The sequence below is a fragment of the Ammospiza nelsoni genome, chromosome 1 (genome assembly GCF_027579445.1).
Source record: "Ammospiza nelsoni isolate bAmmNel1 chromosome 1, bAmmNel1.pri, whole genome shotgun sequence".
Classification (NCBI taxonomy): Eukaryota; Metazoa; Chordata; class Aves; order Passeriformes; family Passerellidae; genus Ammospiza; species Ammospiza nelsoni.
In genome coordinates, this window is record NC_080633.1 from 31,678,756 (window position 1) to 31,750,844 (window position 72,089).

Consider the following 72,089-nt stretch of genomic DNA (forward strand, 5'->3'; position numbering starts at 1 on the left):
TGCATTAGGCAGCTGGAATTAAATGTAGAATTTTTCTGTATATAATAGGCAGCATAAGTGGATTGTTCATAGTCTGCACTTCTGAGGAAAAGGCCTTCTTGGCAACTGGTTTTTTGGGAATAGTCATTGATTTTGAATTATTCCATCATTTTTAATTGATGAAATATAATGGATTTTCACAATATACTGACCTTTTTATATGAAACAGATGCAGTTTTAGATTCAAATATTGTATAAAGAAATGAACACAAGTTATGGTAGCAAATGCAATTGTATCTGACAGACAAGCATATGATTCTTTTTGTTAGTTATACTGCAAAAAAATTCAAATTTGCGTGTCAGTGGGATTGAGCGAAACCAACAAGTCCAAAACAATTACTATACTCTTGCAGGATTTTATACTATTAAAATAGGGAAGTTGGAGGAAAGTAGAATTAATTTAACAATACCAAAATGCTTTTTACGGGGATTTTAATTGTGTCTAAGATTCCATAATAACGTAAGAAATCACAAGATTGAATAAATAATACTTTTCATTTTAAAAAAGCTTTGATACTAGTTGAAAAATACCATCAATCTTCCCTTTGCAGTCCTGGTTTGGACTCCCCCCCAAGAAATGGCACATTAAAGATGGTTGGAAACATTCAACCAAAAAAGGAACATGGTTTTTGTAAGAAAAGTTTTGGGGTTTTTGACCAGCTCTAGTTAACATTCATTGCAGATGCAATATTTTCAAAGCTGTTTCCTGAAAAGAGAGACTATTCACCAACAATGTGATAGACAATTGCATTTTGTTTCAATAAAGCAAATGTAAATACTGGAAAAAAGCCACAGTTATAACACTTCAAGAAATTTGGGATACATGTAATATAATAACACAGTTTCCACCACAAAAATTTGTAGAATGACTTAGTTCGGAAAAAGCCCCCTGAGGCCCAACCATCCCTCTGCTCAAAACAGGTTCAATTAGTTCAGTCTGCTTGGGAACACATTCAGCTACGTTTCAACTCTCTCCAAGGACAGAGATTCCACAAACATTGCTTCAAGATTTCACAGCCCTGTGGATAGGACAATGGATTGAGACTCTAAATCCATTTCCAGTTGCTTTAAATTCCTTGTTACAGGAGTTTAAGAGTTACATACTCTCATATGTGACCTTGGATGACTCCGTTTCTCCACTTGCAAGCCTAGAATTATTATTCAAAACTCCTGCCTAATTATATTATTGCATTATAAACACTGTCGAAATAACAATATATTCAAAGATACTATCACTGCAAGGTAAATATTTTTAAGTCCTTGGATTTCACCATGAGATGAATGAAGCGAAAGAAATAGGGCATTTCACATAAAGCAGTAGACTATGCTTTAAGCTCTTACAGCAGCCTCTAGACATTGAGGCCTAAACTATTTGTATCTTCAGTTCTTAGCTCTTTTATTGGTGATGTTATTCAAAGTGCATAGTTTTCACCCAACATTGGCATCCTTTTCGTTATGTTTTCAGGGTTTAAGTTAATGACCAGAGTAGTTTCATTTTGGTAACCTTATTATCAGTTTTTTATGAAAACTATCCATGTTTATTCTTCCACATTAAACTGCAGGTATTGTCTTTCTGCCCAGAATACCAAATCTTTGCATGATGTTCTCATCAGGAGTAGTGCATGTAATGACTGATTCCTACATGTATGATGAACAGCCTTTGCTTAGAAACTCAGAAGATAATTCATGCTATTCAGGACATAGCCATTTTTTTTTATGCTGCTTATGATAATTTACATTCTGTCTAATAAATAGTTTCATACACAATGTATCTGTATGGGATATCATCTCTATCATTCCTCCCATCAGCACCACTTAGAACTATGCAGGTGAAAAATCCAAAATAGAGAGATCCCAGTTTCAGTCACTTTTGCTTCTGATGGCATTTTTTTAAAGATATTTCCTTGAATTTCTTGATGTATCATCTGAATCCTTTTTTTTCCAGATACATTTGAATCACCATAAACTTGCAACATCATGATCTATAAACTAGACACTACAGTACCCAACAGGAGTAAATTGAGTTTATTTCACCCATCACCAGTGTATCCCATTTCAAATAGCACCCAACTGAGTTCTCAAGGGACATGTAGCTCTCCACCTACAGCGTTTGAGACTGTGACCTCTGAAATCATAGGGCTTTTAGGTTAAGAATGTCACAATCTTTGAAGTCCTGTAGATGCTGCATTTCTTTCTGAATGTCATTGCATATGGCTTTCTCACATCCCATATCCCCATTTGGGCTGTGACCACTCAAGGAATGATAGTCAGATGTCTGAAATGGGGAATTTTTCCAAAATGAAGCAAAAAACATGATACATTATTTAAAAACTCCCAAGAGTGGGACCACGAGATTGCTACATTGCCAGCTCTTCCTCAGCACTCTTGAACAAACCTACCGTGTTCAGTTTCTGACCTCGGACATTCAGATGCTAAACTATTCATAGCTTCACAAGGCTTAGCACAGGATCTGAAAAGGCTTCCGCAGCCCTTCATTCGTAAAGACAGTGAAACAGCACATTATTTACACTGGTTGCATTTGCAGGATTTATTAACGTTGTACCCCGCAAAGGCAGACTTGGATGCAGCGCAGAGATCCTTTTAGGATCCTGCGTGCACTGTCATCTGCTGCCGGCATCAGAAATTAAGGATGCCCCAGGGCTGGCCCTCAGAGACCCGAGGTCGGCACACATACCCCGTAACGCCGCCGGGCGGGGGCCCGGCCACCGGCGTGTGACAGGGCGAGGTGCCCAGGTGGGTTTTACCTGCCGGCAAAACGCCTCCACCACCCAGAGCCTCCGCGGGGAGCGGAGCCCTGCAGAGGAGCACAGGGGCCGGAGATGCAGGGAGCTCCTCCGGGGAGCGGAGCGGGGCCGGGCGGGACGGCGGCCGAGGTCGCACCTTGGCCCGGTGGGGCTTTCCTGGCCCGCACGGCGCGGTACTTTCCGCACACGGTTAACCTTTGCGTTACTCCCACTGCGCCCGGAGGGGTGGAAACTCCGGGCAGAAATCATTCGGGGAGGGCGGTAAAGCAGGGGAGGCGGTTTTAGGTAGTGAAGTTTTGCCGGCCGCACCAGGGGCCGGCGTGCTGGTGCCAGCGGGAGGGCCCGGGGGAAACGGCGGCGCTCCTGGGGCCGGTGGGCAGCGCCGCGGGTTACGGAGGTGCTGACGGCGAGGGTCGCACAAGCAAGCGGCGGTGGGGTCACATGGAGCGAAGGCCGGCCCAGCCGGCGGAGCGGAGCGGCTGCTACAGGGCCACGGCGGCGGGCGAAGTGCGGCGGGGGCCGGCGGCGCAGCGCTCTGCCCGCGGCCTTCGCCCGCCTCCCCGCCCGGGGGCAGCGGCCGTGCCGAGCTCGGGGAGCCGCGACCGAAGCCGCCGCCAAACAAAGGCGCGGGCGGGCGCAGTGACTTCACCGCCGGGCCCGCCCCCGCATTCCCGCCCGCGGAACCTGCCCCGCTGCCGTCTCCTGGCAACCTGCGGGGAGCTGCGGGCCCGACGCGCACCCTCCGCGCTGGGGCCGGACAGCGCCGCGCAGCGCCGCCGGCCGCGGTCTCCGGCCCTCCCCTCCCCGTCTTCAGCAGACTCCGTCCCCCCGGCGCGGAGAGGCGGCCCCGGCGGCGGCTGGAGACGGCGGCGGGCAGCGCCCACCTGGCCCCGGCGGGGGCGGGCAGGGGGCGGCCGTCTCCGCCCCCCCCGGCAGCCGCCCTCTCCGCCCGAGGGAGGTGCGGAGCCGCCGCCGCCGCTCCCCGCGCGGTGCCAGGAGCCTCCCCGCGCCCCCCAGGCAGCGCGGGCGGCGAGGCGCCCCTGGCCCGCCGGGCTGGAGGCGGATGGAGGGAGCCAAGCTCCGCGCTCGGCCGGGGCCCCTCTGCCGCCGGGGGAGGGCCGGTCCTGGCGGGGCGCGGGGGCGCGGCAGGCGCTGCCTCCGAGATGCGGCGGCCCCCGCCCGCCCCTGCGAGCGCCCTACCTGTGCCGGGCCCGCCGCCGCCCCTCCCCCGGCCCCGCCGCCGCCGCCCCCGCGGGGGCCGGGACTGAGCGCGCCGCGGCGCCGAGACACGGCCCCGAGAAGAGGGAGCGGGAGCAGTGCCGGCCGCGGCGCATAATGTGGGTGCCGCTGCTGGCGTGCCTCACCGCGGGGATCGTCTCCGTGCCCAGGTGCCAGCGCGGCCCCGGAGCCTTCCTTGGGGCGGCCCGGCTGCTGGCGGCCGTGCCGGGACTCTGCCAGCACTGTAAGTGTCCGAGCGCCTGGGGCTGCTCGCCGTGCCCCGGCTGGTTGGGGCTGTGGCTGGGTTCGGTTCTGGCGCGGGGTCGTGCGGGGGCGGGGGGCTTGCCCGGGCCCGGCGGCTGCCTTGGGGCGCAGCGCTGACAGCTGGGGTCGCCCGGCGCCACCGGCACTCGCCGGCCGGGCGGGCCGAGCTGGCGGGCGGACGGTACCTGCAGGGAGAGCCGGGCTGGAGCGGCTCCTGACCAAGCCTCACACGGCCGGGGCCAGCCCAGGATTGAACTGCCCACGCCGGGGGCGTCCCGCCTTTAGGGAGCCGTGGTAGCTCCCGGGAAGCCGGCGGGACTGTCGCACTCCGGGTGCTGCGGGTCCTGAAGTGCACCCTCCGCAACACTCCGTGAAGCGGCACCCGCACCCGCCCGGGGAACCGAGCTAGGCATGGACAGTTCTTGGGGATGGCAACACTTGGTTTTTACGTCGTTTCTATGGCATGCAATGGCAGGGTTAAATAGGGATAGAGCTACGAGAAGATTGTCTTCTGTTTACCTTGGGATAACGTGCATGTTGACAGTTTCCCGGGAGCTATGGTTCTCGGGTGAAAAAGGCTCTGGTAAATGTGGGTAACCCCTCGCGTTGTGGAATTGCTTCTCAAAGCCCCCAGCATAAGTTTTAATGTGTGCAGGCTGAGGGGGGTTTGTGCAAATGCACCTTAGATAGTGCAGCAGTTGACAGAGCAAGCAGGTTAGTCTAGTATTTCATAAAGGATATTATTTAGCTAGCAGTGATCATAAAAGTAGATCTGATTGTCAATCATCTTTCTGTATGTTTTTCTGCTTGTGGAATAATTGGCATTTCCCAGTTTAAGCCTGGAGCTGATTTAAAATGTTAACATGTAACCTCCGAAACTAAGATTTACAATGGGAACAATGTATTAGTCTTAAGTTCTTCATTGCATATGTGACAAATTCATGCCTAATTCAGTAGGATTTGCCCAGTGCTATTAAAAACAATGGAATAATTTGTTAACTTTCATAGGATAATTTACTTTACTTTTTTGGCTTCGTACTTTGAATTCAGAACCAAACTAAATGTCAATAGGAAAAATAAAATATATTATTAAATTTCTTATGAAACATGACATCTCGTGTGTAGTATCCCAGATTTTTTTTTTTATACAGTGCAATTGAGTTGAAAGGCTAATTGAAACTTTATGAAGAGGATGGTTCTGTGCCTGAATGCAGTGTTGTGCTTGCTCATGAGTGTAGTTCCTGGGTACACACTAGTGCAAATAATGCATCAGAACAGAATGCCACAGGGGGGAGGTTGTGCATGGGGCTTTTGTGCCAAAAGATGCTTGCTGTCTTTGTTGTGCTTCATAGTGAAAATATATATGGGCAATGCATCATGGGTTATGTGTTTATTGTGACAACAGCTCTCAGATTGGGCAGGCTGTAACTCACATAGACCTTGTTTTTTCCTTTTCATTTGAAACCTCTGCTAATTCATGAAAGCTGAAAGCACACTGAATTCTTTCCTTCATACATAATCACTTTACAGGCTACAGCCGCAGTTGAAGCAAGAAGAGTGTTTTGTTTTGTTTTTCTGTGAATGAACACGTGAAATTTTTTGTTATTATTAATGTTATTTGTAATTTTTTACATTTGGCTGTGGTAGCCAGTGCAGCACCACCTGGATTCTTTGAATGTCTGCAGGCTGCTTTGAGAGAGACTGGGCAGCAGCTCCATGTACAGATATTTGGCAGCATGGCTTTGTTCAAGCAGCCACTCCTCTCTGCTTCTGCATCGACAGTGCTGGGCATGGAGAAAAGCATCATGCTGTTCCTGTGCCATCAGCAAGTCCAGTTTATTTATGCGCAGAGTTGGCAGAACCTGCATATCTGTTGCACTGAATCTCCAGTTCTAAAAGAGACTGGAATTAATATGAAGTGTACATGGAACTCAAATTTATTTAATTCTTTTTGGAGCATTGGTGGCTCTTGAATTGAAAAATTGAGAGCTTTATACTACCTGAGGTATTTGTTCTGCAAACTGCAGTTTGAGATGAGTCATTGCTTGGGGATAAGTAAAGGTGGAATTTGGTGCAGGGTTTGAAGGTATAATGAGTGCAAAAGGAAATCTCACAATGCTGTAAATTTGCAATTCCCAAATTACAGGTCCTGTAAGCTCAGATAAAAAGAGTAGTGTTGCTGCCTTCTACAAAGAGCCCCTTGTTCAATAAGTCTCACCAAAAGGAAATTTGCAGTTCAGTAAGCCAATTATAACAAATACCTGACCTAAGAATCAAGCTAGTTCTGTAGGGATTTCTACAGATCTGTGCATTTATGTTGGACCATTAAACCTGACAAACTCCTAAAGGTGTAAACCAGTGAACTGAATAAAAGCTGGATTCTGCAGCAAAAGCATGTGTATGCATTGTGCTAACCAGTTGAGTAAGTGTTTACTTCAGTGAAGACAGTTCCCTTGCCTTGTTCAGAAACCAACTGCTGAAACTCTTATTTTCTACCTGCTGTATAAGCACAGGGGTTATGTGGGGTTCAAGTACTGAAGAATGACTGTTTGGTCAGGGTTAATAGATGACATTAGTTCAAATCTCCACAGTGTCCCAAAACCAGTTATAATTAATATTAAAATATGAAAATGAAGGTATTTGGTGCTTTCCAAAATACCCAGGGAGTTATTCCTCTATGAAGCTCAAATAAACAGAGTGTACTTGTGATGTGCAAAGAGGAATGGGATGGAATGAAAATCTTTATGTCTGAACTAAAAGTTGGGGAACAGTCACGCAGCAATTCTCTTAGATAATTGTGATTGACAGGTCTCTTTAATATACCAACTTGAAATGTTTGTATTTTCAGTCTTCTTGAGAGTGTGATTTGGAAAGACCACTGGGGAAAGTGGGGGATCTGTGATCATGAAGGGGTCAGTTGTTAATTGATTTATGCCAATTGCATGACTTCTGATTCATTAATTTTCTCCCATCAAGGTCTTTGGTGCTTCGCCAGTCTGGTCACATCAGATTTCCATGTGACCCCTCTAGTAAGAAAGTTTTATAAACCATTACTCGTGTTACTTCTCAAAGGAATAAGAAAAGCCATTCAAGCCACCCATGGAAGTTTTTGAAGAGAGGTGATCGAGAAATGTCTCATGACACACACACAAGCACACAATAAAGTCTGAAATAAAAGATATATCATGATAGCTTTAATTGGCGTTTGTCTGTTAATTCTCTTGTGTACCCATGTGGCCCATTTTCTATTGAGTCTCAGTGGAAGAAGGTGTGTTATATGGAATACCCAACACTGAGCCAGTTTGGCATTTCCTGAGGCTTAAAACAATGCAAGAAGAAGAGAAGACCCATTTTCCATTTCCTGGGTCTGCCTGGGTGATCTGCTCCTGAGGGCTAATGGACCATCTTTGGGAACACCAACCTTTTGGAAACCAGCATTTGGGGAAAAACAACCTGGCAGTTTGAGCAGGCTGTAAGTTGCAGTTCTGAGTAATAGTGAGGGAGAGGTTTGTTTATGTGCACATTGCTCAAGGAGCATATTTTGCCAATGACATGAATACATTTGCTTTGCAAATTGTACACTTCTCATAATCGGTTGCAATTTCGTGTCTCTGGAGGGCTTCTGTGGTAAGGTGTTTTTTTTTTATTTTATGGTTTTTACAAGTTGAATGAAACTCATTGCATGTGTAGTGTTTACAGTGTTTTCATGCTACAGGTGTTTGAGATGAGGCTGGGGAAAGAGAGGAGAGGGGCAGTTTATGAACTAGAAGAGCAATAACGATTCTCTTGGTGCTCTGGAAAGGTTGCCTCTGTTAGTTTGGATATGCTGTTCATGAGGAAAATTGTCAAGGCAGTCTGAAGAGTGCGTGCATCAGAAATACTCTCTACAGTTTGAAGAGGCAGTTGCTTCTTTTTGGGCCTTTAAACTTTCAAGGACTGGAACTGCAACAACTGAGAAAAGAAAAATTAGACCCCATTAGTCAAGAGGCTTAAATGAATAAATTTGATTTTCCATACAATCTAAGTTTAATTTACTTCACTTCCCCAGACCATCGGAAAGATGTCAGAATGTGAACTTCATGGAAGCTAAAGAAAATATTCATTAAATGACGCCCATTCCAGAAGAAGACATTAAAATGTCATATTATAACCACCCTTATACTTTATAGAGCACTTAAATACTGGTAATAGTTTTCAAATCCCTGTGAAGAATTTGTGATGACTTATCCATGTTGTGTCTTGAGTTTGGGACAATTAGAACTAATTACCATAGGAGAAGAAAAATGGAAGATATTTTATTTAGAAATTGTGTAAGTTGACATGGGCTGCTGATATTTATCAAGACTTTTTAATAACAGTTAACAGTTGGACCAGAGGATTTAAAGGATCTTTTCCAGCCTAAATGATGCTATGATTCAAGGAGGTACTCCTGTGCCTACATGTGCCTTTCTTATCCTCATCTCTGAAAAGTTCCCCCACTTATATGAAGGTGGAATCATTCAGGACAAAAACTCAAAGAGAAGCCTCAGACAGGTGCATATAAACTCAAGTTTTTCATGAGATATATATCAATGTAGAGGATTACTGGTGGACTTGGCAGTATTTGGTTGATCTTAGTGGTCCTTTCCAACCTAAATTAGTCTGATTCTATGCTATGATTCTGTGAATAGGTCTGATGTAAGGAACATTAACCTTAATTTATAAATCAAATCTGCATTACCTACATGATTATTTTTTTTCAACAATGTATATTTTAAAAACTGATTATAGAAAAAGTGTACTTTCTTAGTTCAGGATAGGTGTATCTAAGGCAGTGATTGGGATTTAATGAATTCTGTCAGGGTAAGAAGAACGAGTGGAATAGCTTGGTGTTCTGACCTTTAAAGTTTGTTTAGTGTTCTTAAAATATATAAATGGCACTAAAGTCATATGTTATATTTTCAAAACTTATATCTGTGAACTATTCAGAGCTTTTGCTGTAACTGGTTATCTAGACATCTTGGTATAAATTTGACTTCTCAAGATGAATTTACTGAAAACAGAAGAGTGGAGAAGGATATAGTTTCCGTTTTGTTAATAAACTTTCTTTGTTTTGGGTTTTTTTTCAAATAAAATTCTTAAGACCTCAGTGCTTATCATTCTACTTGCAACCTCCTTTTCAGCAAAATCTTGTTCTCAAAGTTCCTGTATCTCCTCTACTAATTGCTGACTTCTGTTTAACCAGTGGAAAGATGTAATAATTCTTTCTCATCTGCTTAAGCAAACATAATTTTTGATGAACAAAGTAGGATATGGTCTGTTATTCTTTTCTAAGTACTTGAACTTCATTAATTTTTTTCCTTTTGGCAGTTTACATAAATGGACTTGGGCTATTTAGTTTAACTTTTGGGAAGGAAGTGGGGCTCTAATGAATTAGTTCACTGTACACTGTAATGGAACCTTTCTCCAAAAAGAAAAGTAAGCTTCTTGCCAGCCATTCAGGATTCCCCCTTGTTCTGGTGGCAGAACAAGAATAACCCCTTGAGCAAAATGTAAGTGTTTCAGGATGATCAGAATTTACAGCATTAGAAAGCTGCCAAAAAAGCAACTTCTAGCTGAGGCTAAATTGGCCTAAATTGAAAACTTTGCAAAGCTCATAATTGATTTTTTCTTTATATGTTTCTCTGCTTCCCATGACTTCATTGTCATATGCCTGTGGTAACTTCTTGGTATTTACCCATGGTGACAATAATAATGAGTCTGAAGTATTTATGGTCATCAAAAGATGCTAAGACAAATATTTTAATTATGGTTATTGGAGAAAGAAATTTCTGTACCTTTAGGCAGGTCAAATGATGTTCCTGCATGTTTGATTTTCATTTTACTTCAGGCCTCTTCTCTGCCCACTGATTTGGGAGTTAGGTTGTTAGCAGCAGTAGTTCATTGGGTTCAAATATTGAAGACTGGTATTTTTGGTGTTTTGCTGTTGTAGCAGTGTTATGAATACAGCTGCATGGTGTATGGTGACATCACAAAAGTAGTCCAAGTCTGATTAAACCAGTAGCTGCCCTTTCTAAAATAAATTCTGTTCCTTCTCTATGTTCAAGGGAATTACGCTAAGTGAATTCTGTTTGTTCTATACTTGAGAGTACAATTTATTTCCACCTTATCTCTGCAGGGTGGAAAGGGTTAGTACTGTGCTGAGGACAACTTGCTTCTCTCAGATGGGAGCTTCGTCCCAAAATCAACCAAGTTCCCATCTTTTTGCTCAAACAAGACTACCAGGAAATAAGAAAACTTGTAACAACTTACACAATGGCACGAATGACACAAAGTAACTAAATAAAACTAATGACATCAGCAAGCAGCCTCTTCCAAGCTAAGCAAAGTTGTTGGAGTGCATGTTGCTGTTAGAAATGTTGTGGCATTACTTCAGAACATTAAATAAACCACTACCTGTTTAAAGCCTAGAATTTGCACGTTTGAAGTCTGTCCCTTAAGAGAGCATTTAAGCTGCACCTGCAGACCGTACACAAATGTGAATACTTCCTTGAAAGAGCAGAAGGAGAAGCTTGCATTCAAACAGTCTGTGAGCACCTGTAGTTGTTAGTATGTGAGTCCGTATATTTTATAGCCCACTGCCATATTTTGTGTAATCTTTGCCCCCAAATTATAAAATTTAACAGGCTAAACCTAAAATAGATGCTATGCAGTGTCTGTTCCTAGACAGGTGGGTTGGGTTTTGAGGTTTTTAATTATGAAAAAAATCCCAGAAAGTTTTTTACCAATTTGTCTCAGGGACAATAACCATCTTTGGAGATTGAAAATCCTATTGAAAAGCACATTACTGAAATAACAAATACCGTAGACTTAGTATTCTAGAAAACAGTAACATTTTTTAAATAGCCCTCTTGAATAAATGCTCCTCCCAATCTTGTGGACTACATACAAATCCTTAGGGAATGGTGGTTATCCTCTCTGACACCAGTCTTAGCTTTTATTTCATATTCTTGAGGTTTTCTCATTGCGAGTGTAAACTATGTATGTTCAATGATCTGTCTCCCTAATCCACACGTGCACAGCTTTTGGTTTGTTTCAGGAAAATCTTGTGTAAAAGCACAATTCAGTTTATCATTTTGTGTTCAGAGCTGAGGGACTTGTTCCCCTAGGTTGTCAGCTTTGGGAATTTCGAACTAGAATAGATTTGTTCCAAACCACCATGTTTGCAGATAAAAGAGAATGAAGTAAGCTATTTGCATTGCTATGGACTAAGAATCTATCAGGTTGTCTTTGGTGACACTGTGTGGGAAGAAATAGCCCTGAGCTATTAGGATCCTCTGCACTGCTGCTGGGTATGTGAATGGAGAGAGTGCCAGGATGAGGTCACGCTCCTATAGGGCAGAAAGCAGCAATTTGGTGATGATTAGACATGCAATAAAAGGGTACTTTAGAGAAACAATTAGGGGTTGAAGGCCTGGTTTAAGGAGGTACAGCTATAGAAGATGGTGGGAGATAAAGCTTGGGCTGGTCTTTTATTCAAGGTTGATCTTCTTAAGAAGGCAGAAAATAGTCATTTTTATCTACCTTTATAACCATCCTGACCTCCTGATTAGGTAAGACTTTATAGAATACACAGGAAAATACCAACCATTCTGGGCTGTTGATAGGCTACCTGCTAGCAGTGCTTACTAATACAAAAGAAATTAAATTAGCAGTGGTATAAGGCAGTAGCCATTCCAGGCTTTGCTGAAGCAGCATGACTGTATTCAAGCTGGTCTACTCTGAGGGAGCTTCTAGCAGCTGTGGATGACTGGAGTACAATTTTTCCTATGCCCATGTTCCATCCTAGGAAACTGAATGAACACAACTCCACACATCTTGAAGTTTCCTTGAAATCAAGGGACTAGAAAAAAACCAAACCTTTTAAGCTCTCTGGTTCCATATGCTTTGCATTTTTATTGGTGTAAAGCTGTACAAACAGGACCATCAAACCTGTGCCACAGAAGCATTAGCTTTTATGACTGTGGGAAATTAGTCTGTTCTAATGATATAATCCTAGTAAATTTTCCTGTATGTTTTATTTGCAAGAGACAGGATAGATTAGTTTCTGAAGCCAAGTAGGCTTTGACTCATTGTTTGCAGGCATGAATTGCATCAACAAAATGTAACCATCTCCCAGAAAAGCAGGAAGTTTCATGGAAAGGAGAGGCTACAAGTAAAGTTGGCCAAGAGACAAAAAAAATTTCAAGGTTGCATTGCTTGTTTTCATTCTGTATTGTCGCTTGGGAACAAAGTCAGACTGGAGTAGTCAATAGTTCTGTCTCTCATAGTCAAGGCCATGTCTGAGGCTGTGGTTTGAATGTTGTGTTTTTGAGTCCTAACTGCAGTACCAGTAGCTACTATGGGTAGTACCTTTTCAAAAAGGCTGTTATATGAATCTTTCGGGAAAAAAAAAAAAACCTTCAAAATTGCTATATGTAGGTGAAAAACTTGGGTTGCTATGCATCTGTCTGAGGCTTATGTTCCCCAAGTCTTCATCTTAATGTGCAACTTTCATGTACGTGCTGGAACTTTTCAGAGAGATGAGGATAAGAAAGACACCAGTAGGCTCAGAGAATTTCAGAAGTATCTCCTTGAATCATAGCATCATTTAGTCTGGAAAAGACCCTCAAGATTCTCAACCTAACCCAGCACAAGCCCACCACTAAATCATGTTCCTAAGCATCACATCCACATGTCCAGTGGATGATGGCTCTACCACTTCCCTGGGCAGCCTGTTCCAAGGCTTGACAGCCCTTTCAGTGAAGATATTTTTCCTGATATACAATCTAAACCTTCCCCAGCACAACTTGAGGCCATTTTGTGTTATTGTTTGTTAGCTGGGAGAAGAGGCCAACTCCCACCTTGCTGCAATATTCTTTTCAGGTAATTGTAGAAGATGATAAGCCCCCCTCCCCACCCCTGAGCCTCCATTTCTCTAGATTAAACCACTCTAGCTCCCTCAGCTGCTCCTATTAAGACTTGTGCCAGACCCTTCCTCAGCTCCCTTGCCTTTCTCTGGGCATGCTCCAGAACCTCAATGTCTTTTTCACCAGCAGCTTTCCAGCCCCTTTTCCCCCCAGCCTGTAGTGCCACATGAGGTTGCTCTGACTGAAATGCTGAACCTGGCACTTCCCCTTATTGATCTTTATATAACTGCCTCAAAGCTTAATGTGAATATCCTCTCTAATTACAAAAGTGTCCATTCACTTTTATGGGAACTCCCCATCAATGTGCCTTTACAGAGCAGACTTTCAAAGCATTTTCCATCCTCCAGCATCAGCTATGACTCTTGTTCTCTGCCAGGGCTTTCCCAATGCTGTGTTGACAGAGGTGTCCTCCCATTTTGTCTGCGCTGTTCAGCTGAAATCCAGTGTCAGCTCTCTCCAGTGATGTCACTCAGACCTTGCACAATGTGCAAAAAAGGAAGATCTTGGTGGTTTTTCTTGCGTGCTTTGCAAAGGCACAAACTCATGCAGGGCAGACTTCTGCATGACTTTGCATTTTAATGGCTTTGTAAATCACCTGTGTAGCTGTAACTAATGACCCTCATGTTTAAAAGGTACTTTCTTCATAAGGTAGTGCAAATTAATTTGGGAATCTCAAAACTCTCAGTGTGGGGGGGTATATTGGCAGAGTTAGGAATGGGAAGTCCCTATCAGTTATCAGGACTTGTTCACTAGTGGTTATTTTCATTGCATTTATTTTGATGTGCAAAGACTATTTCGATTCTCACCTCTGCCTCTTAATATTTCTGTAACCATATTATGGTTTATCTCTTCCAGTTCCATTTTTCCTATTAGGAACACTGTAAAAGTTGATTAGTTTGGTTTGGAGGGGTTTTTATCTTGTTTGTTTGTTTGTTTGGAAAGGTGTTTTACTCATGTGCCAGATTTACAGAAGTATTTTTTGAGAGCTCAGAATTTAATAGTGTTTTTAACGTTTATTTTATACATCTTTATTTTCATAGCAAAAACATGTCCTCTGCCATGCAGAGTTTTAGTTTACTGCTTCTTTTAGTTACTGGCAAAAAACATTTTAAAATCAGCGTGCAGCTTAGATTCTTTCTGTCTCAATAGTGAAACTAAAGTGCCCAAAAGTTAATGACGAAATGAAACAAATTAACAAATGCCATATGTAATAGAAAAAATGGGAGAGGAAAGAAAAGTTGTTTGGTATTCTTTTGAAGTAATCTTAGAATTTTATTATAAAGCATAAAAAGTGTACAGTATTCAAGCTGAGATCTCCTTTCCTGGGCAAGGTTGAGTACCTCTTAAAGCTGATTTTGAGGTATACCTTGTAATCTTATTGGAAAATCTGGTGATGTCATAGTGTGTTTTTAAGGTATGGCACAAAAGGCAGAGAGAATTATTTCTTATTTGGAAAAAAAAAGGGGGGGGGAAATCCCTAATTCCAGGACTAGGTTTTAGGATTGGCAGTTAAAGCACAGACACTCTTTTTTTTCTCCTGTAATCTGAGCATGTAACTGTCCAACATAATAATCATGGAAAAATAATCCCTCCTCTGTAGCATTTTTATGGTGCTTTTCATTGTACCTGCCTGCTCAGCCAGAGCGAGTGGGGAAGCCATGTGTTAGGTGGGACGGCCACTCTGCACAGGGTCATGCTGCTTGCTCTGAAGACAGAAAAGTGAAAGTAACTGCAGTATACTGCATAAAAGCTGCAGTTTTCCTCATAAATTAGGCTATGCATGAGTTAGTGAAGGCCTCATTCATTATCTGTGCAGGGGGATAGCCTGGCTGATGGCTGCCCTAGAACAAGATTAGATGCACAATTGAAGGAAAACCAGCTCTGTGGAAGCAGGATATTTTCCTATCTGCTTGCCTCAATGAGTGTTCACCAGTGTGAGGGCCATGATCAGGGAGCATAAGCTGCAAGCTATATTTTGGCTTTCTCTTTTAAGAAAGCAAGTGGTACACCCTCCAAAGCCAGCACAAGCGTGTACCAACTGTGAAGCTGATACAAATCCAAATTCTTGGCTCTACTTGAACAAAGTGCTGTCTGTTTGAAAACCTGTTTAACATCCCCTCTGAGACGCCAGAGTGCTTTATTGCTATTTCATCTCTGAGATAAATACCCTGATTGTGATAAGGCTACTTTCATAATAAGGAGGCAGGATATAATTATAACATATAGGATGTTTGTCTTGCCTTGATCCCTCTTGTTGCAGAGAGTCTAGGCTTGCCACACCTGTGATCACTGTAAATAGCTGCAGTTGTTGGAGCATGGTTGTAATTTTGTGGAGTAGGCTGGAAAAGTGTGGTTTAACCTGATGCACTTTTTATTATATGCATATGCCTTTGCAGTTCCCAGCACAGAATTTGGCCCTTGTCGAAAATACCTTTTGGCATACATCAGTTCAAACTAAGCCAGTAGAAACTAGCCCTTAGCTTTGGCTGAACAGTAACTCAGTCTTGTCTGGACTCTGTTTTTGGTGAAGTGGCAGGAAAAATCTCCGTTCTTTTTTAAGTCAACTCATAAAAAAATATTTCTTGCTTTACCATAGTTTTTTTAAGCAACCGAAAAGTTTATACTTCAACAGTTATGGTTTTAGTGTAGGTTTACAACTAAATACTAAATATTTGATGAATGAAAGCATGTCCATAAATGTTACTGTTATTATGGACTATGTACTTGGGAACCAGAGTAGTGATGTAGACAGAATAATAAATAAAGAAATTAATTCAACTTTTTCAAGTTTCTTGTTATTAAAAACATAAAATTTCAACCTTTTGTTCCAATGGTACCAGGCTTCTCTATTACCAATCTGCAACTTAATGTTATGAAAATTGAGCTCTTGAGACTGGAGAGTTACCAGCAAAGAGTTTTGCATCCAGGAGTACAGTATATCTCATTTGTTAATGTGATCACACTGAAACTAGATTTTAAGATATTGTTTCTGACTTAGCAGTCTGCAAAGTCAGAAAGACACAGACCCCCCCTATGTTTTACTGGACAGGCTATATTAATAAACTAAATCAAGTTTCAATAGATTCAATAAACTAATCATATAAAAAAAATTGGGACAGTTATTTTTCAGTCAGCTTTCCAATGCATCTGGAAAATGGCACATAGACACATATTGTTGGGTTTTTTAGGAAGTGCATATTAAAAAAGGTGTTAATATTGTGCTGTGTGGTCAGTGGCATTTAAATTAAAGTATGTGTTTTGCAGATAGGATTATATGTCTTAAGAAAGGAGTCTCAGATATTATTGCAGGAAATTAATTAGGCCATACTTATTATTTGGCTTACTTGGTTTACTGATTGCAATGACTAGGAATTAATCTTCCTCACTCCGTATCTGAATAGCTAGAAACACAGGTTTCTCATTTTTTCATGTCAGCTATTTATTCTTATCAGACCAGCTCTGTCTCCTGTAATGAATATTAACTTGAATGGGTAACCTCAAAATTCATGTAATTTTCTCTCTATTTTGCTCCATGGGGGTCTTAAAACCACTATTAGGCTGCAGATCAGCAACTTATATTTTTCCTTGTCCTTTGACACTTTACTGAATTTATCACTCTCTTTTTCTTGTAACGCCTTTCATCTCTGCTATCTTTGATATCCAGTTGAAGATGGGAGGGGTGTTTGTGTGCCAAGAACAATTACATTCCTTTTATTTTTAATCTTTCAACAACTTTTCATTCTGACTCTTTGCACTTTATGAATACTGTCTAGAAAAGGATCTGTGGCAAGGTCTACAACCCTGTGCATGTCAGTACCTACCCAAAATCTTCATACTTTTTCCCGTCTCCTGCAGTATGTGGTAACATTTTCTATGGCCTCTAGGACTGCTCTTTCGGAGTGCAGAACTAGAACTGCATAAAGTACAGTTGCTGTCTTCTTATAATTGCAAAAAAAGTTTTATTGTGTTAGTGCTGAATGAGCTTGCTCTCATTTCACATCCAAGTAAAACTTGCTATGCTTTTTTTTATAACAAAAGGAAACAAAAAAAATCCCTTCAGATTTTGTCTTGTTCTTTTCTTTCTCCTTAGCAACTCCTTCTTTATTTATCCCTACCAACCTCTCCCACCCTTTAATCAGTTTTCCCTGCATTCCAGCACCTTCCTGGGCTGCTTTTCAACTTACTGTTTATATCATACCTGTAGCTCTCCTTTTCATTTATGCTTTTTTTCCTCACATTGCCTTCATGGCAAAAATTGTCAGCAGCAGTTGATATGAAATAGAAATGTTGGTTTGACCTTTGAAATTAATTAAATTGCCACTAATCTACACATTATCAGTATAATGCTGCAGCTTTGCTGCACTAGGCTTGTTAATACTGGTATATGTGTTGTTGATAATAATAACAATGTGCAAACTGTGATTAGTGCCTTGCATCAGCCATCGTTCTAAGTGACCTCTTGAATACTAGCTGTTTATATGATACAGGATCTCATCTTAGAATCCACAGATGAAATCAGCAAAATAAATTTTAAAAAAGGTATCTTAGTACATATTCTCCTAATGCAACTGTTCACTATGAGAAGTTTGTCACGTTACCTAAAAAGAAAGATGGTTTGCTTTATTATTTCAGGTTAGAAGGAAATCATCTCAGACAATCATGTCACCAAAACTTTGGATGAAAACCAAACTCTTCATAAAACTGTTTTGATATGATGATGCACACTATCACAATGGACCAACTAACATATGTAGCCTTTTTATGCAGAAATTAAATTTATTTTGCTCCCTGTATATTTTCTAATATGGCATGCTGAACGTGCCAGAAAGCAATGTTGTTTAACACAGTACTACCGAGCTGTGCATTTTGGGCCCTCCATATAACTCCTAGCAGGTGACCTCTGTCTTGTTTAGGGGTGCACTGGTCTGCAAGAGGCTTGTGCTCAACATGGTGAAAGGATACACTAATGCTGACATTCTAGCTGAGCTGACCCAGTCCCTTGAAAAGACTCTTCTTCTCCATACCAACTGCCAAAGTTTCATAGGAAAGAGTAGTAACTTAAGCAATGATCTATAAAACAAAGACGTGAAAAGGATATAAAGGACTTTGCTGGTAGACATGTAAGTAGGCACAATTTTTGCAATTGTTGGTACAGAATGATGTGTCTTCAATCTGTGACACATGTAGTGTTGGATTCATTTCTATTTGCTTCTGGAAAAGAAAATCTTCCTCTTCTGGGAAACTATTCATTGCAAAAATGAATATGCAGAAGGGGAATATTTATAGAAGGTGAGAAAATACTTTGGGTTTCATGAGGAGTGAATAATGAATGATTCAGTCAAGTGTAAATGACTTAAAGGGAAAATGTCTGTGAAATGATAAGCTACCTAGTAAATTCTTTTCTCTTAGGCAGTAAATCAGCAAGATACATGCCAAAGATAAACTTGCACTTCAAAATTATTCTAAATCAGGATCTTAAAAATTTGGCCTTGTTAATTGTGAATGGAGTTTATTCAATTTGTGCAAATATTTCTAGACTGTAGAGAAAAGAAAATTCCGTTCCATTGCCACAGTGCCTTTGTTATGTTTTACTTCTGTTTCAATATATTGTCATCACTCTTAATCTGGAGAAGTCATTTTTGAAATGTTGGTTTAAAATTAGATATTTCACAATTTCACATATCATCATAAATCATGAATGTTTGGGTTTGTATTTCATTGCAGCGGAAAGCAGATGTGCCACTTCAAATGCAGTAACATGCACAAAGTGTCTTGCTTTGGGTCCAGAGTGTGGATGGTGTGCTCAAGAGGTATGGCATTTTGCTTAATTACATTTGACTTTATACTTTAGCTGCTTCTGATCTTTATAAAGATAAAGACCTTTAAACTGAGAAAATTATAGTGAGAAATAGCAAGAAAATCTTTAAATGACCCCTAGAGACAGAACCTGAGAAATCATGTGAAATACATTTTGTTTCCAAAGGGGAAAATGCAATCTTTTATTTGGAAAATTGCAGTAATTTTAAATAAAGTGAGACCTTCCTAATGCATTCCATCTGCTTTGTAGACAGCTTTGGCAGACTTACAGTTGCTTTGAGATTTTAACAGTTTTTGGCTTCCAAAGCAAAATTACTTATCAGTACTTTGTATTAAGTCCTTATCATATATGAAAACAAGTCTATACATATATGTCTACTGCGTTTAGCTAAAGGTTCTACTAACAGTGGAGTTGACTTCAACTTCACCCTATATTATGACCATATCACAAATGGAAAAAGTGATGCTTTTCTCATTTTGACACTGCAAACTATCAGTTCTGAGACTTGGCACGGAAGATAGATCTTCGGTAGCAAGAATTATTCTGAAATTATTGTTACTGTTCAAGCCGTAAGAATATGAGAATTTTTGCTTTTGTTTGACAGAAAACACATAACCCTGTTGATAGCATGATTTTGAATAATCACTTCAGAGGAGCAAGCTTTTGAAGAATATCACTGGCAATCGCAAGCTCATATGCTCTTTAAGTTCACGTGGAAATTACCAGTGGTAGCTTTCCGGTTAGCAGCAGAGAAGGTAGATAAGTTCCTACCTATAATATAAGGGGTGTATCTGGCAGAGATAAGAAGAGTAATGCACTGGTAATATCTGTGTCTTGGAATTATTAACTTAGTCTGCCAAAGGTACAAGGCTGAGTAATGCAAGGATGGGTAGAGGCACGTAGGGCTTGCTTTCCCAGAGGAAGCTTCGGACGTGGTGTAGATGGCACAATGGATTACAGTGTTCATTATTCTGGCCCCATGTCCTGTCTTACAAAGGGCAAAGCTTTATCCTCCTCCATCTGCATTTATTACAGAACAGCATTTGCTAACTCTCCAGTGCTTTGGAAGCTGCAGTACATCCCCTTCTAAGTAGGCACACGGACTTGGCCAGTTTCACTTCTGCTCTGCTCGTCCTGCATCACTTCTCAAGTCAATCCTGAGAGCTGTTCATGGACACCAGGGCTTTCTCAAACCCTCTTAAATAGCTGGCTTACCTACACACCATCCATGGTTATGGAACAGCATAAGTAGTCTTATTGCAGATGGAAATATTGCAGTGCAGCTTAGCCTGCCTGCTTCATGAGAAAAATCTTTTTAATAAGATAATCAGGCCTGAGGAACTCTTGACATGCTTTGAATTTATACCTGCACACAGTGGACCTCAGAAAACACTACAAATATATTAGTCATTACTGATAACAAGAGTAGCTAAATTCTTATGCATTTAAAAATCTAGCTTTTTGAAAAGTATCCACTAAAGAATATGTAAATAGCAGTAACTTAAAAAGCAGTCTGTTGGTTTTAATAATAGGTTTGGTTATAGAAAAAATACATCTGGGATAGACTACAAAAAGAAGCTTTGAAGATAGGAAAACAAGATATAGGACTGTCATATTTCATTGTTCAGGGGCTTTCTCTAGTCTTTACAGGGTCTGGATGACTATTTATTGTCTAATACACAGTTCGCTGTAGTTTAGATTGCTTGTTTTTGCCATTTGCATCTGAAAGATCAGAGCTTGTCCTTTGTTTGGTGGGTCTCCTGCTTTGACTCAGATGGACCAATACTTTCAAAGACTACAAGAGATCTTGTCTTTCCCCCCCACACACACATGTTCAGAATCGTATTAATCATCAGATTAGTGGTCAGGAAGGAATTTTGGATTGGATCATTTTGGCACAATTTTGGACAACTTTTCTCTTTCAGTGCAGAAAAGAATGGGCTGCTTCTGACATCATCCTTTTACTAATCACTTTTCATTAAAAATCATAAAAAAGCTACCAGGGCTTTTTTATGTTGGTGACATCCTAAACTGTCCGCTCCTGTAATTATACATGGATTCTTCTTTCCGGGAATTGAAATGATGTAGTTCAGCAGGTCTATGGATTTTGTGTAGTGAGATAGATAAATTCAAGCTGGCTAAATCTAGAGCTGACCTCTGGTGCTCCTACTAAATATCAGCCTGAGTAACATTACCAATGGATTCTTCTGAAAACTAACCTCTTTTGATGTTGTGGAAATGATGCTTTCTTGCTAAAATGAGCTCATAGCATGGCACAGAACTTTTTTAAGTGACATAATAACAGTGTGTAATTTCCTTTTTCTTCAAAGTCAGATTGTTCTGATTGTGCATGATCCTATTTCTCATTTAAATTTTTTTTTGTGTAGAAAAGGGTCAATGTGAAATTAGATTTAACTTCTAATTTAAATATTGCATCATTGCCATTATTAAAAACATATGGCTTCATGAACTTGTCCTATAATTTATGCAATTATAATAGCATATTTTATTGTTTCAAAGACCGATATTTTTGTTTTCTTCATCCTTTGAAGTTTATACAGTTTTTTTTCAGCTCAGATTATTTTGTACTTTTTCTTTCTTATTAAACAGGATTTCATGGCTGGCACAACACAGAAAGGACGCTGTGACACTGTTTTCAACTTAATGAAAAGAGGCTGCCAATCAGATTTGGTTGAAAACCCCATGGTTCATGTCACAATACCTAGTGACCATGAAACAAATACACAAGTGACACCAGGAAAAGTTTCAGTCCAACTGCGTCCAGGTTGGGTCATCTCTAACACATGGATATTATAATAAATTTAAAATAAAAATAATAATTCTAAGTACAGATATTTTATGAAGAGGCATCTGGAATAATTATTTGGAAGAATGATGCTATAGCATTGTATTGTAGAACTGTGATGGTGTTGCTCCCATATTCAAGTATCATCTTCACCAAGAATTGTTTCTGTCAAACACAGCTCAGAATAATTCAAGTAATAAGTGGACAGGGAATTTTAGATGTTTTTTCCTGTTTTCTTATGTGGTTTCTTGATTCTTTAGCCACTTACAGTAACAGTTTTGCCTTATATGTGTATATATATTCCTTCTGAAAGAAAATAGAGTTATAATCCCTAAATTCATAATTTGATAAGCTTCTTAATTATTTCTCTACTTTCAAGTACATTGACTAGACAAGTAGAAAAATACCAAAACCATAATATAAGACTACATTCCTAAAGAATGTTCACTGCCTGAATTTTTTTATAACTAGTATATCTCCATTTACCCTTAGCACAAGTCTAGTTAAATCAGTGTTCATTCTCTGTCTCTAAAAAAGCTGTAACCAACAGCAGAAGTGAAGGTGATATAAAGGGATGCAAGGTTATCTTTCACTCAATAAAATTTAATTTATTTCTTTTTCAAAGAGAAAGAAATATGTGAGAGGGATCAATCTTTGTCTTAAAAACATTAAATGCTTAGGAGAAGTATTTTGCTGATCTTCACTGTAGAAATGGTAATTTTCTGTCAATTACAAGGGAAAAAGGAAGATCTGCGTGAGTGTAAAGCTCAAAGGATCTCTGTTTTTCACACTTTATAATAATAAAACAGTCAAGGTAACATCAGCACTTCTCCTTTCTTCACTCTCCTTTCAAAGTGACTGATTGCTGCTTCAAGAAATGGTTCGAGGAATTGAGCTACCTCTAAGCCCTGTCTGTGATCACATTGATTTCCAAAGGCATACTGGATTCATAGGAAAAAAAGTTAGCTTTCTCAAATTTGGTTTCCTTAACCATTTTTTCAGTAAATAATGAAATTAGGCTTGGAGTTCCTTATGATTTGTAGAAGTTTTTGCATCAGGGAGGCAAAAGAATGAAATTTCAAGGACTCCAGAAGAAAAACTTTTTATATATAGATATCTTGCCCATATTTTCCACCTCAGGGAAACACACAGATATCCCACTATAGTTTTTTCTCAAAACAGACATTTGCTACAGTATAATCATGCAGACAAAGATGCTTTTGTTTTAATACTGGGGGGGTTTGTCACTGTTTTCCTATACTCATCAGTTAGGATTTATGTGGGAAAAAAAATAAAAGCTGCACTCAGTATCTCACTCTATGCAAACTGGAGACCTGCAAGGGTCGTTTACAAAAAGTAATTCAATTTACATTGGCAAAGAGGAAACATAAATTACAGCACACTGAAATTGGTTTCCTCATGCAAGACCTAATACAGACAAATCCTGACATTTTCAGATGGATTCTGTTCAAAGACCATTGGAAGAAAGTACTTTGCATATTTAAATTTTATGAGTCAGATCTCTATACTGGATGTACCTTTTGATAGTTTTAATTGAAAACCTGCATTATTCTTCTGTAACATCTTCCTTCCTCCTGTCCTTTGCTGTATCTTCATTGCACAATACTGGATTAGATTCTCCACTCATCACATGAAGATCCTGAACTCATTTCTGCTCTAAACTCACACTTTGGATGACATAAAATGATGGCTAATTTGAAACTGTGAATTATTGTACCCACTCTGCCCATACAAATCAATTCAGTCATTTTCCTGACATTACAGAATACTAGACCAGCAAAAATGTGAGGACTGGTTTAAGCAGCTTCCAAAGCATTAATATATATAATCTTGAAATAAGAGTTCTATTTTGTATATACCAAAAGATGGATTTTTTTTATATTAAAACATTTTAATAAAATATATATATTTTTATCCCACAGAGTTTTCTCATCAAATCTTTGGGATTTGATGAGCAGTTTGGGATAAACTTGTATCATTATTTATGTGAAGTTTTGAGGCTGTGCTGTCCTTGTGGTGTGTATGTAGTTTTAGATTCTGTCATATGACACACTATTTGCAGGATACATTTACATACTTTGAAGTGACAACCTTGAAGTGACTGACCCCAATTTGTATGCAGATCTGTGTCCTTTGTGAGCCACAACTGCTTTTTGTTATAATGCCAAAGGGATTGCATAACCATGAATTTAAAACAAAATGGAGAGAAGTCAGATTTTTACAATAAATTGCACAGTGCTCCTGCAAGAAAAAAACCCAAGATGTTCTCCAAAACAGCCCTTTATGGCTTATTTTTGAATGCTTCTTCAAGGTTTAATTTACTCTTGGGAGATTTTCTTGTTTGTTTGTTTTTGTCTTTGCTGACACAAACAAATTTGTGCTGAGGTTGCTACAAAAATAAATGTATTTTTAAGCATGTCCATTCAAAAATAGTAAACAAACATATTTGTTTCTTTTGTTAATCAGGAAGTGAAGCAAGCTTTATGTTAAAAGTTCGTCCTTTAGAGAAATACCCTGTGGATCTTTACTATTTAGTTGACGTCTCAGCCTCTATGCACAACAATATAGAAAAGTTAAATTCCGTTGGATTTGCTTTATCTAAAAAGATGGAAAATATTTCTCTTGATTTTCGACTTGGATTTGGATCCTATGTGGATAAAACTGTGTCACCCTATATTAGCATTCATCCAGGTAGAATCCATAACCAGTGCAGGTATGTAGTCTTTTAACATTTACTGTAGCACAGAGACGTGTATTTAATGTCAGAATATGCATTATATGTATTTATTTTTAAAATTCTTCAGAATTTATCTTGGTTTCCTTGTATTCTTTGACAAAGTTTCTAAGAAAATGCTGAAAATACTTTTACAGTGATTCCTTCTGAAATACCTGCAAAATGATTTCAGAAAAACTGTTTCTGTATCAGAAAAATGTGCTGTATTTTCTTTAGCAAAACAAGCCAAAACCCATGCTGCTTTGGTGATGTTTTGTATTTAATTTTAAATTCAACTGTTGTGGTTTTCATTATTTTGGGTATAATACCTAGATTCATCACAAAGCTTTTACTTTCTGATCTAGGTACTTTCTAGTGTATGGTCATGCGTTCATTAACTCTTTTGTGATAATTCTACTTTTGTCAACATGATGTGGTTTCTTTCAGCACATTTAATGAACATAAGTGATTCTCTGATCTACAGTTATAATGTGGAGTAGCTCCTCTTTTAAATACAAAAGATGTTCTGGCCTGCATTTCTTTGTTCATGCCATGCCTTATATACCTTGGGTTCAACACTTACATAAAGTGAGGAATCGCTTCCAAAACCCCCGGAGAACAAGATTATGCACAACAAACTCAGAGCTGTATAAATGATAGTAGTTGGAAAAGTGAATATTAATTCTTCATACTTTCTTGCTTGCCTCTCCTGGGAAGACATGATCCAAAGTTCTGTCAAGTCCCTAAGTACCCTTTATGATTTCAGTGGGTTTTGAATTGGTTCCTAGCAGTGGAGTTCCTTCTAGAGATGTGACTACCTTTGGATAAAGCAGTCATCTAGACCATCTATATATAGTGAGTGGATATTGATTAGCATTTCTAGGTCACAATGTATTTTGCTTAAGAGGAGACATCTGCAAAGGTATTAATCCTTTCAATGCCAGTTTCTCTTCTTTGACTGTACCTTGATTTGGAGGAGAGCAGGTTACAGTCTGGATGCAGCAGAAATTAAGAGTTGAAAGCTGCTCAGCACCTCTGGAATGGATGAGCACTTCAACTTGTGCCATTAATCACATCTGGGAATGGGTCCCAGGTCAATGACCTGTACAAGTGCCGCTTCACTAGCTTACCTATGATAAAAATCAAACTTTCTCCCTTATGCATAATTTGAAAAAGTATCATTTGCTATGATGTTACTGAAAATGAATTTTCTCATCTATTTGATGAGGTAATTATTATTAATATCAGTATTAATTTTGTGTACAGTTAGGTAACACTAGTGGATATAGGAAGTTTATTACAGTTCAGTAGACTGTGTAGCAACCTATGAAAAGATCTTACTCTTACAGTATGATAGTCTTTTCTCAGGATAATGAAAAGCGAAGTTGTACCGCACTGTAGATATTCCAGAAGGTTTCATATACTCCCTGAGATCATCCCATCCCTCTTGTTGCATTTTTTGTTCTGTATGAAACACTACATATATACTGTTAACATACTAGCTAAGTTATTATATACACAATTCCATAAAATACAAGATAATATACATTCTTTGTAGTTAATTATAACTACTTCCCACTGAACTTAATTTCACGTGGACTTGCTCTTTTTTTCTGTAAATGTTTCTTATTCTGTGTTACCTACATCTTCATTAATATCAGGATTTTATGGGTTAATAGGGATTCAATATTTTCATTTCCTTCAAAGGAAAAATAAGTCTTTTTTTGTTGTTGTTTTTGTACAGTGATTACAATTTAGATTGTATGCCTCCTCATGGTTATATTCACGTGCTATCCCTGACTGACAATATAGCAGAATTCAGAAATGCAGTGAATAAACAAAAAATATCTGGGAATATTGATACACCTGAAGGAGGTTTCGATGCGATGCTCCAAGCAGCTGTGTGCCAGGTAAGGAAGCAGCTTATTTACAAAAGAGTAAAGAAATAGTAATTCAGACACTATATATATATATGAAAAGAGAGAGAGAGAGATAAACTGGTGGTCAGTGTTCCTGAATTCAAAATGCCAGTGCTATGCCTGATAATACTAAGATTTTTTTCTTCATTTTCCATTATTTCCCCCTTAAGTAAAAATTTCCAATTGAAACTGAAAAAGGAGAGCATGAGGGAACATGTTTCAGTATTGGTTAGGGATGTTCAATTTCTGGCTTTAACCAGCCTAACCAACATGGGATGGATGATGAAAGCAACTGCTTCTTGTTTTAACAGACACATGTATGAATTTCAGTCAATTACATAATTAGTTTCATAAATCATTAAAGCACTGCTTGTGTTCCTCAATGAAGACATACCATTTGACATTTCTGCTCCTTAAGAACTTGAAAATTGAAGATGTTTTACTTAACTGCTTGTGTAGATAAGGATAACAGAAGAACTTCTATGTTCTCAGCTTTTAAAATTTTCAAATTTTAAAACAGTACAAATCAATTAAAAATTAACTTTTGTACATTGATGAAATGTCATCACAGTCTGTCCCATGCAGAAAAGGATAGAAAAGATCTGCATGGATAAGTCTCAACCTTAAGCATATTAGATAACAAGAGTTTGTTTTGCTCTAGAGAGCTATTTTTTGTTATTGTTTTTCTTCTTATGCATATTAATGCAATACAAATTTTGAAATTTTGCTGATTCATGGGTTTGGTAATGCTCTATAAAATATTCAACTTATATTCAAATCACAGGCTTGGCTTGTTTCTCATCTGTTAGAATGATGTCTGGGCAATTGTTTTATCTTGTCCATCTTCACACTATTTTTCTGTACAGTACAATATCTCAAGAACAAAAAGTAATTCAAACTATGCTAAAAATTGATAGTTTGGTCCAATTTTATTTTCAAATTTTGATGAGCAGGTAAGTAAAAACCACACTTTATAAACACTGTGATTGAAGCTGTTACAAAGAATTATTCTGGAACTTTGGAAAAATTCCTAAAAATTCAGTGTTTCTCACTGGACACATTCCACGCTTATGACATGTGAGTTCTAGAATAATATATGCTTCCAAGAACAATAGAATGGAAACATTCATGAGAATGTGGAGGCTTTCCTGGTAAGTGAATTGTGAACTGAAATGGATGGGAAGAATGTGCAATTCATAATGACCATCATGAGCTATAAATTATATTAATGTGCACTCATTTTGCCTACAATAGACCATTATAACTTGCTCCATCTTGCTTTAACCAATACATCATAGTTGCAAGTGGCAGGTTAGGACATGGAGGTGCTTTAAAATTTAGATTGCTGTGCCATATGTAGGTAGGAATCATAGAGTCACAGAACATCTCAATTCAGAAGGGACCCATAAGGATCATTGAGTCCAACTCCCTGCTCCTCACAGCATTACCTAAAGCTAAACAAGTCTCAAGGTGACAAAGTCAAATGATGGAGTCTTAGGAGAAGAGGTTTTTACAGTGCTGGAGGAGAATTTGGAATGATTTAAGACAAATCCTGTTTACAAATACAACTTAAAATACTCCTTCTTTAGAGGGATGCTGTCTAGGAGTGTCCGAGAGAGACTGATGCCTAAAGTACAAGTTGGAAAGGCATGACACCCCTCTGTACTTGTTATTCTTGCTGGCTTGAGATATTTAACCTCCTTTCAGAGATAGGAGAGAGTGAACCTGAGAAAGGAGCTAAATTCCTCTCCATGAAGAAAGGAAGGCAGAGAGTAAATCACAAAACCTGGCTGAGTACATGGACTGTATGCAGGTTCATGTTGCACATGATAATCATAGAGATTGTGTGTCATAAGAAGGAGATAAAATGGAAGCAGTGAAAAAGTAGATGGAATAAGCAAGACAGGGAATAATGAAAAATCATATGATGTGTTTCCTGTGTGCCTCAGAAATTTGATTATAATCAGGGAGATAAATGTTTTGAAAATACAATTTGGCATCTCTAAATTGATTTAGGTATAAGTTTACCCTGCTGCATCCTTCACATCACCAAATTCCTGAAAGGCATTCAATTCACCCTTGAGGCTGCCACTTTGCTACCAATCCCCTAACATGGTGAATAAATGTAGCATTTTGCTGCTTAATAAGGAATTTCTCAATTTATAATTGCATTAAGTCCTTCAAACTTTAGTTTATTGATTTGTGATTGCATACTAATGCACTTTCCAGGAAATTATGTAGGAAAAGAAAATTATAGAGTGATGAGAATATAAATCAAAGTAAAAATAGAACAGTGCCAAGTATCAATATGGATGAATGCATGTTTACTGATTGTAATGCTTCCTAGGACCCCAGAGGATTTTACAAACTGTGGGCTTTGCATTTGTTACTTAACAGTGATGTACACAATGTGGCAGCTGTTATCAAGCCCTCGATATAAAGCATAACTGACCTGTATAGTGAGACATGGCTGTTTAAAAAGCAAAGAAAATGGTAAATGGAAAAAAGCAAAGAAACTGGTAGATTTCAGATGTAATACATTATGTGTATTTCCACACAAAATGCTTTAAATAGCCTGGTCTAAATGCAATGCTGCCAGGCAGTGTAACATCTGGAAGGTGGTCTTTCATGTTAATTTTTCATTTTGTTGTTGATTACTTTAGAAAATAGGTAGCTGCTGCTTTCTTACACCTAATTTTGTTTTCTTTGTAGAGCCATATTGGATGGCGTAAAGAAGCAAAGCGACTGCTACTTGTGATGACAGATCAAACTTCCCATCTGGCCCTTGACAGTAAATTAGCAGGAATTGTAATTCCCCATGATGGAAACTGTCATTTGAAAGATAATGTGTACATCAAAGCTACGAGTATGGTAAGGTATATGTCATGGATTTTGCCGTCAGAGAGGCAGTGCAAAACTGTTTTAATGAAGTTTTTAGTCTCCTCTCAAAACATTGTTTTTATTTCAGTTATTATAATAAAATTATTCCAGGTAGGGAAGTTGTGAAATGAAGAATTGGTCACCTGGCACATTGACATTTTTTTTTGTGTGAACTAACGTATTTTGGAGTTCTGAAAAAAACGGTACAGAGCAAAGAAGGATATGTTGTGGTTTTGGTGTGAGTTTTTATTAGCATCTCATAAAAATCACACACATATTGTATAAAATATAAGTAAGAAGTGTGTGGTGTGATATCTTGCACAAGTAGAAGCTGGTAAGATGTAGGAGTTGTACAATCGTGCTCACAAGACAAAGGTAGTGGCTATGGTTTATGGTCAGACGATACACAGGAGTGTTGGTTGAAAGGCTTGGTAAGAATAAACCAGGGGGCATACAACAGCAAAGAGCTATCTCAAATGGATGGACTAGCATTAAATGCATTCAGATTTCACAGTGGAAAGCCAATGTGTGGTAATACAAACGTCTGCAAAAAGTTGCAGCAAATCTGATGTAGCAAAATAAGATGCCTTCAACAGACTTTTTTAACTTTCAAAATATTTTCTTCAGTAATAGATAAAGTAGTCATAAGTGACTGAAGAAAGGATTTTTTCCTAAGAATTATAGGCTTCAACTGCTTTGGCTATTTTCTTAAATAAATATGAATTGTTTATTTAAGAAACATGAATCACTGCTTAATTGCAGTGTAATCCCCAGAAAGCAGAAGTATGAGCTATGGTACAGTTAGAACACATTGAAGTTTTGTTCTCAGTGCTGGCTGCCCTTAGTTAAAGTGTACAGCCTGTGTTCAGCCAGAGCCAGCAATGTGAAAGTGAAGTCAGTGAGGGCTTGTGTAAGTGGGGTTAGACCTGAATGTAATCCTGGCAACTGTTATTTACAAGGATGGTGGAGCAGCAGGAAGAGGCTGCTGGCTGTTGTGCTATCATGAAATACAGGAGGTTTCTGGGAAGCAGTGAGTGTTTGGGACCTTGCTGAACGGAGGAGGGAGATCAGTGTGTGCCAACAGGAAGGTTATTTAGATTTCCGTTTATCTGACGTTCATGCATTCATATACTCCCTCTGTCACCTCTTGGATATTTCCTCACAGATGTCAGATTTTTTTTTTTTTTTCCATTCTAATCAGCCTATTCAGTTTATTCTACTTAGAGCAAATAATCCTGAAACTTTTCTTTCCCAATGCAGAACATTCTCTGTTTTTCTTTCTTTTTAGTTTTCTTAGTTGCAGTGCTATAAATCAGAGAATATTTGCTCTGCTTATTCAATAGTTGCTAAAGGTACAAATCTTTTTGGTGTTCAGGATTCCTTTGATAATAAAGATATTTTCTGTTTCAGGAAAAAAACCCAACAAACTGTATTTATTTTCTGTCCAACTTTGGGAATTAATTTCTGTTGCAACTGAAAAACTCACCAATGGAAAATATGGGCAAAATGAATATATGTCTATGCAGCTATGATAGATTGATGCTCACTGAAAAAATGGTGTTTTTACTGATATTCTGCATTCTGGTTTGATAGCTCATAATAGAACTTTCCCATATGGAAAATGAAATCTCCATGATGACTGCTACTGATGTATTGTTTTTTTTAGCCACCCCAATGAAATGACCTTGAAAGATGCTTAGATCTGTGTGGAACATTTAGAGCTACATGTTTTCTGGCTGCTAACTCCTTTTTTTTAACATATGTGCTAATTTTTGCATGCCCACATGTTAACAGTAGGCATCAACTTAGTACTAGGAATTGCATTTTCTGGAGCAGATTTGATGACAACACAATAGTGTCTGTAAGGGAAGATGTGCTGGTTTCTTGCTTTTTTCCTCTCATCCATGGGAGATGCGATTATTTTATTTATATCCAACTTCAAATGAGTGAGTGAAATCAGAGGGCTGAAATAACTATTTGATACTTAAATGAAATATGATGAAAGTCTGTCAGTCTTTTAGAAAACATAATATGAAACATATTTTTGGATTTTTTGGTATCAATACAATTTTGTTTGGCTGTGCTAAATTAAAGACTTCTGCAATTACATTGTTTTCCTGCTTTGATTCTTAGCTTTGGGTAGTCATGAGAAGATTGTATTTTGGCATATTTTTATTTCTTACTTGAGCCAGTTTAGAGGACTTTGCTTTATTTATTTGAACAAGCTTAGACATCAGAAATGTTTCCACTTAGACAATTTTTCTGCATGTTTCTTTCTAACTTCTGCTAAGCAGTCACAGAAGGGTCAGCAAAAAAAATACATGATAGGAAAGAAATCTAGTCTCTTTTAATTGGACCTGTGCTTGGTTAACTCCCTTTCTGAAATACTTAACATTTGTATTAGTTATCTTCTCAGCTTAACCAAGTTAAAATAATAAAATGAATTATGCAATTGAAACAAGAGAGATGATCTAAAATTAAAGTACATTTACCTGAGCAGTAGTGGGAAGAGATTCTTTACATAAACAATAAAAAAAAATCATCAGGTACCTTATGTCATCTCTGGTACCTTATGTCATCTCTTTACATAAACAATAAAAAAAACTAAAAATGCTAGTGTGGGTCTGTTGATGCTTTGGGCTTTGTTTGGTTTTGGTTTTTGGGTTTTTTTTATTCTATTCAATTCTAATAAAAATAAACCAGAAGCTGGACACTCTAGAGACCTATTGATGACAAGTACATAGAAGTTCAGCCTTCCTTGTGAGCAGAGGTAGTCTGGGGATCCTGTCCCTGCAGCCCTTGCATGTCTGTGGGTGTCATAAGCTCCATCTGAGTAAGTTTTTATTTTATGAAGGCTTGGAAAGCTATTTCTGATACTCCTGATGCCAGAGTTCAGCCAGTAGCTGCAGAGTTGCTGAGGAGCCATTCTGCTGTAATTCAGACAGATCTAGTATCATGTGCTAAGCCAAAGGACTGACCTATTTTGTCAGCATCTCATGATCTCTTGGTACTGCCCCTGTCGTTCTCACATTTATGGTGCAGGAGGAGTTTGCAGATCTTCTGGCTTCACTCGTGTCCTAGGACCACTTGGTGTGTCTGTGGTCTGCCAGCCAATTGCACATGGCCTGCAGGGTTGTGCAGCACAGTGGAGGCCCCACCACTGTGCTCTGTGCCATGGAGAAGGAAGGAGGGCTTAGCACTGTGTGGTAGGCTACTCTCTCCAGCTGGAGCTGTAAGAAGGCCTGTTTGATACTGTGTCATCTACCTTTCATCAGTTATCTTAAGGAACATAATCTTTTACCGAAGCATTGAAACATTGAGAGAGGAATGGACCCTGGCCAATATCAAACTGCACCAAGAAACTCTTTTGTTCTCTCTGTATGTTATACAGGCTCTTTATAATCGTGCAATATGATGGAAAATGGATTTTGCTCTCTTGCATAAGATTCTCTTTGTCTCAATTGTCTTGCTATTCAGATTATTGCTAGTAGGGCTGTTGACTTGCAGGGTCTCTTAAGTAAAAAGGGACAATCTGAGGAGAAAGAAATTGTTCAGGGTAACAGACTGTGTTTGTGCCAGAGAGAGACAATAGGGGGGGAAGATGATGAAAAATACAAGGAAAAGAAAGAGCAAAATATGTAGGGGATAAAGGTTGAAGTAGCTGACGTAAGTGGAGGTGTCCAGATGAAATCTTTTCAAGTGGAATCACAGGCCAAGACCCCAGTCACTTCTTTCTTTTTAGTCATGAATTTTAACTGTTGAATTTACTGGAGAACTGTTGAATACTTCTTGAGAAGTATTCATTTAAGGCTGGTTAATAAGTGGTGATTTTCAGATACAGTTTGGTTTGGAGTACTGGAGCTGAAGGGATCTCCCATAACCCAGGTGTACAAAGCCCATTGGGACCACACAGACACCCTTGAACTTGCCCAGATCTTGGATGAAGAGGTAGCAACACAGTTCTTGTTCTTAAATCCATGTCAGATCTCTTAATGAGAAGTGTAGAAGAGCATTGGCACAGGACAGGCTGTCATAGGTACTCCAGCAAATAAAACAATGCATTACTGAGGAGAGCTGTGAAACTCATGCCATCCTCTTCAAGCACAGGTGTGGTTAAGAAAATGTAGCAGGTCATCATGGTGAGGACTAGAGTCATCAGCCCTTAGGTAGGTCTTGAACACACCAAGGAGAAAGCTGTCAGTTGTAATTACCCTCCTTGCTGTGCCCAAAAGCACACCTCATCTCAGTGTTTCATGTTTTACTTTCTCTCTGGCTTTTGCACAAGAACCCCCCTATTATTCCCTGTTCTTCTAGATGGGCCATATCCTATCCATATTTCTTTAAGCATAAGACTCAGACCAACAAAATAATACTGTAGAGTCATCCCACTGTGCAGCAGATCAACATAGATGGCTACAGATAACCCTAGGTAATGCCCTGATGATTTTTTTAAATTGTTTTTTAGGATGGCCCATCCTGGTTTTGATATCAGTCTACCATTCTCTGTACGTTTGGGAGTTACAGTTGGATTGGAATCAATCCAATTTGATTGATTTGAAAATCTGTAATGTGTCATATATGAAATATAAGATTTTTCCCTACTAATCTGCAATCTTCTCTTTCCTGTTGTATTTTGCAGGAGCATCCATCTCTTGGTCAGCTTTCTGAAAAATTGATTGACAATAACATCAATGTTATTTTTGCTGTTCAAGGAAGCCAGTTTCATTGGTATAAAGTAGGTTAGAAACCTGTTTTCTTTTTTTAATTCTGAAGGCACAATATTTATACTTAAAATTAAAACTGTGCATAAATTATTTCTTTTTCATAGGATCTGTTACCTCTCTTGCCTGGTACTGTTGCAAGACAAATAGAATCCCAAGCAGCAAACCTCAATGATTTGGTGGTAGAAGCCTATCAGGTATGAGGAGAGTGACATGTTCTATGTAATATTTGTATATTTTTCATCTTTTATAGCCTGAAGTTGGAATTTCCAGGATCTCGTCTTCCAACTGAAGTCTGCAAGGATACATTCCGTACTTTTCCTAATGTCCAGGTGGATAGGTGATACTATCTTTTGATAGCTCTCCAAGTCCCAGGCAGTCAGGGTCTCAAAGCCAAGAGCTTCTCATTTTTAATTTCTAAGGATGCTTCTAAATATTGTATTTGGTTTTCTGTATCTGTTGCTATGTCATTTCAAAAGATGTTTTTTTTATTTGAATTTTGGCACCTCAGATCTTTAGTTACAGACCAGACACCACTGTCTGGGCACCATATAAATTCAGAGCAAAAGCCTAATGCAATATCTGAAGAGTTCTGCAGCATAATTTTTAGAAAACAAACAAGAAATGGGAATTTACAAGGAGGTAGTTTTAGAACAGTGGATATCGTGAAAAGCAGTATCTATACTGTAAAAAGCGGAGTAATGACTTGGGGGTTTTAGGCATGGAAGTGAAGAGTTTTGATAGAATTTGGGAGAGAAAAATGGAAATGGCTTTGTGAACTCTTGCTTGGAATCATCAATTGAACGTAATAGTTTGAGAAAGAGAAAGTAACAGTGTGGGAAATACCATAAAGTCATTTTCCACACATGATTGACACAGAATGGCAGTTTGAAAGTGAAACAGACATGTTGTTAGTGAAGGAAAGACAGTGTAAACAGCTTTGGTAATGAAGCCAAGAAATAGACATTTGAGGTACCAGAGCATGGGGAGCCCACAGAGCAGCATCTGAATGAATGTGATGAGTTGCATGCTTGAATGCTGTTAAGATGTGCAGTTACGCACAAACATTCTGTTTCAGAAAGTTGAAATCTCAGCTTCAAAAGTATATGCAAGGTATCCACATGTATCACTTTTTTTTTAATTTGTTAGATTTGGGAGGCTGAAATTATCCATTTTACTTGCTTAACCACAGAATCAAGCAATTTGTTTTCAGCAAATTGGCTATAATGAAGAGCAAGCCTCCACGTCTGTTCCTAATTCATAGAGTGCTTTTGCATACACTTTTCTCACTGTCACGTCGGAGACATTGGGAGAAAGGCAAACACATTCAAAAGCAGAGTTTAGGGGTAGTCAAATTGCAGAGAAGTTCTCACTGGTATTTTATTTCCTCTTATAAAGTCAAGAGATCTCATTTTAAATATGGAGGTTTGCAGGAAGTTGCTGGCATAGAATTTTGAAAATTGCAGTCCTTTTGTATGACAATTTTACACTGTCCTTCCTAAATTGAAACACAGTTCTTACTCAGTGCAGGCAAACATTCAAGGGGAGGAAATGAAATTTTATGAAGCAATTACTTTGTTCAATACAAGATTCAGTGGGACTTTCCTGGTCCAGCCACCCCCAGTTTGCTTTAGGTTTATTTTCATTTTTTAGACACTGACTTTCTTCCCATTCTAACCTTCATTGGATTTCACAATTTGAGCTTTTTATCATAGTTTTAGGGGCTTTTTACTATATAAACACATGGTGAACAGGTCTTGAATGTGTTGCATTCTAGGAAAAAAAGGACTTAGGTAAGAAAATAAATTTAGTGTTGATATTCAGTGACAGTGGGCCTCTTTCACTCTTGTTCCAGGCAGGGAAACCTTAGCCTTAGCTATGGAAAACCCTGGCTGAAAATCCCTGGCTACAAAGCCAAGGATGAGTCACTAATTTTCAAAAAGTTACTACTAAGATAAACATGTGTTAAGATTCATATAATTGTGTTTCCATTTGTAGCAGTAAAAATATCCCACTAAACTTATTTTTAATAGTAATATGACAGGAATTTTAAAAATCCCTCTGTGCAATTTTCAGTTCATAAATTTATACAGAGCTTTAATAAATTTTTAAATGGTCAAGAAGTGTTTCTTCTTTGAAGGAAGCAGGATTTTAGGTCATGTAGTAAATACAAGTTACAAAGTAGTTGCTTTTTCATTATTTTTATCGCAAAATCGGCCAATTGCTGGCTTTTATAGCCTTAGTTTACCCAGAAAAATCAGTAAGAATAATCCCAATAGCCTTTAGGTCACCCTAAGATTTGTTCAGAGAAATTTTTTTTAAGATAAATGCAAAATACCAGAAGTTTTTAAAGTGTCAAGTCAATTAGAAAACTTTTCTGCTGGATAACAGTGGTTCTATGTATGTTTACTGTTGTATTTTAGGTGTGTTGCTAAAAGCCAGGGTAGACTCAAACAATGAGCAGTTTTTGTTGCACATGGTTGTTGGAATAGATTTTCAAATTGTGAAAAATGCAGTCTCAAAACCATGTTAGCAAAGCTGAAAACATTTTTATCTGGAAAACCTAATCCTCTTTAGCAGAATTACCAGTTCACTGGTTGTGTATATTTGGAATGTAATTGGGTCTCTACATAGGAAACAAAGCTTTAATTCATTCCTTTATTCACACAGACAAGCTTTCTTCATTTTTAGTCAGACATAGGAGCCATACTTGGTGTTAGTCACTAATGTACATTGTATTTTGAGATGCAGTGCAATTAAAACTTGTTTTCTGGTTACAGAAACTAATCTCTGAAGTGAAAATTCAAGTGGATAACCAGATCCAAGGTCTTCATTTCAATATCACTGCGATCTGTCCTGATGGAAGTATAAAACCTGGCATGGAAGGATGTAAAAATGTGGGATATAAAGAAGAAGTATGTTGATAGTTCTCATTCTTCAAGGAACTGGAATACTTATTTTTCTGTTTGGTTGGGTTTCAATGGTGTGAAATCTTCTAGGGATTTACTTAAACTGAAAATGGATTTATGTGATTAATGATCACAGGCTCTCTATTATTCTCTGGGTTTATTTTTCCTGAATCTTATTTTAATTCTCACTAATCCTGTGGAACTAAGGCTCAAAGCTTTTCCTGAAAGCTAACGTCCATTAAAACTTTCCTTCTTTGTCCTCCACTGGGCACAACCACCACATCCATTGTGATGAAATCTGTACGTAAAGAGGTTGAAAGATAATCACCCAGTGGAAAAAAATCACTGGAATTTGTGTTCCTTGGGACTAGATGTCACCTTTCTCTCTTCTTGCTTTAGTAGTCTTCCTGCACAATCAGGGTTGTGGATAATTAGTTTATTTTTTAAACCAAATTAATAAAATAATTTATTCCCATTTGAATTGGTGGCACCTACTGAATGAAACAGAGCATCATGCACCATGAAAATGCAGGGGAAGATGTCTGGCTGAGGTGAAGAACATGGTTTTCTTCCCAGAAAAACTTCTCTGTGCATTGATATATTTATTTAATTGCTGGACTACTGGAGTCTTTTCGCTTGCCAGGAAGAAGTCTGTGTTTCTAGAGAGCAGGGTCAAGTTCTTTCCTGCTTGACATGTACATATGTCTCAGCTAGTGTGAAAAATAGCTTGTGTGTAAAAATAGCAAAACAAATTAAATGTGTGAATTGTAATGTAAATTTGAATGTATTTTATGTTCTTCTGAATTTTCTCTGCATGCTGCTGATTGTAGCTTTTACAGTTTACAGGAGATCTGCTGTTTTTATTCTTAAGGCATCTTTTCCCCTCTGTTGGTCCCTGGGCACGTCATAAGAAACAGGACTGGAATTTGTTCTGTTTAATGAAAAGAAAAATATTTATATCTGTTTCTTTTTAATAAAAGCCAAGCCAGTTGATTGTAAAAGATTGCATGTGGTCCTAAACCTCTATGGCTGTTGAAAATGAGCCATCCTTAAGAGATTAATTTATTTTAACCGTAAATCCTTCTTTCAGTATTTGTTTACAGACAAAATGCTTTTCCTTAATTCTCACATTCCTTTCATTGTCTAATCCTTCTTCCTTCCTTTTCTTACCAAAACACAAAGTGGATTAAATTCTGGAAGAATCCTGTGACCTCTTCAGGGTGCAAAACCAACTTTGGCTATTAGCAAGTGTCATGGTGTTGTAATTATTTAGTCACCACAGGCTCAATCTATCTGCTGCTGTGTTCAGAATCAAATTTCACGACTCATATGCACGACATGATTTTCCCTTCTCTCCCATTTCCCTGCAATTCTTCCAGTACTGTTTTGTACATGAAGATGATGTTTTCTGGCAGGGCTCTGTGTTGAATAAATCACATTCCTTAGCTGCAGCCTGTCCTCCCCACATGATATGCACCTGCTGTATGAATCAATTCCTCTGTAGCCACACTTTTGCCCTGCAACCCAAGGGAAGAAATCTCAATGCATGGAGAGTGTGGGCTGCTGAGGGGTTATGTGTGTAGTGGCACATTTGAGAAATGAGAAGAAGAAAAGCAAAGGGTGAGACAAAGCCTGTGTGCCCCCTCAATATGACATTAAGTGCATGTTTCTGCACAGCATTCTTCTCCTGTTGTCCGTGTGGGCAGCCGCAGCCCCACTTGCCACAAAGCCACCATTGTCCCCAAGGGCTGGGTTGTTCTCGTGTGGGGGCGCAGTGGGAGGGAGAGACAGTGATGAGAGATGAATGGCCTCAGTATTTGCGGGTAGTTTCAGCCTCATATGTAATCAGTTTCTCGGGGTTTCTCCTTTTTTATTTGGAAATCTTTATTTTTTTGGTAGTAAAGATTAAAGGTATTTGCTTCTCTTGTGTTCCTCTCTCACTTTTTCCTCCTGGTTACCTTTTCTTTATGAGGAGATGAGAAAGAGTTGCTTTGCATCAGGAAGCTGAAAAAATTCAAAACTTTCGAGAGAATACCCTGTCAGAAGTGTACTGCACAAAAAAACCCGAAAAATAATTGTAAAATACAAGATTGATATCTAGTGTGTCAGACATGTCAGAGCTGTCAAAAACTTTTAGGGGTGATTGATGGAAACTGTGGCACTCACCTAACTACAAAAATGATCCTTAGTCCTGTGCTAGAACTGCAAAAAGCCATGGGAGCTGCTGCTGTAGTGGGCACTGCTGGGATGAGAACTTGGAGGATGGTGGTGATGGCCATGACATGGCCTGGAGCTAGGCACTGGGTCCATGGAATTGAGAAAAGTAACTGCTAACGTGTGAACTGTTTCTGTGTTTCAGTAGGGGTAGTCAGGGCCATCCAAAAATCTATGTGGTTTATGTGTTCATGACCAATTCTGCAGCAGGACATTCATTATAGATTCTTTTTATGAAGAGTATCTCTGTTTCTGTTTGTGTATTGTCTTGTTCAATCTAGTCCCAATTCTTACCTAAATATTCCTGTTATATAACAGAATATACATGTTAAATAATAGCAGGAGCATGGTGATGATATTTCTATTTCCATTTAGTTTGTATTAAACTTGTCTTTTGCAACTACGCTTTCTTAACTTCAAAAGTGGACTTCCTCTATTATTAGGATTTTACCTATATTTGTGATGCCTATCATTACTAATATATAATGTTTGAAAAGTGACCACTTGTATTTTGCTATTATCAGCTAGTGCACATTCATACACGATATAAGATTCTGCTTTATTTATGTGTTAAAATTTTTAAACAAGTGCAAGCAAGAAAATAATAATATTGTTAAATCCATCTTTATTTCTTCTTAGGTACTTTTCAATGTATCAGTTACAATGAAAGGATGTCATACAAGTGGAGGAAGAAAATATGTCATACTTAAGCCTATTGGTTTCAATGAAACTGCCATTGTCAATGTGCAGCAAAGCTGTGCCTGCCAGTATGGGGACAGCACAGGGCACAAAGGAGTGTGGGCTGATGAAACTTCTGACAGCCAACAGTCCCCGTGCAGTGACAGTGACTGCAGCTCTAACAGAGACATGCTTCCCTCAGAGAAGTGCAGGCAACACCAGGACCAACCCATCTGCAGTGGTCAAGGAAATTGCATAGATGGGAAATGTTTCTGCTACAAAAACAAGCTAGGCAAGGTGTATGGCAAGTACTGTGAAATGGATGATTTTTCCTGCCCCTATCACCAAGGAAACTTATGTTCTGGTAAGTTGCAGTGTTTATGTCTATGTTTTCTTGGTTTGTTTTGTTTTCTGAGGCTACTTTACATGATGCAGCTGAAAACAATGATATAAGGCTGTCAAGAACTAGAATTGTTTGTGCAGAATTAGTGTGGGAAATGTCCTGAACATCCTGTTAGGAATTCACACTCCTGGACTTTTTTTACCACAGGCATACTGTCTTGTAAATTTCACCACCATTTTCTAGGGGATAGATTGATTTTTTTTTTCCAAAGTTTAGCTATTTTAATATTTAAATCTCAAAATTCTTAATAAGTAATTATACTGACTTCTCAAACAAAAAATAACATTATTCCAGGAAGCTAGTTGATACATTTCAGTATAATGGAAATATGAGATACTAAGAGATTAGGAAGTGATCATAGCTTCCAGGTGAGATTCTGATTTTCTACTACCATAAATCAGTCCTGTGAGACATACAGTGGCACTTGATTTCAAATACTGGTATAAACATGAACACTGTAGGGAATGCCTGCTTCAGAAAGGATACTCTTAGTGAAACAGAGTTGTTAGAAATTTTCATTCTTTTTGTAGTCCACTTTATTGTAGGGAAGAGGGAAAAAAAAAAGGAAATGGAAATTGAAATTGAAATGGAAATGGGAGTGGAAAATGAAAAGGAAGGAAAGAACCTAGCCTGTGCACATGAACTTTATACTATTTCTTCCACTGAATCTTGCTGTTTATTTGAATGGAATGTTTTCTTGCTAACAAGAAGTTTGTTTAGTTTGCCTGAAGACTATTTTCCTGGTCATTGTGTAATTCCTAATCTCCATTGTTTTGATCCAAAGCAAAAGAGCAGAATTTTAGTAAAAGGTTTTAGAGTAACATCATAGTAGCAACTTATGCTCAACTTAACAATGAACAGCAGCCATCAATATTGATCATGCCAGTAACTTCAGTCCAAGTTGTTAACTTAAAAACTAATTAGAAAGTCCAGGTCTAAATTTCCTCCGTTCAAGATAAAGCACAAGCAATACAAATGTATCCATCTAATTTTTTTTCTGTGTTTTCATGGAAACGTATGACTCCAGACTCTCTGTATTGTAGGTAATGGTGAATGTGAAGGTGGTAAATGCAAATGCTTTGCTGGCTGGGAAGGTGATCGTTGTGAGTGCTCATCACAATCAGCAAAGCACTGCCTGAATTCAAAGGGTCAAATTTGCAGTGGAAGAGGAAAATGTGTATGTGGAAAGTGTGAGTGCACAGACCCAAGAAGCTTTGGTCGTTTCTGTGAATATTGCCCTACTTGTAACAAAGCCTGTGAAGAAAACTGGTAGGTTTCTTGTGCTAGACTTGACTTTTTCACTCCCTAGTATTGAAACATGAAAATATATTTCTGCTTCTATTTCTTAGTTATTTAGATTGTAGGAAATTGGTACAATTCATACTTGATACTTCTCTGTGTAGTTGGATTCACACTGGCAATTTAGAGAATTGCATGTCAGCATCTATTTTAACCATTCTTCATATGAGATCTCCTGGAAATAAAGCCATAAGTTTGTATTTTAAAAATGGAAAGTAGTTCCTACTTTTGAATGCCACCCAGTCAAATAATAGTCTCCACATTTGTTTTTGCACACTCCTTGTGCTTCTCAGCTGAAAGAAAGCGGTGTGGAGCTAGAGCAGTACTTGTGGATTGTCACTGCCATTGATCAGCAGAGCAGAGCTGGTCTTACCCAGAGAACAACATTCTTCACTGCTCAATTTCAAAGCACTTAGTCTTTGCCATGCTGGTCTTGAAGCACGTCATTTTTCCTTACTCATGTAAAGGAAGGGACAGTGTGGAGGTCAAAACTGAGCAAGCCCAGGAGGGGACAAGCTAGACCAGGCTCTCAGTGGTGCCCTCTGTGGTCCTGGCACAGAGAGCAAACGAAGCCCTTTCCTTGGGCACATCTCTTCTGTGCCCTCTTGTCACACATGTGATATTGTGCATCTCACTGTGGTGCAGAGGGTGAAAGATCAGCCTTTCATTGGAAAGGTCATTGTGCTCAAAACAGAAACATTGTTTGTTTGTATTTATTTCAATTATATCTCATCTGGTGAAAATGCTGGAGAACCAAGCTTGGCCACATCTGGAAATGTTGCTGCTAAGATTTCACTAAATAAAATGCAGTTAACCTTTCTGGCTTGCACTTGTTCGAAGTCACTGTGAAATGTGTGCCTTTAATAAATTCAGAAGATGGCATATCTTCATTAAAAATTCAGTTAGGGCTTTTTTGAGGATCTCTTGTGACATCTGTCTCCTTCAGGGCTATACAGTGAAGACAGTAAGACTGAGAGCATTGCCTCCCACTTGTGCTCTCTCTCTAAACTGCCCAGCAGTGCAGACTTACTTGGCTTTGTCTTAACATAGCACCCAAAAATTATTGGCAAAACTGTGTTTCCTCTACTTACCTCTACCTTTCAATTCCAGCGTGCATCTGAATGAGATTGATAGGTAAGGAAAGACTAGAAAGTGGAGGCTGAAAGCTGAAGAAAGCTGGACCTTAGCTACACCCTTGCATCACAAAAGGCAGAGCAAGGATTGGGTGAAGGTGGCTCAAAGCCAAAGACATGTTTTAGTTTGCAACTTCTGACTAGTTGGTTCTGAGAAGCATCAGGGGGATAAAATGTTGAGAGAGGCATCACATTTCAGAAAAAAATAAATAAATGTCGCAATGTTTTTGCTAACAACAGGAAAGCATTATGTGCAAGCAATACGTCAGCCTGTTGATACAATCTCTTAAAGGGGAAGGCAGAGAAAGACATAGGTTTTCAATTATAATTTACAGGAATTATTACTAAATTTAAAAATATTAAATATGAAATTATTAAAATTTAAATTATTATTTTACAGGAACTGTGTTCAGTGCTATCATTCTAATAATGCATCTCAAGTCATACTTGACCAGTGCACAACCTCATGCACTTACCTACTGCATTATATTGATAATACTTCAGGTAAGTGGCATTTTCTAGGTAATTTTAATAAGAGATTAAAATCTTCTGTGATTAGTAATTTAATTTGTCAGTGTTAGAATGTCTTGCAGAAGTATATCACATTATTGCAATAGCAAAGAAAGAAAACAGGAAAAAGAAAAATCATTCATAGCTTTAGGGAAAGTGAAAGATAAATAATAACAGGAAATAAGATTGTCAAGCATTGCTAAGTTCAGTTTTCCCAGATCCTTAAGAAGTCATGTCTAATAATGATGAATCTTGCCTGAGCAATGCTTAAAGAAATATTTATAAAAATTTGTTATGGCATCTGTATGTTTTATTACATTGACCATGCTTATAGTATTTGACATTACCAGAAACAGGAAAGAAAGAAGTAAAATGCTTACCTCAAGTTCAGTAATGTTTAAAAGTTCCTTTCAAGTATAAAACACTGCAGTTATGAGGTCTGTGGAAGAACAAAATCTTTTAAAATATAATCTCTCCAAGTTTAATCACTTCATGCAGCAATTAAAATGCAGGTAAATGGTTACCTTTTGTTATACCTTAATATATATATAAATCTTTTTATATTACAGTTCATCAATGTGAAAACTTATTGTGAATACTTTTTTCATAACTTTAGTATTAAGGAAAGCTTACTGTATTAGTCTATCAGTGAGGAGAGCACTGAACAGGGATTCAATAAAACACATTTTCTTTCAAATTTTACCAGTGATCTTCACTGTTGTCTTGTGAAGATTAAATTCTCTCAGCCCCAAAAATCTCTAATATTTCATCCTCTCTACTTCAGCTATAAACTCACTAGTCTACAGAGAATTTATGGTGGGCAATACAATGAAACCTAAATTCTTTTTCTACCATGGATCTTGATCTGAATTGCCTTTCTTGATATGCCCAACTTTAAAAGCTTGCATATGACAACTTTTCCTCTTAATTTCCCTTAATTTATTTTCCCTTAATTTCTATCAGGCTTGTATTACATTTGTGCAGCATTACTAAGCAGTGGTGGAGATGCCTGTGTTAGAGGGATGTGCCTGTTCCATACATTAGGCTTTACCCCTGTGTTTTCCTTTCATTGCAGATTGTTTCTCTGGACGGAACTACTTTAGAGTCTTTTCCATAATCTTTATAGTTACCTTTCTGATCGGGTTGCTTGTTGTCCTTATCATCAGGCAGATAATTCTGCAGGGGAGTAGCAATAAAGTTAAATCTTCATCTGATTACAGAGTATCTACGACAAAGAAGGTAATTGATTTCAGAGCCATCATCTTCAGTAATCTTTTTCTTGCTTATAAAAGTTAGCTAATTGCTGATAAAAATTGTATCTTCTCCTTCAAGGATAAGATGTTTTTGCCTACAGTTTGTACAAGAACAGTAACATACAGACGTGACAAACCAGAGGAAATAAATATCGACATCAGCAAGTTGCGATTAAACGAAACTTTCAAGTGTGAATTCTGAAGACTGCAAATGTCTATTTCCATCATGCTCGACTTTTAAGAAATTACCTTTTGTACTCTGTGGGAGTCTTGACTGTTGCCATATGGTTTTGTGTTGTGCATTTTGTTGAATACTGTAACAAATTGACATGTAAACATATTCACATTATGTGATTATGTTTGGAACTATAGCTGCTGTATTTTTTTAAATTTTTTTTGAAAGAGAAATGTGCGTTACTACTGTTCAGAAACATTAGTGTTGATGTAGCACTTTAGCATATTCTAATTTATTTAGTTATGGCGTAGAATGTAGATACAAACTGGTCTGACAAAGCACTGATCTCACTCTACATGTAGCTGGTACTGATGTGCTCTGTGGGAATGGACAAAAGCTGTGACTGGAGTATTAACATTGCTGTATATTATAGCAATAGATGAAACTATAAAAATGCTCTTTAATAGAGTAAATGGTACTTTTATAGTTCTCTCAGTTGACAGATTCCACTAATTTGTCTGCTTATTCCTCTCATCTTTTTCCTCAAAAAAATGATGGGATTGAGTGTTTAGTTCCTGGTATAGGTGTATGTTGTGTGTGTATACATACATATATGCATGCATACACAGATAAATATATATTTATAGGGGTTTTTGAATGGATGATGTCATTTAAGGATAATTTATATCTGATAAAGAGTAATTTTAAGCTGTTTTACTTGTTTAAATATAATGCCCCAATTTTATACAAAACATAAGGTGTTTGGAAACCGAGTGGCTACAGAAAATGAGAGTTCCTTTACCCAACAGCATGGTCTACATGATGATCACTGCCAGCAGACTACGACTTTAGAGTCAACAACATCAAATCCATTGCAAATAGATAAATTACACCAGAGCTGTGTTTGGTTTGCCAGCTACATGTCAGTGTTTTGCCAAATAAGGACTTGGATCTTTTTATATGATGTCAGGCATAAGTCTGATTTTACATGTGCTCTTTTTCTCTATGTAAATTAGTTGATGAGATTAGGTTTTCTAAGATTTTTGTAACTACTTCACTTTTTTGTGACTGTGCATTGAGAAGTGTGTCCAGTGTCTGATGGAGAAAAGAACCTGCAAACTAGAAGAAAGTGAGGAAAATAAGAGTATTTTTCTCAAAACACAATAATTGACTTTATAAATATGGATTGGATTCTGCATTCCAGAAATGTGCAAAACTCTTCCAAACATGGCGGAACCAATATAATCTTATCTAAGAGCAGAATGGGAGCTAAAAAGTCAAGCAGAAGCATCTTTTTTTTATCCCTGAAACCAGCTAGAGTGGTAGAACACGTTATTGTTATATGCTTGCTGGAAGTGTCAGTCTGACTTACTAACTGTATGCTGCTGAAACCCTATGAAAATCTGATCAACCTCTAATGCACTAAAACCTTGCTGGTTTTAAAAAGAAAAATCATCTCAGAAGACAGTGTATAATTTCACTAACATTTATTACTAATACTAAATACTGTCACTATTTGTCATAGATAAGAGTTACAGAAACAAAGCAGGACTTCCTTATGTGCAGTCTTTAGAAATCACTTGTATTTCCTATTCTGTATTTCTTCTGTAAATTCCCACTGAAACTTGAGCACTGTGAGGATTGAAAGGAAGGCAGGGTGTAGAAAAATGATGAGTGTTTTATGAGTGTTAAGTTTCTTAGGTAACAGAACAAGCGGGATTGAGAAAAATAATACACAGACAATGGACCTTTCATTAGTCATAAAAGCTTAGGAATTTTTTTTTAATGTCTAAAATGGACTATTAAATGTTTTTAAAGCAGTCTCTGAAGTAGGTCCTGAGCTTTCTACCACACAGGTAAAATTATCTCATTTAACAAAAAGAGTATTTCTTTACACTGACCCTGACTTTAGTGTTAGCTTAATTGTAGAACCTTAGTCATAGATTAATTCTGTAGTCTAATACTACACCTTAAACTCTCATTTTCTTTTAAAGTGTATAGGACCGTTCTCCTCCTGTGTAAATTAAAAGATTTCAAACAACTGGTTTTGGTGGGATAAAGATAAAAGATTTATAAAGGTTGACCTGCTGTTATCCTTGTCACAATTCATGGCAATTTGTGAGTGGGAAACAATCTCTGGTTGCTATTTAACTTAAATTTTAAAAATGCTTAGTGAAGTATATGTAAGTATATAAAAAAGAGGTTAATTATGTTCTTTAAACAGTGTGATAAACCCTTTAAAAAAAAGATTCCTCAGAATCTATTTTCACCCCAAAATGGCCTTTAAAGCATGTACTAAAGCATTTATTGAACTGATAAATATATTTTTTTCATTAGAAATTGCTTTTCACTGTTAGAGGTAGTTCAGTTTTTTGGGTAAGGGATAATGGAACTGGGTTCTTGGTGGAAGAAAGACTTGAGCTGTAATACCCATCTTCCAGACACATCACATCGTGCTGCTACTGCTTTTCTTCTGTAGCACTTGGCATTGGACTGCTGCCTGTGAAGGGGCATGGCCAGTATTTCCTTATCAGACACCTGCCTGAATGTTTAAAATACTCTGGTCAAAAACAGCAGGCTCACAGGACAATTTGCACTGTAAGCTGCTTGCTGTCCTGAGATTAAAAAAAATGTATATATATTAACAAAAAAAAAAAAAAAAGAGAAAAAGCTTTCTTGCATCTCCCTCATGCTTTTGCTGTATTGTGGAAGAGGCTGGTGAAAGAGAATAAGCTGCTGCTAATGTGACAGGTCAAGGCTTTTAGAAGGCCCGTGGGGAGCTTATACAGAGCAGGATTCTTGGGAGGAGGCTTTGTTTCTAGGGATGGAATCTATCCATGAGAAACTCTGGCTTTGCTTGGTACTTGTTTCCCTCTGCCTTTGACCATGTTTTTCAGAAGAGCTGCTGCAGGAGATGAATAGCTCAACAAAAGCCTCACTATTTAGGGAGCTGTGTTCCCTCAGCACATGACCTTAAATGAGAAAGCAGCCTTTAATTCACAAGGAATTTCTTCAGTGATTGCAGGAGGACTGTGCTTCCTATAGTGCTTAATATGGGAGATATTAAAGACAAATTAGTTCATATTAGTTTTCAATGTATTGTGCATCAAAGATGTTCATAAAAATAGGGGAAAAATTAACTAACCTCAGAATAGAGTGTTCCAAAGTTCCCAAATAACACTTTTTATACTGGGCTTCTTCAAAAAATTTTAGAAAAAAGTCAAATAATCCTACTGCGTGCTTATATCCAAAAATATACCAGCAGATACTGCTGCTTCTCATCATTAGTTTGGGGAATTGTTTTTAGATTTGGTCCCACAAATGAAGAATGTACATGACTTTTCACAGCATATTTGTTATTGTTAAAATCCATATGTATACTTTTCAAATTCTAGTTCCCTTTTTTAACCTTTGACCTGTTATTTGCCTGACACTTCAGAAATTGCATGTTTATGTAATTAAAAAGTATGTATTTTACATCAGATTTTTTTGAGTACTATAAAATGAAAAATGCTATGAAATAGTTCTTTCCAAGAATCATTACTACACTAATAAGATTGCTGCAGAAGTGTGTGGGAAAATAGCTGTTTCATCCAGAAAACGTGCACATGGTATGCAAGGAATTTTCATTGTGCCCAGCTGAAATCCCCTTACATTTGCAAGGTTAAAAATGAACCTTAAAAAGGAAGGATGTTCGTATGGGCATAGTTTACATTTTAGCTATTATTTACAACTGGATTTATTTTTTCCTCTCTATGATGTCATGAAAACCTGCTATGTAAAGCATTCTTCTGACTGCAATGGAAAAATATTTTTTTCCCAGTATGATCATATATAATATTTATTTCCTGCTTAGTGTGCGTGTTTTGCAAACCATGGGAGTGAATGTGTGAAACAGCTTCAAGCAACCCTCTGTCCTAAAGTAGGCATAGAGTCTGGTGATGCCCAGGGCAGAGACATGCAAGGGCATGGCTGCCTGTGTGGAGACTTCAAGAGGGACAGTTCTGGGGCAGAAGTGGTGCTCTGAGATCTCACTTTGCCTTTTGTCAGGGCAGGAAGCCTCTTTGGAGTGGGCTGGCTTGGCAGTGCTGGTGCCCTAGGTTTGCATCGCGGGCGCTGCACACAGTGTAGACTGGGACTGCATTGTATGCAGTCTGAACCCTAAGGTTCAGGCTTTTTGCATCTTTACTCATCAAAAATGCCTGCACACAGCCCAGCAAGGGACAGCCTGTACACGTGGATGCTGCAGACCTCCATTAAAGCTCCTGGGGAGCATTTGGGCACCTGCCCGCTGACTTCCCACCAGCCCCTGGATCTCCACCAGCCAGCCTTAAGGAATGTGAGCAGGGGCTGTAAAGGGCCCTTCTCACAGAGGCATTTGTGCTGAGTCAGTGCTGGGTGACTCCTACTCTGTCCCAACTGAGTGACGCCTGGTGACAATGTCCTGGCTACCATTTTGCAACAGAGGGGAAAGCAGAAATTAAGCAATCGATAAGAAAAACACTAATTTTTAGTTCTGATCTCAAGGCTGCTCTGATGCACAGGTATCTGTTGGCTCTTACACAGGACTGAAATTCTTGGAGAGGGGGGAAAAATGTTAAAGTTAACCAACAGGAATGAATCTTTATAGCATGCCAGATCAGTGGGGTTTCACCGAGAGCAGGGCAGCTCAGAATGGTTGGCATGTCTGGGGGGAGGGGCTGAGGGGGGAAGAAAAAACCTTAAATTTCTAGATTCTTAAGCTTTCTGCTGGTCTGAATTTCATATTCTCTTTGTTTCCTTTTCTGAACATGCTTTAAAAAAAGGTACCTATTAAAAAACCTTAAAGTGTGTGGCATTTGTTAAAATAATTACTTCTGTTGAAATTCTAACATTTCATCCTGATACCTATATTGTATTTGGGCCATTTCAGTTATATTTTGAAGGGCGATGTTGATGCATTAGTGTTGGATGAATTCACTGTGCTGGCATCTTCACTCTGAGCTACTACTGCTTCAAAAATAATGCTACTTTAAAGTGTCTTACTTAGCAATTGTGTGACAGCGATTAATAATACTACGGTCTTAAACTTTCTATTTAACATATACTACCTTTTGTAAAAAATAAATATAGAGAAATAAATAATGTGTGTCTAGATTTTATGCATAGAGAATTTTAGTAAGGGAAGAGGTTTTAAATTTGATAACTTCTTACTGCTCCTTTTACATTTTGAATGATACTTTTAAATCACTACTTTTGTTCATCTGGAAATATATTGAATATTTTATTATTTAAAATAGTATACTTTTATAGCTGTTTTATTAATTTCAGTTGACTACTAACTTTTATTGTGATATTTATTAATGAGTTACACTGTAGCATATTGAGATGTTTATTTTTCTATCAGAGCTGTAACAACTATGACATAGCATTATTTTAATGCAACATCATTGTACTTGCTCTCTAAAAAATAAAATCAATATTTAATCCATATGGATTTTTTATATTTTTGATATTAAATATATCTTTGACAAGAAAGAGACGTTCACCTGCTTTTAAAAGTATAAAGCACATTTACTGAGGTGTATTGATATCTGCAATGGGAAGATATGACTGTGGTTATTTTAAAATTGAACAATACCATGTCCAAGGAGATAAAATACAAAGAGAACTTTTTTTTTATCAGATGTAGGCAAATGAGTAGATGCACATTCAGGTTGAATTTTGAGAAGATGGGAAGGAGCAAAAAACTATTTATCAGTTGGAGGTGCAGCTGCCCACCACCAAGGGTTTACCTTGCCCAACCCATCTAAACCTGAAAGCACTAGGAGGTGCTAGTATTTTGTAGAAGACAAGAAGATACTTCCTGTGTAAATACAATCTCTAGATTGATACACGGTTGTGATAGCCTCTCTTTTCCCTTGCCCTGTTGGGTGGTAGAGCAGCTAGATTTCTGGAAATGGGTAAATCTCTGCAGATGCCTCATCTATGCCACTCACTGCGCACTTGGGTCGCTTCATGAGTACTGGTGAAAACATGTCACTGGTGGGGAAGGTTCTCTCATCCTCTCCTTGTGCAGAATCAGTCACAGCATTTGCCTTGCACAGCGGCACGAAATTTTTCTTGAAAAGGATTTAGATATGCCTTGGATAAGGACATTTAAAATTTGCCATGATGCCTCAGTAAGAGATATCTGTAGCACTAAAACGCTTGCCAGACATCACTAATAAAACTGCCCATCCATGCTGCTAACATGATCCAGTTTTTGCTTTAGGAGTGAGAGAGAATCAAGTGACAACTGATGTGTTCTCAATCATCATGTAGCTTAGTGTCCAATAAAAGAGAAACACTAAGAAAAAGTCAAAACTGTAAGGAAAAAAAAAGTAATTATCACAGGAAATATCTGTAAATATTTTTTGCTTCTTTTATCAAAGCAAGGAACATCATCTTAATATATGCATGATGAGACTATGTCTGAGAAATTTCCTTTCACAGATGCCACAATCAACTTTCACTGACACCCAGAGCAAGGAGGAGCGAGTCCCATAAACAGAAATACATATTTTCCTTGAAAGCTTTCTACTGGGAAAACATTCATGTTATCATTACTCAGAGAGAGCATAAACCTAGATCTGAATTTCAGATGAATTCAAGCATATAACTTGAGCCAGAGCTATAGGCCTCCATTTTGAGGTTTTGTTAACAATTAAGTCTCCCATAGCCAGTGATCCTGGCACCAAGCAGTGTTGGCATATCCTGTATGTTATTGAAATGATGGTAAGTGCTCTGTATAAAATCTTTCTTCCTCTCTTCTTTCCTATGTTGTGTAATCCAGTAACTAATTCATAGCTATATACCTTTAAATATCCAGGCCAGGACAGGGTTTGTGACACTGGCATTGTATTTAGCCAATTTTTACCCACATATACACAGTTGTCAGCAACAGTACAACAGGAGCTAAATGTGTCTCTAACCTAATGCAAGTGCTATTTTCTTGCAGATGCCATTGCCAAGGAAAAGGCTTGCTGCCCAGACTCTCCAAAGAGAAAAGAAACCTAAATTACAGCCTCTAAAGCTGGAGGAGGAAAGAGATCCTGATTTCAGCCACTTTTTTGACACCAGTCATGTATGTGTATTCTGTTACAGAATTTCTCTGCCTGCATGATTCCTTTCATGGTAGATGCAGAATTTGATAGAATATTCAGAGAAAATGGCATTAGAGTTGGTTTGAGTGAGTATCTGAATACGCCTGATAATAACCAAAATATGATGATTAGAATTAAGAATAAAAACTTTATTAACAGACTGATTTTGACTAGTAAGGAGTTAATCTGACAAATGGGTGGTTTCTTTTGGTTTCAGGTTCTGCAACAAAGACAAGAACCTTGGAAATGCATTCCTGCTACCCTGGGTTTAAAAGCAAGCAGTTTAATGTATCGTATAAAGTAAATAAAAATATAGTTTTACAGAATCTCAAGTGGTCTGAAGCTATGATTAGAGCACAGGTGCTGTCAGTTCTTCTGGCTGCTCATCTTCTGCTTGGGAGTCTTGGAATGGTCCAAGTTGGGTTGGACTGTACAGAATTCATATAAAGCAGGCTTCCTGTCTGATTTATTAGTACTCCAGAAGCCCCAGCATTATCATGTGGTTCCTCATTCCAGGGGCTGTGGTGGGTGACAGAAAGTAGAATTTTCCTTATATTTTGTAAACCATTCTATCTCCTCAGCACAGAGCCTAGCCTGGTCTCTGATTATTTTCTTGGCCTTGAACTTCATGATTCATGAAGTACAGTTACTGCTTAATAAAGATGATGTGTATGCAAGCAGATAAAGCTAAATTATTAACCACAAAAGCATAATAATGCCAAGTTATGTCACATATGCTTATTGAAATCAGTACTTGTGATGTATTTCTTTCAGCTCTGCTGCTTGCCAAGTCCCCCTTTTGGGACTCTAAGCCTCATCCTAAGCCTCTTCTTTATGCCTGAGCAATCTGGACAGCCCAGAACCTGTCTCTGAGTGGTGTTTCTCTGCTCTCAAAACTGCTCACAGGAGAAGCCTTCTCACAGACCCCCTTCTGATATTTTGGGCTTTGACCATAGCCTTGCCACAGGCATTCTGAAAGCATTGCTGAGGCTGTAAGATGTGTGGCCTGCTGAGGAGATGGAGGCATGACTGGATGGGTTTTTCATACAATTTTTGGACATACTTTTGCTTTACTCTGCTCTAGACAAAGCAGGAATTTCAAAGACTTACACAACTTAATCATGATGTTCTCTAGATTGTCCTTGTCTTCAGGAGTGTTTATGGTTGGCTTCTTTCCTTGAATCATTTTGCAGCAGCACTCAGGTTCCTGTGGGAGAAAAAACCACAATACTTCCTGTCTTTCTCAGCTGCTTTTCTCCTCTTCTTGTGTATCTCTCTAGATCTAAACGGAGCTCTACCTGTGTCTTCTTTGAAAATTGCAGACACAGGATCAGAGTGAGTCATCAGGAAACAGCTGATAAGGAAAGCTTTTTTTACATTTGGGCAGAAAAGAACAAGTTAAAGTCTGTGGTGCAAAGCTAAAGAGAGAGCATCTCTCAACTTGGTCAGGTGCAGTACCATTCCCCTGCTCCTTTCCAGAGTTAAGAAGCTGGGGCTATTTCTTGGTGTACTAGCCAGCCCATAGATACTCGCAGGAATTCTCCTGCTGTAAGCCTTGAATGACTGCAGGGTGTTTGCACCATACAAAGCCCAGAGACATAGAGAACCTCTAATATCCCCATTCTGATAACAGATTTTTTTCATTTCTTTCTGTATAACTCTGTGTGTGTGTGTGTGTGTGTCTGTGTGTGTGTGCGTGTGTGTGTGTATTTATGCATGTTTATGTGTGTGTCTGTCTGCATATTCCATCCAAATTAACTTTTCCTCAGCATCAAGTCCATCTCTGATTGCTAAGCAGCCTGTCAGTCTATATCCAGGCATAGTTTCACACACCTTTTTTGTATATGCTTCAAATGGGATTCCTCCCCTAATTTCATATGCATAGCAGGATCTTCCTTTTAAAATTCCTGTTTCTGTTAATGGCTAACTGCTATTGTGTGGAAACTGTGACTTGAAGTTCCCTGGTGTCTTTATTTATTTTTTTCTTTTATCCTTTTTGGATGCTGCCTAGCACATTAAACCTAAAACATAGAAGACAGACACAGCACCTTACCCAGGGATTTTTGGTTCACAAATAGGTCCTAATCACAATGTCAAAAATAATAAATTAATGATTCCTTTGCCAGTTTTTATCTCATGCCTTTGAAAGCAGAAGTTTTTTTCCTCACTCCTTTGATTTTTTTAAAAAGAATAATTTGGCCCAAAGAAAGAAAAGATAATGTGTCAGATCATTTTGCAAATCCAAAAAGTGTTATTCTCAGAAGGAAGATTTATTATTGTGTGACAGACTAAAAGTGTTTCATGCTGTCTAAAATGAAAACCAAGTAGATTAATTTTCAGACCCAAAACCAAACAAACTCTGTTTTCAACAGTTCTGTCCAAGGTTCATTTTTGTGAAGTCGCTGGGCCCTTGTGGTTCAGTTGAAGACTCTGTTAGAAGTGAACACGCTGAGCAGCTTTAAATATCAAATCCATAAGATCGCCTTTGATATCAGATATATAGCAGTGTAGGAATGTTAATGTAGTATGTTATATCCCTTCTTTTAAAAAAACACAACCTTTTACAGAACTTGTTTGGTGATCCAAAACATGAAAGGCTTTATTTATTGTCTTAGCTGATGTTCTCTCTTGGATCACCAAGAATTTCTGCTAGCAAATATTGTGGAGTATTCTTATGTTTTCTATTTTTCCCCTTTTTATCCACCAAAAAAAAAAAAAAAAAAGTAGTTTGGACTTAATCTATCTGAAAATAATGTAATGCATAATTTACTGTTATTTCCTGTACTAACCAAGAACTTTGCTTGTCTAATTAGCTGACTTTTTATCAAGTGTGTTATTGTACTGGTTTTTTTTCGTTTTTTTTTTTTAATTTATGTGAGGAAGGAAAATTAACAAATGTCTGTCAGCATCACTTGAAATATCTCAAAGTAAAGTGTATTACCCAGTCTAAATGCTTTTATTTAAGTGATATGATACATTTGGTGCCTGTATTCCTATAGAATTCAAGTGTTTTTACCTTGCCAAATTTTATTCCCTTACTTGGTCAGTGCTTGGTTCCTCCTTCTTCCATAGGTGAATGCAAGTGCTTGCCAGCAAAGTCTGCAATTGTCCTTTGAACTAATGAAATAAGGGAATTGCTATCCTTCAGCAAGCTTTGGCAAAGAGGACAGTATTGTAAGTTTTATATGACTACAGCACCTGGGCTATTGAAGTTTTATTGGATATAAAATGTGTAGTCAATTTATACACAGCTGCCCTGAAGTCAGCAGTATAACATACCTGAAATTTTACTAATTCTAAGAGTTATCATGTGAGGGACTTTTCTGAAGAACTCTCTTTTTCTTGAGTATTTTTGATATCCCCCTTGGAATGATATTTTTAGATACTTTATTTCCCCTGGTGCCTCCCTAGAGGTCATCCAAATAGATTAATTTACAGTGTTCACAAGGAAGAAGAATGATGCTGTGCCCTCCTTACCTTAGTGATATGGAAGTGACAAGTGCTCCCACAGCACCAGAACCGTGTTCCAACAAGAGTCCTTACTTTTTATATCAGTACTCCATGAGAATAGCCAGGGTTTTTCTCAAACCTGGAGTCCCTCTAGCATGGTGTATCTGTCTCCAGCAGTGGAGCCAAGCTGCCGTGGGAAGCATAAGCACACTCTAATTGTGTATTACTTCCATGAGGTCCCCTAGCCTAAATTTTTCAGCATTTCCCACATCTAATTCCTTTGGTAAATCAGTAGCCCTCACTTTCAGGGATGTGCCATTGAGTTTACTTTAAAGAAAAAATTTAAAAGAAAAAAGAGTCAGCCACCAAGTCTGGAACCGCTGTATGAAGGAGAGCTTCCTCTGGTTTTGAACGCAGCATTTGGAATGCAGGAACTATGCTCCCAAGCAAATAGAGGGGACATTGAACCCCAGCCACTCTTCTCTGGAAGACTTGTCATGTGTCACCAGGTCACCTTTCCCAGACTGTGAAGTCCAAACATACAGAGTCATTTATACCAAAGCCTGTCCTTATCCTTGATCATCTTTGCAGCACTTTTCAGCTCCTCTCCTATCACTGACATTCTCATTTCCATTATGGATGATGGAGTAGAACTGTTTTCAAAATTCAGAATGTACACAATCCACCTGTTTACTAGGGACATACGGATGTTTCTTCCTTTTCATTTTATAATGCTTCCTAGCATTTTTATGACTTCAATCGATACAGAATTTTCATGTCTTTCCGCTTAACAGAGGTCTTATACTGAATTATAGCGTACTTTCCTGTTTACCTCTGAAACCATTGAATGAAAGAAAGATGATTCCTGACATCCCTTTGGCATAAAAGTGCTAGAAGTTCAGTTCTCTTTTGGCTCAAGAAGGATCTCTGTCTCTCTCCCCCTCTCTCTCTTTTTCTCTCTCATTCATAATTCTGTTTTTTCAGCACATAGCATCATTCCTGGTGAAGCAGAAATGTCCACCACATACACCCTCCAGTATTACAGCTCTGCCTTTCTACTTCTGTTTCCTGTTCTGCACAGGCTGTAGTAAAGGCTTCACAGAAGCCTGGTCTCCAGCTTTTTTTTCCAGCATGAAAATATTTTCCTCCAGAATTTCCTACCTTCTCTCTTCTATACGTGATTGATGGTTACCTAAATTCTACTCACTGCAACCCACTACCTCTAAGGTTAACCAGCCTTGCACTTTGTAGGCAAAATGTATGTTTGCCTATATGTCTGAACCATGTGCTGTATCAGAGCATTTTGGTCCTCTTCCCTTCCTGCTGGACATCCTAATTCCAGAAGGGCTTTTGCATTAAGAGAGAGCATGCACAATCCAGTTAAGAGAAACCTATTACTGGAGTCATACTTCCTTTCACTTGTCAATATGACATTCCTGATCTCACCTGCCAGCCTACTTCTGCCAACAGAAGTAAACAGCTTTTCTTAAGACAAAATATTCAGCAACTGCAATGCATCCTCAATGAATGTCTCCATTAGCCCACTTCTCTCTGGGCCAGCTATCTGACTCTGAAATCCATACACAGATATATACGCTGACTTTTCCACAGAGGCAATAATTACATGACTCTCCCTTTCTCCCTTTAGGAAAGGTGCTTCTAGTGTTCTTCCTTCTTTTTGCCTTTTTGGACAGCTACAGCATCTGTTCCTGAAGAAGTATCTGTTGCCAACTGCTCCTTTTTCATTAGCCTCCCATAGTGCCCTGGCAGCCAGGAGGGCCATACATGTCCTGGGATGCATCAGGCAGAGCATCACCAGCCTGGCAAGGGAGGGGATTGTCCCACTCTGCTCTGAGCTGGGGATACCTCACCTCGAGTCCTATGCGCAGTTTTGGGCACCACAATATAATAAGGGCATGAAGCTGTTAGAGTGCCCAAAGGAGGGCCACAAGGATGATGAAAGTTCTGGAGGAGATGCCATATGAGGAGCAGTTGAGGTCATTTGGTCTTTCAGCCTGGAGGACATTGAGAGGAAGCCTCTTTGCAGCTACAGCTTCAAGAAGGGAGGAGGGTCAGGCACTGATCTCTTCTCTGTGGTGATCAGTGACAGGACTCAAGGAAATGTCCTGAAGTTGTGGCAGGGGAGGTTTAGGTTGGATATCAGGAAAAGGTTCTTCACCCAGAGGGTGATTGGGCACTGGAACGGGCTCCCGAGGGAAGTGGCCACAACACCAAGGCTGCCTGAGTTCAAGAGTTTGGAAAATGCTCTCAGGCACATAGTGTGATTCTTAGTGTCCTGTGCAAGACACATAGAAGATGAAAATGTTATATTTGGGCCCTAAACAGTCCTGCTACAAATGATTTAGCATCTGAAAGTCAGATCATTTGGTAAGCAAGCCTCCCTGAATTATAGGCTAAATTTTTAATTAAATAAAACTATGAATTGTAAGCTGAATGTTTCATTAGATACAACTATGGCAATGGAAAGTATTGTTTCTTAGCCAACAGCGAAAATGAGAGAGAAACAAGAAGGTATCTGAAAAAAGTTAAAACAAGGATTATCATGTCCTCTACTATGGTGACTATCATCTTAAAAATAGTCTCGTGGGGGCTGGTAAATCAATATTTCACTCCTAGGTTTTGTTCAAAGACGAAAGTTTTGAACTTCAGGATTTTGGCAGAGATTCCTCCAATTTTTGGCACAGCACAGTCCCAAATGCACTCCTTCATTTGTCGAATCACAAGAAGTGGAAAATTAAAAACAAGAAAAGACTACTGGGATAAATCTGAAAGTAAGAATCATCATGACTGAAATCTGTTAAGGTATTTTCCACAGTATGAATTTCTACTGCTTTTCCACATGGGATGTGTATTTAGATAAGGGTAGACATCTTGAAAGGCTGAAAGAAGGGACTTCTTAATTAACCCATTGCAGACTAACCCATTGCATCAGTCTAGCCAAGGGTTTGCCTTTTGAGGGGACAGCTCTGCTGGAAAGGATCTGTGAAGCCTGGTGGTTGCAAGCTGAATGTGTGACAGCAGAGAGTCCTGGCACCAAAGCACAGCAACAGCACCATCTTGGCTTGTATTTATGAAAGCATAGCAAGGGAAATGATGGAAGAAATTGTCCCCATTTTACTCAGCACTCGGTAGTACCACACCTAGATATTGCATCCGCTTTTGGGTCTCAGTACAAGAAAGGAATTGAGGACCTCAATCAAGTTCAGCAAAGGGGTTCTGAGATGGTCAGGGTTGCAGCACTTGCCCAGTGAGAAGAGACCAAGGGATATGGGCTTGTTCACCCTCAGTAAGAGGTGGCTCCAGAGCACCAAGGAGCAGCCTGCCAGTGCCTATGGGCAACTGTTAGGTGATCAAGACAATGGAATCAGTCTCTTCACCAAGAATCTTAGTAAGATAATGGACGTAGGCTGGAACAGGAGTTTGAGACTGGGTTTTCAGAAGAATGCTCATTCTGAGAGTAATTAAGCATTCTAAGAGATTGCTCAGAGAAGCTGTGAGGTCTCTGTTCTTCAGTGTTTTTTAAATCCAGCCAGACAATGTCTTGAGCAAACTTTTCCAACGCAGCATTGCTCTCCTTTGAACAAGAGGTTGGACTAGAGACCTCTCAAGGTCCATTCCAATCTGGATAGGTCTGTGAGTCTGTGAGATATGTGGAGCCTGGTTAGCTCCTAAGCACACATCATTGTTCCCCTCTGTGTTACCTACATTTGCTTCAAGAGGCTTGTTGTATGCAGGTGGCCATTGGTACAGCTCATAACAGTTTGCTAAGGATCTGCTAGGAAGGAAAAGCTGCAATCATCACACTCCTGTATAGAGCAGAGAGATTATCTTAATTGAAGAAATAGCTATATAAATAAACTTAATTAAGTGACATTTATAGCATGCATTGACTTTGAATATGTATTCCTTATCTGGCCATGGAAGGTTTTTGCCATCTGAAGCAAAGAACCATATTCTGCTCCAAGGCATATACAAATCCCTTCAGCTTCAGTGGGAATAGCATGCACATAGCTGAGGGTATGGCTTGGCCCATGGTCAATAGCCTTCTAAAAGCATTTTTTTCCTACTTTTTTTTTCTTGCAATATTCATCTTTTCCTTTCCAAAGCTTCTGATGTCATTCCTGTTGCTGAAGTTATAGGGCTCAATTTAGTGGGAACATCTTTGAAGTTTAATTAGATTTCTTGAGAAAGACCGTGGGTAATCTGAAATACAAATTCACAAGACTGCTTCAGGCTAAAAGTGTCATATTAGACCAAATATTATGCAATTGTTCTGCAATTCATGCTCTCTTCCCACTCATGAGTTGGGTTTGAAAAACTTGTGGAATATATATGACATATCAGAGAAGTGCCAAATGTTCCTTGTGTAGTCCATTCTCGTATTTCCTATGGAAAATGCTCCTTCTCACAATCTTCCCTTTCCCACATTAAGCTGAAGTTTGTCCATTACACCAGGGTAACATCATCCATGTCCACAAAACTTCAAGGAAAGCCTCACATGTCCACAACATCTGTTCCAATGGCAGCATCCAAGGTCAGGTACAGACTGCATCCATAAATCTAGCAAGATGAAATATTATGTAATAGACACAGTTGCCATCTATGCCCTTTTTCTAGAAATGCATAAGTGATTATGCAGAATTATCCACATCTGACTATAAAAACTTGAAAGTTGAACCTTATAGCTGCTCTGAACTAGTCCTGGTCTTGTCCATCTGCTACAGTGTTTGCAGTGGGTGTGAAATCAGCTCTGATTTGCCTTTGAGGGTAGGGGCAGAGACCCAGGAGAGGAAGGCATGAGATTACACGTGTGCTTTACTCAGGTGGTGCCTCACAAGGCACACTGGCAATCTGTGGGGGAATGGGGAGAGATGCTGTATCCCAAAGTCTGGCATCTCAGCCCTTCCCTCATGCCCAACAGGCAACTGCATCTGCTTGGCAGCACAGAAGCTGGGCTACAGTAGAACAGTATCTTGTTCACAACTGCAACATTTTCAGCACAGAAGATCCTGAGACGTGTTTACAAGCCCTAAGTTAAAATTTACTCTCAGTAACTTACTGTCCAACCATTTGTCTTCAGTGAAATAGTGACAACAAAGCTGGTGTCACCCTGTCCAGACGTGACTGCCTCCAAGAGCTGACACGAAACAACACAGTCACCGAGCTCAACCTAAAAGTGTGGCTCCGTTTGGCCTCTTTGCAAGTACTCTAGGTAATGGGTCAATATATGATTTCTTGGGCACAGTCTGCAAGGGTAAGACTAAGAGGTGACCAATGGCACGCATCTTTGTCAGCAGGTCATGGTGATGATAGACCTCATGGTTGCAGTCCATGATACTTCCTTCTTTTAATGAATATGGAGAAGTTTAAGATCCCAGAAGATAAGATCCCACATGGACGTGGGATGATACTGCCTTAAGCCCACTTTGAACAGACTTAATACATGGAGTTATTTGGACATACTGGATCCTTAGGCAAAATCAGCATTTTTTTGGTATCACTAAAACAAGTGTTTTATGGATAAAAATCTTCCATTCTGTACATTCAGTGCTTATTTCTTATAAAAGAAATTAAAGTAATCATCAAGGGAACAGAGCACATAGAACTTTACTGATGTTGCAACCCGCAAACAGCAAGAGATCCCTTTGTGTGAAATAAAACTTATATTTGGTTACAACCATCATATTACAGCACATATCTTTGAGATCTGATTCATTATGGCACAACTCCAGTTTCATAAATGGTATTTAGAGTAACATTAGATGGACTCTGAGATGACTCTGTTTTTAATATTTGAGTAGTTTGTTGTTCTTTAACTGTCAGAGTTATGTGTTGGAAAAGTAATTTATGTGTTGAAAAAGCAACAGTTGAATGTAATTTTCAGAGCCATGAGTCCACTAAAAGGAGTGCCCACAGGTCTCATACTGCTGCCTAAGAAGTGTGACTATGGACCGAGAACTGAATATGTTATAAAACAGAAGATCTGGGCAATATATTTGGGATAATCAATATTTGTATAATGGTGTGTAAATATGTCATGTGAAGGCTTGAACACATGATAGCTTTGTGGGATATAAATATGGCATCCATAGAAGGTTCATGAGTACCGGTATGTTTGTGTCTCTAAATGTCAGATTTTGCTCTGAAGCTGTGTTCTCCAGGTCGCCCAAATGTAACATGGCCACCTGAAAGAAGCCCCTCAGGCCCACCCAGCCTGAAGCACCACAACTGGACCTCCCTGACCTGTCATGCTTTCCTCAACACTTTTTCTAGCAGCTGATTTTTAAGACAGGAGAAGGATGAGAGCAGTACAACAGAGCTGTGGGGCTGTAGCCAACAGGGGCCAGCTCAGGAGGAGCCCCATGGGGAAATCCCACCTCAGTTGATGATTTGGGCCCTGCAAACAGGGCCCTTATTCTCACAGGCCCTCTACCCAGTGCAGCTGCCTCTGTTAATGTAAGCCCCTTCTTTTCCTCATTTTAAACAGTCTGAAGAAAAAAAATTAGGATCCCTAAGTCATATGCCTTCTGTAGGAGAGCTGACTTGTATGCTACAGACTGGTGGTGTTCCAGGACTTCTCCTTACAGAAAAATGAGTTCTTCCTCTATGATCATGCTTAAGAGTGTTTGGTAATATTAAGTACATGCTTTTTTCAGTTTCATCCAGTGGTTTTAGGTCTCAGGAGTACTACTCCTTTCCCCTTCAAGGGGATCCCTCCTCCATAGATGAACTGGTCAGCTATTCATACAAATACTATTTATTCTTCTGGTTTTGAATTATGCCTATTAAAGAATTTGCTTTGCTGCGAGAGAGGCGTCCCTGGGATTTGGGACTGGCCATGTGCCATGGTTTCCACATGCAAACCCTTGGAGCTAGTCTCAGCCTTTCCATTGTGGCTTTGTGCTTTGACAGCCTTCAAGGGTAACATTACTTATTTATTTTCTCTTTTTTTGATGTGTGTCTGAAACTAGGTAACTGACTGTGCTTTTCAGACTTTAAAACAAGTTTAAAAAGCATGAGTTGTGCATATGATGAAAATTGGTTGCTCTCCATCTACCAGAAATCTTGCATCTGTCCCTGATAACCCCAGCACACTCCTTCATGTCCCCATTTATTTGGTTGGCAAAGGGTGGAAATAAAGCATATGCTCATTGGCAGGTTGGTGTGCCAACAGGCCAACAACAGCCAAGCTTGGAAAGGGTAGAGGAACACAGTTGTTCCCCTATCTTGTGTCCCCAGATATCATTTTATCCAGACACCAACATGGGAAAAATTTCTAGATTTAAGAATTATAGGCTGATTTCCTCTTTCAGAAGTTATGAATGGCAAGTGGCCAATTGAAAATTAAATGATGGTGCAAACCTCTCTTTTATTTTTTATTATTGTTTTTTAGGAAACCACAAGAGTTAAATCAGCAGTTCTTAAGTTTTTTTCCTGTGGTTGATTTGGGCAAACAATGGTGCCCACCCACTTTGCAGTTCTTTCTTGCTGTGTTTATATTTCCTCATGAGAAACCAGCCAAAATCGCTGCTGAAGATGGAGTTGGGAAGGAGAGGTCCCATAAGAGCAATAGGCTGCCAGTAAAGTCTATCAAAAGGATGCTGCTGCTGCTGCTGTTGCTGTGTATTATTACTGTACTTCTCAGGTTGAATATCAGTCTTAGACTATTGGTTTTTTCTTGAAATACTGTTTGTGTAAATAGGAACTTATCCCACAGGAGGTAAAATTCATATGTCATAGATTTCCTTGTTATGAATTATTGACATCTTCTCACTTTTCCTCCAGGGAGGAAAAAAGGTGTGGATCTAAAGAATGTCAGCAAGAAAAAGCATCAAGCAATTTCAGTACACTTGACACCATGAAACAGACTTTGAAATAGAATAACCTCTTTTTGAGGGTCCAAAAAGATCAATTAGGGACACTTCCAAAACTTCAGTATTTATGACTATTAATTATAGTTTATTTTTTAAACAGTAAATTTTTTGTTCAGAAGCCAAATTTTATTTGATAGACCTTTATACTTCACATTTTCAGCCAATTTACTTTTTTTTTCTTTTATCCACAAATTTGATGACACTGGAGCTGCATAAACAGCACACAAAGCAAAGCCCAGGATTGGGAAAATTGCTCATGTAGTTGTTTTGGTTGATCTATTAAAGTAGTGGTGGTAACAGAACATCTTAAATTGCACAGTAATAATTTGTAGTTCCTACTTAGGGTATGATGGTTTTCCAGTTTGGTTTATTACACTGTAAATAACTCCCTTGCATCTGGATTGATTTGTTTATTCAATTAAATCTGAAGGAAAAACAACCCAGTTTTGCAACAGTTAAATAAAGCAATTGTGCCATCCAGTGGCTAGCTAGGTTAACTCATGTCTTCTCCTTCCACATGATCATTTGGTGTTTCTTTTTTCTTACTCAAAATAAGATATAATTCTTGTAATATGCAACGTTCAATTGCTGTATCCCATTTATATATGTAATAAAATTTTAATTCTTTTCAAACTTCTTTTTTCTACACTCTTTAAACTGAAGGCCCAAAAGAGGAATAAGATGCACTGTATATTCTTCTGGATCAGTTAAAGTTACAGGTTATTACACACCCTATTATCAAACATCATGGACTATTGGCAAAAATGAGCAAATAAAAACATAGCATTTATCTCCTGTGACCACGGAGCAGAACCTTTAATTAGGTGTTTTGAACATAACATTTTGTAGTAACAGCTGTGACTGAGTTTATAAATTGGTTCATGAAACATCTCTGTGACTGTTTGAAATAAAAATTCAGAGAGGGCAGACAATATGACAAAATAATCCTATGGTACGATTAAATTCTTCAATGTCACACTCATCTCTTGAGGATAATTTCTAAGGCAGCTCTCTGGAGCCTCATGTGAGACCTGGGGCTTGTTGCTTGACTACTGAGTAGATTAGGAAATGCGGCCACGAGCCACAACTTGAAAATATGTCATCATTTCCAAACCAAAATCCACTGTGATCGCTTCAGAGGAAGAAGAATGTCCCTGATTACAACATTTTGTTGGTGCTCCACAAACCTGTTTTGGGGAAAGTTTCAAATTAATTTACGGCATCCGCATGAAGCCTGCAGTTTGGACAAACACAACACTGCGTGCACGGGTGTGGAGGACCAGGCATAGGCATGGAGGATGTAGGTGTGTTTTGTCTCAAATATTCTGGCTGTTGTGACAGGAAAGTCGTGATCAGAACAGAGGGTCCCACAGAGGTGGGGCAGCATATTGCTAAGCCAACTTCTTTTTCCATCTTGAGATTCACTCTTACCCTCCCCTAACTCCCTTCCTGGAGAACTCAGAAGGGCTGACTGCTCAGATACAAATGATATGGCTGAGTGTGTGTGATGGACTGGGAGGAAAAATCAGAAAAGCTATGAAAAGAAATGCATCAGTGCATCAGTCCCTCTCACTCTTTCTCTTTTTCCTCTCTTTTTCTTAGTCTCACTACCCCAGATCCAGACTATCTACATCGCAGGATCTAAGGACTGATGATCTTCTTGCTTCTCTTTCTCTTTTCCACCTTTATTTCTCTCCCCTCTTGCTTTGTCTTGACAAAGTTCAACTATCATATTCTAGCCTGTACATTGCACTCAAGAGCTTTTTTAATTGTGTTGTAAAAGTTAAGGGCTTGATAGAACAAACTTTTGAGACTAAAGGCTGGGCTGGTTGCCAGACCTAAGACAATTATACAATAAAGCCAAAGAGAGTTCCCTGACAAGTGGACTGGTCTCTTTGTTCAGCCTAATGGGAATTTATAACAAACATAGTTCTCCCTACCAATTTGGTTGTGATGGTGGGAAAGAAAAAAATAAGCAGCTCCTCCATGGAGGCAAAATGCAAGCGAAATACATTTCAAACATGTATGGTGCTACACATAGTGCTATGTGGTGGGAGAGAAACAGATTCTGGTGGACTATTCTGGTTCCTTTTCTTAGTCAAGTTGTTTGCCATCCCCTTAAAACATTAACCTTGTGCACAGGAGTTGCACATCCCGGAAACTGTCACCAGGAGAAAAAGTGCATCATTAAAATAGAGTGGGGGCCTCATGCTGTGGGTACGACTCATGAAGGGACATGTTCCAGTCCCAGCACACAGTGACAGCTTGTCGCAGACATCTTTTCATTAAAAATCCTTCCTTAGGATTTTTTCCTTCTGAGAAGCTGAGAGGCCTTAGAAACAAAATGTAAACAATGATTATCTGCTGCTGTGTAATGCAACAGGTGGAGGGAGCCATTATTGGCCTTGTGTGGGTGTTTAGAATTAACGGCTGATCACAGCAGAGCTGGCGCTCTCTCTGTCCGAGCCAGAGACCTTTGTTATTCATTCTTTTCTATTCTTAGCCAAGCCTTCTGATGAGAACTTTCTCTTCTATTCTTTTACTGTAGTTTTAATGTAATATATATATCATAAAATAATAAATCAAGCCTTCTGTAACATGGAGTCAGATCTATGTCTCTTCCCTCATCCTAAGACCCCTGTGAACACCATCACAGACAGCTTCCTTCTTGTGCAAGTGCCCTGTGTTCTCCTGACTGTGGCAACATACTCTTCTAGCAGATAGACTGGCCTTTTATTTTCACTTGGGTTTAATTGCAGCTTTTTAGCTCTTGGGCTCTTCAAGTATTCCAGCTGTGTAGTCCTTCCAGGAGCAGCACAAACACATGTTGTGATCCCATGCAAAGCTCTCTCTGTCAGGTACAGCTGCCAAACCATCCTCCATTCTGGCATGTCCTCCCCACTTTCCTTCTCCGCATTGCTAGCACAGGAGGGACTCATTAAATATCAAACTTTTCTGTCAAGTATTAAGCCATTCCAAACATATTTCTAGAACGCAAGCAGCAATTCCTCTATGCCAGGACTTCCAAGGAAATCTGTCTGCAATGCTGCCCTGACTCTCAGGGATGTGAATTACCACCCACCAGCTCCATATGCACTTCACCATGATGAGATATAATAGTTAACACAGTGACATCCTTTTGCTACAGAGACACAGGAAGATTCTCCCACAAGGAAAACCTTAGATCTAAGCACAACTGTATCTTGTCTTGTAATTTAGAAAGCATTTACAAATTTAGGCTGTCTTTTGAGAGGGCCAGTCCAAGAGGAACTTAACTGGCAAGAATCCAGCATTTTTGACGCTTCTTAGAAATGAGACAGCAAAATCACTGGTCACTTTTGAAAATGTTGCTTTGTTCCTTATGCATACAAGTTCATACTTACAAAACAGTGTTTACTCATACTGTGCCACACCTGGAAATGAGATTCATACTATTTATTTTCTTTTAGATATCACTAGCTCTTAATAATGAGAGAGATAATAATATAATTCTTATTATAATATAATCAACTATATCAAATATATTGTAAGATGTAATAAATATATAGAGACCATAATACATGTAATATAAACTGTAATAAATATAATATATATATGACTTAAGCTATGTTATATAGTATACAGCCCATTGTATTATATCATAAAATTTCTAATATATACAGACGTATTCTCAGAAAACAGATGAATAACAGCTAAATGCAGATGTTCTGTGCTGGTTGTTTGTTGGTTTTGTCTTTTCTAAATTGTTACAAAAAGCTAATGTTTAAGTCATGAAACAAAGATTCAAAAACCACAAAGCCCAGCATCAAAATGTCAGGACGGGTGAAGAACCAAGACTTTCTCAAGCCAATTTTTTATCAGCTGCAAAAGTCTAAAGGGACTAAGTGACAATTTTGAATGTTTGTCTTGGAGAAAAAAAATCTTCAAGAACAAGACCCAGCCTTCCCATTCAGATAAAAACTCACTGCTCTGCAGCCCCTTGAAGAAGGAAAGTGTTGTCACTATTTCACTCCGACTGAGTGTGTGTCTGCTGGACAGACCCCTGCCACCCTTCCTCTATGAATCCCACTTACCAAATCCAGCTGCAGTTGGGACCAGGTGCAGATACAGAATTGTGGATGAGATCAGCATTGCTGTGATAACCATCATCGAAGGAGAAAAATAAAAGGGCTGTCTTGAAGAAACATTAATGAATTTCTAGTGAATAATTTTTACTGGACAGAGGACCTAAGGTAGTGTTTAAACAACAATCCTCATATTTAACACATTAAGAGAAAATATTAGTGTTTTAGCCTGGCCATGTAGTTAATAATAAGCCAAATGAAAGGAAGTTATGGTAGGGATATTTTTCTACTTTCACCCTCTTGCTGAAAGTGTTGGCACGGTTCTTTGAGTCAAATCTCAGTAGGGAGGAGATAAGGATGTGATTATTAGCCCTCTGACTCCTAACCCTGCCCTGTTTAAGTAAAGTTAGACCTAGGCTGGGCCTGCAAGCAAGGAAGCAATCACTGAGCTGAGCTTTCATTCCTCTGGAGTATGTGTAGCCTGAGATATCTCATTGCATTCAAATTCCTCTGTGCTTGATTTTCATGGTTATGTATTAAGTCACTCCACTCCTTTCCCATTTATTTTTGGCTCCTTAATCTTGGCTGCCTATGTCACTTGTCCTTGGGGAGCTCTTGACCCAACAGGCATGAACTCCTGTCACAATTAAAGCTAATCTCTGAGAGTTTTGATATGCCTGGGCCACCCTCCAGAGTCTGTTATGTTAATGCACAAAAGCAGGGATGAGGCAGGCAGGCTTATCTTTTTGAGGATGTTATATTTGTCCTATCTATGGCTAATCTATTACAAGATATAACAGCCTGACCTTTTCTGAGACTTTATTGATAGAGTGCAATGGTCATTTCCACTTATCATGAGGAGCAATTGCCATGTTGTTAAGTTCATAAGGAAACTTTATCAAAGGCACTCATCAGAGATGATTCTCTGTCTTCTTTCAGCTATGAAATCTTCTGCATCAGTAGTATTTGTGAGCTAGTCTGACATAAATAATTCTCAATAATTAATTTCTCTCACAGCAGTTACCACCCAGGGGAAGATGCCAAATCTCTTTTTGTTCTGTCTCATTAGTCACAAGTAATGAGCATGTGTGCAAATTGCAACTCCAATTCCTAAAACTTAAGGCAGGGAGGCAGCATCAGAAATGAGCTACCAGAATTCAGCAAGAAGTGTACTTTTGGCCACACTGATTCATGCTCATATCCAGATATACAGCTAGCTACTTGGTAATCTGTGCTCACTCATCTTTTCTCACCATCTACAGTAAGGTAAACAGACTTTTTCCCCATTTGTAGTACTGTCATCCCATGTATCATTTTCCTCCTGTGTTTTCCAGTTGATTTTTCTAAGATTCATTTTCACTTTTAGAGAAATTAATGTTTTACTTTAAAATTTTTCAGAAATATGTTGGCTTAAAGATCGGGACTCAAACAGCAGTTACTACCTGCTTTCAGTACTGATGCAGTGTCTTGGAGATGCAACAGCTCCCCAACTTCTTTCTAGTATTCCTGTTCTTCCAGAAATATTTCTGTTGCTGTGATTGCTGATTAATGTAATAATATAATATATTAAATTTAATATAATATATTAAATATAATATATTAAACATAATATAATACAATAAATATGATACATTAAATATAATGCATTCAATATAATACATTTAATATAATATAATATAATATAATATAATATAATATAATATAATATAATATAATATAATTGATATACTCTGAAGAGACTACCTTCAGGATAGTCCTAGCTTGTAACAGGTTCTCTACCCTTAATCACGGGAAATTATGACCGTGCTTAAATATATATATATCTATGCATGGGAGATGTAGGATCTGGGCAAGATGTAAATGCTATAGAATAGGGGATGGTAATGGGAGTGAGCAGAACATGGTTTGGAGAGGCTTGTCAGGAAGACTAAATTTGGGAATACCATTCCTAAACCAGAACACTATTCCATACAGCTTTTATGGGAGTGGTTTATGGAAATACCTCTGTTCTGTTTGGGCATGACTCACCACAAGGTCCCCACAGTCAAATGAGTAATGTGGGGTCAGGGCTGCTATGGTCATCCAAGAAGAGGATCTGCCCCAGGTGTGGGGCAGATGTGTGCCAGCACAGGCAGCTGTACTTGTGAGAGAGAGCCAGTGGAGAGGAGAGACCCTGCACCCTAGGAACTGTGTCACACCACATACAGAATGCCAAGGCTGTGTCAAGGCAGGGGGCAGAGCAGTTTGAAAACTAGGCCTTTTTGTGTAGGTATGCTTACAGACACCAGAGCGCTTTACTTTGGATTGGCACCAAGCACAGAGTGTCATACAATTATGCAATGAGAAGATGAAGTTTTTCTGATGAGATCTATGGAATAGAAATGGAAATGGCACAAAGGATCAAAGTTAACACAAATTTTATCACATCTGTTTTAGCACACCTCGCTGCACTGTAGGAATTCCTGAGTGAATTCCTTAATTTTCACCAAGAATCAAATTAATTTTAAAAAATGTTTTGAATAAAGGTATGCATACATTTTTGGACAAATGTTTTGAAAAAGATGAAGTATTGAATGAAAGACAGATACTGCTATCACACAGCTATGCAGTCCCCTCTCTTGCAATTTGCTTACAAATCATTGGGAGCTCCTCTGCCCAGACAGATATTTCACCCTCATGCTGTAAATTCTAACTGGCCTCAGTAAATTTGCTAGACCTGACCATCATAACATCAGTGCAGAGCAAAGCTTGATGTTAGGGTAGCATTATGGGCTCAGTTTGTCTGTGGTCCCTTGGACCTGCTGCCATGTCACTAGCAAATAATGCACGAGCAGAAGAAACAGGTTGGACAAAACTTTGCTCCCTGTAAATTTTGACTGTGCAAGTTCTGAGGCAATTTTTAATTCAAAATTCCTTTTGTAAAATAAAATAGGCATAGAACCCTTCCTGGGGTTTTCTGAGGTAAAACCAAAGACTTGGGAACTTCTGGTGACTTAATTGGTTATTCATTTACTTTTATATTATCTTTTAATGTGTGGTGTTAAATTCTTTCTAAAAACTAGAGCAAAGGTTTTTGCTGAGTGTTTGTTGACAGGATTTGGGAGCCAGCAGCATCAGACTGAATGCTGCTCCTTCCAGTTTTCTTTTGCTGGGAACAGTAGAGTTGTGTTACTAAATTTTCTTTACTTCTATTAAAGAGGCACAAAGATGCTCTGACCAAAATGTAGACTTTTCTTGTTAGATTCAATTTGTGAAGTTGCATAAAATAAATCTGTTAACAAGGGTAGGAAAAGAAAGTGATTAATTTTAGGGAGAGAAAATAAGGAAATTAGGGCAAGACAGCAATGGCGTTGTGAGAGGCAAGGCCCAGGAACAAGCACTTGGCTGAGGGCAGATGTGGGGACGTGGCTTTGCTGGCAGTGAGCCGATATGTGCCTGCCTCAGGATGGATTAAGTGCTGAGGGCAAGCAGATGTGCAACTTTCCCACATACCATTTATGCTTCTTGCAGATATTTCCACAGTTGAAGGTAGGTTGCTCTGTAGCAGGACTGGAAGACCTGCTCTGCAAGCTCTCTTTCCCTGCTCTCACTCAGTTTATGAGCACTAAAGGAAAATCCAGGCATTCATACCAGTCAGTACAGTCTGCTGTGCCTTAAAATGCACTTGAAGGTACCAAAGGCAGTGTTTAAAATGTGTCTGCTCCCAAGTACAAGGTGACTTTTTAAAATGTTCACCACCCAGATGTCATTAGTCAATGGGCACTTGGGAAAAAAACCCAAACCACAACAATCTATTTTCATTAATAGTTTTTCTTACACACCAGGTGCCTTATTCAACAATTAAGTGACTCCCAGCCTTGCTCTCCAGAATGAGGGAACAGATTTTTGATAAGCTGTTATAGACTGAATGCCAGTGATGGAACTCCTTTCCATTTGAACATCTCTAACCAGAAGCAGGTGTAAGATTTGCTTAAAGCCTACAAATTAGTTTGGTCAGCAGGAAGCTGCATTTTTCCATGCAAGAGAAGGATTGTTTTCAGTTTGGAAACCCTCTCCCAGTTGTGGGAGCTGCTCTAGCCACCTCTGCAAATAAGGGGAGTGTGTGAACTACACCTCACTGCTCCTGCCCAGCACCAGCATCTGCAGCTCTGCCCTGCCGTAGAGGAAGGCACAGTCTACAGACTATCCTCTGCTTCCAAGGTCTGCATTTGTATTTTAAGTTCAATCAGCAGAGTCCAGAGCAATAATCAGGCTCCAAGACCTCAGTGATCCACAGCAAGGGCCCAAACCTCAGAGAGACAGCACAAGGCTGGCTCCTCTGGCTGTTCAGCTGCACAATTGGCTCTCTAACCAGCTTCATCAAAGAGAACAAGTCCTGTCATGGTTTGGAGGAGCTGGAATGCTTTGGGAAAATTCCAGGCTTCAAATACAGGCCACAGATATTTATTCAAGACAGAAGTCATCAGGATGAGTGATAAATTTAATTTGGTTTTGTAATCCTGTTCATATTTTCAATTCGCAGTTTCTATTTATTACAATGGGCTGAATGGATATACAGCACTAGAAATTCTGATTGAGAAGGTGTTTGTTTTCTGTACTTTCCCAATATTTGGACAATTTTCCCCTCTTAGAGCTTCCACCTTTTTTCCATTTAACATATCCATTACTTAACAAAAGCTACACTTTTTCTGCATACACTCTGTACTATTTTTCAGTTAATTACTTTATCAGTTTTTACAGGCCAGAATTCAATCAATATGAAAATCTACTTACTTCTGGGCTTTACTTAATACTTCATCTGCCCATCTGGAGTCCTTTACTCAACATGGAAAGATAGGGCTTCTACTATGGCCAGGCTTCTTTCTCCCCT

The 72,089-nt window shown here is 38.8% G+C and overlaps 1 protein-coding gene and 1 long non-coding RNA gene across 4 annotated transcripts; one reads left to right on the forward strand and one right to left on the reverse strand.

Moving 5' to 3' along the window:
- The first annotated feature begins 4,070 nt into the window (after positions 1–4,070).
- ITGB8 (integrin subunit beta 8) lies at positions 4,071–52,142 on the forward strand. Of its 2 annotated transcripts, XM_059469724.1 has the most exons (15): positions 4,071–4,266; positions 18,959–19,044; positions 21,663–21,837; positions 24,346–24,592; positions 26,337–26,502; positions 29,224–29,382; positions 34,031–34,126; positions 34,220–34,309; positions 36,893–37,027; positions 39,875–40,277; positions 41,360–41,585; positions 43,149–43,252; positions 44,334–44,497; positions 51,666–51,791; positions 52,028–52,142. In XM_059469724.1, the coding sequence occupies exons 1-15, from the start codon at positions 4,140–4,142 to the stop codon at positions 52,112–52,114; spliced, it is 2,391 nt and encodes a 796-aa protein (XP_059325707.1). In that variant the 5' UTR covers positions 4,071–4,139; the 3' UTR covers positions 52,115–52,142. The 2 variants fall into 2 exon arrangements, with proteins under 2 accessions (XP_059325707.1, XP_059325708.1); XM_059469725.1 differs by lacking the exons at positions 51,666–51,791; positions 52,028–52,142 and adding an exon at positions 44,591–49,810.
- LOC132071923 (uncharacterized) lies at positions 7,459–53,014 on the reverse strand. 2 transcript variants are annotated; one of them, XR_009418257.1, is made up of 4 exons: positions 52,921–53,014; positions 44,389–44,483; positions 43,639–43,697; positions 7,459–8,237 (listed from the first exon to the last, which is right to left on the reverse strand). It is a non-coding gene; the product is annotated as an uncharacterized LOC132071923 (long non-coding RNA). The 2 variants fall into 2 exon arrangements; XR_009418258.1 differs by lacking the exon at positions 7,459–8,237 and adding an exon at positions 36,079–37,952.
- Positions 53,015–72,089: the final 19,075 nt, after the last annotated feature.

Bases quoted from the DNA above. Each gene is read 5' to 3' on its own strand.
- ITGB8 (XM_059469724.1), top strand. From the start codon at position 4,140: ATGTGGGTGCCGCTGCTGGCGTGCCTCACCGCGGGGATCGTCTCCGTG. The intron at 4,267-18,958 runs GTAAGTGTCCGA...ATTTCATTGCAG, and splicing joins GCCGGGACTCTGCCAGCACT to CGGAAAGCAGATGTGCCACT. The intron at 24,593-26,336 runs GTATGTAGTCTT...GTTTTTGTACAG, and splicing joins AGAATCCATAACCAGTGCAG to TGATTACAATTTAGATTGTA.